Source organism: Protopterus annectens, chromosome 3.part1 (genome assembly GCF_019279795.1).
Source record: "Protopterus annectens isolate FY-2018-M chromosome 3.part1, PAN1.0, whole genome shotgun sequence".
Classification (NCBI taxonomy): Eukaryota; Metazoa; Chordata; order Ceratodontiformes; family Protopteridae; genus Protopterus; species Protopterus annectens.
Genome location: NC_056732.1, coordinates 638,691,042 through 638,763,130, shown reverse-complemented (window position 1 = coordinate 638,763,130; position 72,089 = coordinate 638,691,042).

Below are 72,089 nucleotides of genomic sequence, written 5' to 3'. Positions count from 1 at the left end.
ATATTACTTAATATTTGTTAAAATGTTTGTAATATGTTGAAGCTTTGCTCCCTGGCATCTGCTGAAAAGAGGTTTCTGAACAAACCTAGTTAGACAAACCCAATAAACAAAAGCAAAATAAAAATAAATAAAAGAAAATGTGGTGCCTACATCTGAACATCTTACTTGACTGCAAAGAACAGCAACGTTAAGTCTCATACTGACAACAAGGAGCATGCAATGGTGCAGGCAACAATTTACAAATATTATATACAGGAATATGGTACTGCCACAAGAAAAAAGATATAGGTCATGCCATGACATCAAATGACATCACAGTACATGGTGCTGCCTTTCTGCTCTACCACCAAAAGACAATGATCATGCAAAAGAGCTATAGAACAGGCCATACACCCTACAAATCAGCAATGTCTTTTTGATTGCAGTAAAGTAATTTCATGGTAACATCATATAGACTGGCGAGCTTTTGGTTTATAGGTGTCTACCCAAATATGTTATCACTCTGTAGCCCATTTTAAAACTAGCCAATAACCCATGCCCAAAAGCACCATCTACCTTCCAGGAGGGCAAGACAAAATAAATGGGAACAATTTGAAGTTGCGCCTCTGTTTAAAGGAAAACTCTACCTTAGCACTCAAAAAACATATTTTTTCATTGTATCTTTGTTTTCAAGGTATTGTAATGCCTCATAAATCACTCCAAGTGCTTCTTTTACAATTTTAATGTGTTTCTCTGAAAATGATGGATGATGGGAGCTGCCTTGGTAATGTGATCTTGTTTTCTTGCTTTCATTCCTTCTTCCCAGAATGTATTTGAAGTCCTCTTTATATGAATCATGCCATAAGGAAGTGGTGCTGTTTTCTCATGCCATTAAGATTGAATGGCAGGACTGTGAAGCACTGTCATCTAAACACACCTTCTGTAACACAGATGCTTGTGTGTTTACCTGACTGAGCCTCATTTATGTGTCTGTCAGAGCTTATTCTATGCTATAAATAGCTGTTAGCTACTTGCAGCAAAAGAAAGTAGATAAATAACTGATTTTTTGTAAGAGGAGTCTTTTGTAGTCCTAAAAGATTTGACAAACCCTACAAACACTTTAATGCTGAGGTGTGAAAACTCTCACTGCAGTAAATGATCTTTGCTGTACATTTATAATGACAAGTAGTAGAACTCTAAACTTAGTCTGTCTGCTACTTCCCAATGCCTTTAGTGAGAGGATTTTTCTCTTTCATGAATAATGCAGATTTAAAATGTGCTTTAGTAGTTCCTCAATTATTTCTGTCATGTTCACCCTCCTTCTTTTCTATTTCATATTTATTTATACTTTAGTAACCAGGAAAGTGAACTGGTCCCAGGACCCTTTTCAGCCACAACTTCAGCTACATTTGCAAAGATAATAACAGTTATTAAATGTACTTAGCAATACAAAGAAAAAAAAATTGACATAAAGGCATTGACTAAGATTGCATGAGCAACACATAGCCAATGTGTGACAGTGACCAAGTAAATCCTTGAGCAACATTTACTAGAATGTATACATTAATAATGCTTAGCTAAACTACATTGTTTATTATAAATAATTAATTGTATACGCACATATTGCGCGCACACACACACACACACACACACACACACACACACACACACATACACACACACACACAGACACACACACACACAGATAGATAGATAGATAGATAGATAGATAGATAGATAGATAGATAGATAGATAGATAGCATGTCTGTGTATATGTGTATAAAGTACATGTACAAAAGCATATGGGTGTGTGTGTGTGTGTGTGTGTGTGTGTGTGTGTGTGTGTGTGTGTGTGTGTGTGTGTGTGTGCATTTAAACACAGTTAATTACTTCTAATTTTCTTTTCTTAGTGTTTTAATGCAAGGGCACATAGTAAATGCATGTTAAAGTAACTTTTACTGCATATTATGGTTGCACTCTAACAATGTAAGGACTGACTCAAAGTCAGTGGGAATCTCTTACAATGGATCTGCATGTACCAGATATGCATCCCCCTCTGGAAGGATGTCACAAAAATCATAAAAGACCTTTTTATGAACAGTATCAGTGCACCTAGATGATAGGGTTGCCACCTGACTCTCTTTCTGCAGTTCTGGCCTGTGTGTATGGGGGGGGGGGCTTGAAAATGGTAAATGCATTGATACTTGACAAGAAAAAATATTTTCTGACTTTTCTCTAAATGTCACAGAAATCTTTGATACTACATTTCAGTTATCTTAACATATAAACTATTATCAATAACATTTAAAGCTTAGCATTTCATTATTGTACTGATTATGTAAAATTGTCAGAAGAGTTGACAATTGCCTTTAACCCCCTGACTGATCTAATTGCTTTGTTTTGCTATGAAAGGGAAGTGTTAAGTTCTTCTCTCCTCTACAATAAAAAACAGAGGAAAACAGTTCCACAGCTTTCTGTCTTGTTTTATATCAGCTGTTGTATTCCTGACATTAGCAGGATTAATTGCTCATCTAAGACTGACAGCAGTAGCTGACAGGGTAAACTACAGATTTAACTGTGTCTATGATATGTCATGCAGGTGAAGACAAATTTATCTGCAAAGTATGTGAAAAGTTGATATTTAAAAAAAAGTAAGTGGGCTTTCCCTTCCTTTGAGTCCAAAGCAAGGAAATAAAAGTTTTAAAAAGTGCAAGCAGGTTTCTGGTACATAAACAATGCTGGAACCATATTGTAGGAAGAAAAGAAACCTAACAACTCTATCAGGGGGTAGAGTTTTCCTTTAACTAGGTTTACCTTGAAGGTAGCATGGGTGGTTGTTAGAAAAATATGTATTAATGTGTGCATTAGCAATATGCTTAGTGCATTTAGAAGTCTGAAAAGAGTTAGGGCAGGATTCATGAAGCCTCCATGTAAGAGTTACAAGTCTTACACGGAGGCTGCAGTTAAACGGTGTGACGTCAGCATGCCATGCATATTCATGAGGGCATGCTGACTCACACCCAAGGCTAACACCGTCCGTGTAAGAAAGTAGGGGGCGTGTCCGCAGGGCGAGTCCTGCAAATGGACACGCCCCCAGAAGAGGAACAGTCCTGAAAGTAAACCCCCACGAGAGAGTCCGCGTAAATGTCAACAAACACAACACATGCCCCCACAGACTATAAACATAAAATGTAAAAATGAACGTTATATATTTTTTTATAAGTTTTAAAGATGTTTGCCCGTAATTGCGCTCGTTTGCACGGGCGTGCCCGTTGCTTAGCCACAGTTAGCAGTCAGTGGAAAAGCATATAAGATCTAAATATGCAAAGTAAAGCAAGAAACAATAGCGTAGCGGTAGAAACGTTGGCTGAAGAGGAGGCAGTCACGGTTCGAGCCCCCACAACATCAATTTTTATTTCTAGTGAAATAAGCACGAAACAATTCCCTGACATATATGTACATACATAAAATTATATTTTATGTAAAATGTAATGAAATGGGCCATGTATTTTGAAGAAATGTGAGATAATAAAAAAAAAAAAAAAAATGTCAGAAGTGCCTATAGCTGAGCTACGCTCTAACAAGCTGAGTATATCTGCCCGTAGGTGAGCAGTGGTTTAACAGGTGTAAAATGAGTGCCTGGGGTTGAGCAGTGTTATAACATGCTGAAACTGTGTGCCCATAGCTGAGCTGAGCGTAATATGCGTGCTGACAGCCAAATGACTCGTAAACCAGCGTAACCCGTTTGCGCGGAGCTGCGCACCGCACCAACAAGATAACCGGCGGGCAACGTTGATCAAGCTGTATCAAAACTGCCTTTACACAGACACACCTCCTAGCTTGTGTAGACAGTCATAAAAAAAAAAAAAAAAGCAATGGCCAGGCTCGAACTCAGGATACCATGCACCATAGTCAAAGTACTGAACCACTAAGCCATGACAGTTGCTCTTAGAAATGCAGTATTAGCATATATATAGGAATGAATGGAAAGAGAAGCATGACAAAGCAGGTTTTGTGAAGCTGATACATTTCCAAAATGGCCAATCACAGATACGTGTGGGAAAAACGGCATATATAAGCCCCATAGGCAGGAATACACAGCATAACTGATTGTGGAATCGATTTGCAGTCAGGATGGCAGGTGTAGGAGAGGGTAGTTGCTTCCGAGCACAGAGGTGGGGCATTGAGGAGTCCAAATATATGGTTTGGCTCCTCGTCCATGATCATGAGGCCCAACTCATGTAGGGCCAGGTCCTGTGGGGAGCATACAAGGCTGCGGCATGGGAGGGGTTGGCACATGATCTCACCAGTGCCACAGGAATACCAAGGACTGGTGAACAGGTCTGTCACCACCAGGTGGACCTGAAGAGATGGAAGCAGGACCAACTGAACTGTTGGAAACAGGAGGCCTGGCAAATGCCCAACGCCCCACTACTGAGTAAGTTACATGTAATTATTTATGTAAGAAATTAACCTAGCTGATATTATGGAGATGTGTATTCCAATATTACTTCATTTATATTACAGCTGCAGGTGTCCGTTCAATGAATCGTCGAGCCTATGCCGATAGGCTTGTGCGGTTGCGCCACCAGGCAGGTTAGTAATTCTCTCCCTGTAACTGTTAAAAAATATAAGTATGACAGCTTGCAAAAGAATGCAGTGTAGCCACTTATTAATAAAAAGTTCAAGTAACAGTGTAAGAGAGATTCTGCTAGTACTGTGTGATTACATAACTGTGATGCAGCCTGTAATCCAAAAATAAAAATGAAACAAGTCTGAAATAAAGATGTTCCACCTGTAATGTAATAGTACATAACCTGCAGCAGGCTGTAAATTACAGCTACACAAGCTGAGTACAACACATGTGTGAAATATATCCCCATTTAAAATCTGAAACATGACACAAGTGAGACTGTTGGAAAGGATTGTTGTAACCAAGTAAAACATGTCAATAAAGCCTACAATTAAGCACCATCCTGAATTGTAAAAAACCAACAAGTGAGAGTGTGAGAAAGAGGTATGAATCCACCAATAAAGTTGTAATAACTCCTGAATAAAGTATACTGCAGTCAGTACAGAATGAAATGAATGTGACAGGCACAACCAAAGAGTGAAATGTGTGCAATAAAGTACTGAAGCTGGAATGTCCGTCCCACAATTTGGATATGTTGCTGTACCTTTGCAATATGCAGATAGTATGGTTGTATGAAATACCAAACATCCACAGTTGTCTAGAGCCATATAAAGCAAATGTAGCAGGATGCTGTAGCTGAACAGAGCCAGATATGAATGTGTATGAATAAAAATGCAATGTATATTAATGTAGCAGTAACATTCCCATCATCAACATGCCTAAGTTTACACATAGGAAACTGTAGTCAGACCTGTAGGTTGTATATATCTGCAGCTAGTAGAAATGTACAGCATATGTATAGGTATTTGAAGTTGTTAATGAAATATTTCTTCACCCTACCCTATAACCACAAATAATCCATTTCACATGAAATGGGTAGGTGTATTCACAATTAATTCCCCTGGACATTTGTCCTGTTGGTTCATACATATTTGCATGTACGTTGATGCATGTGCCCTGTTCATACATCCAAACCTGATGGCCTGTTGCCATCTATCAACCCTGCATGCTGTTGGATTGTGTACTGTTGTTCAAATTGTGCATGTGCTATGCTTGCTGTTCAATGTCTTGAATTTATGGGTGTTTGGTTAATGGGAATACTAATGCATGCTGTTACAACTAATTGTAAATGGTATTGTTTGTTACTAACCCAAGCTGTCATAAAATAATGCAAAACATAGGACGACAGGGAAGGCGGGTTCCAGCGGACCCACCTCTCCTACCTCAGCTGGTGAGTGCACCTGGCAATAGTGCCCAGGCCGGACCCTCCTTCGGTAGCCCTGTGCCACCTTCAGGTGGAAGCGCTGCAGGGGATGGGGCTCGTCCCCCCTCTGCAAGCGTGGCTGGAGGAGACCATCCACTCACCCTCCGTAGTGTCCGGACTGTGGTGCATAGGGTGATCAGGCATTCTGTGCTTGAGCCCCTATGCCAGCTTGAGGCACGGGTGGCACAAATCATGGGCGTGCCTGCTTCCCATCCTACACAGCCCCCAGCACAGACCCGAACTGGGCAGTGAAGGCACAGTGGCAACTGCCCATGGGTGGAGATCTCAGTTCCACTGTTGCCATCTGTGGGCTCATGGGCTCGAGATATCCAAACATCCGTCCCCGTCAATTGTGTTTCCCCCCCACATGTGTCATACACCACCCCTGTGTGTGTCTTGTTTGTCTTGTCTGTTAACCTCCCCTACCTACCTCCCCAACTATACCTACTTCCTGTACCTGACATTCCACTCTCACCTGAAAAAAAAAGGGCACTCTGTTCCCACAAAAAAATTACGCCCCATACATAGCTGCCCATTTCGCAGACATGTCTGCTGGACATGTAAACTGGCAATTACAATTGGCTGTACAACAAATATTGTTGTCCTCACCCCTCTCTCAGGGGTGGAAGGTTTTAAATTTCACACCAAATTACACACATATGCACAGCTTTTGCTGATAAAGAAATGGGCAGCTATGGGCCTATCCTACATCCTTCCTGCAAATCCCGGGCTTGTTTTCCTACTGTCCTACCCTCTTTGTGCCCCCTTTTACACCACTTTCCTATCTCCCCATTTTATTTTCATCCAAAGAAATTAGCATAGGTGTGCGCGAGAGTAAGCACTTTTAAGCAGTTGTAAGCGGGTGTGCGCTTGTTTGCACTTAGCTAAACGTGTGTGCGCGAAGCTAAGCGACAGTGCACATGCGTGAGCTCCGCGCAAACCAGCGCTAACCTGCTTACAACTGCTTTAAAGTGCCTTAGTCACTCTGAATGACAAGGCCTGTAGTCTGCTCAGAAGCAAAATAAAATCCCACTATCAGTCCCGAACCCAGGACCTTGGAAACAGTAGTCTGCATGACTTACCACTAAGCCATGACTGCTATACACGAACATTGTGCTGAAAGAAATATATCATGAAATAGTAGGAATGAATGTAAAGGGAATATAGGAAGTCTAGTACACAAAGCATGTCATGTATATTTACTGTCAAATCTAGTGGATTTGTAAAATATTAGTGTGTGAAGAGAAACAGCCATGCTAGTTGGTAGCTAGTAGGTAATAATGTCACAGTAGCACCTTGCAAGCCACACACATACTCAGAGCAGGATAAACACTGCCATAGTTTAATAGTTAAGAGCCCAGACATAGCAACTGTGACTGAGTTACAGGGATGTCCCTGATATGAAAACAAATGTTAACTGTGCCCCACTGACTCCCTGTGAAATGTACTAACAGTAGGAAGAAAGGTGTTACAACACATGCTATGGTAACTATGAATTACTGAAAGTATGCACCACTTGCACGTCACAAATGGTGTAGTAATACATATGCTTAAAATAACCCACAGTCACAACTGCAGAATATCGGAAAATTTCATGGGTGTATCCCCCTGATATGTACCATTCCATGAGGCTGATAAAAGATGCACCTGAGAGTATCTGAGGCCTGCTCAGCAGCATAATCAAATACCGTTCTAAGTGTCAAGGCCCACACCATGGCCAGACCACACTGCATGCAGTACCACCCTACCACAACAAACACATAGGGAATTCCTGCTCAAACAGATATAGCAAGCATTACAAGCTGTGAATGTAAATGGAAAATAGGAAAGCCATAGCAACACATTACAGTAAAGGCACCTAGCAGGCATACAAGGAGTGAATGTAAAGGGCAAATATTGAAGCCATAGCAACAAATTGCAAGAGCCACTGCTATATACCAGTTACACCACAAGTCCCACAGGAAAGCACACACACCCATATACACAGTATTACTAGTCTTAGGTGTCAGTTTACATAGACACTGAGAAGGAAACTGGAGGAAGGAATACTCAGGTTACAGTACAACATGCATTGCAGTGTCTACAACACAGCCTGAAATATGAGAGACATACCAACCATTACACTCACAGAACAGTGTCCACAGCATACCAGCATGGTCCCCACCCTGATAATCTGAAAGGGCTACGCCTACCTAACAAACATTTTTATAGCACTGTCCTGAAATCACAGTGAGAACTGCAATCACTACACAACAGGCTGCATGCAATTAGTAAATGCTTGCTAACAATTGGTGCAGAGGCCATCACATGGACATGTGCAGATACCTACAAAAGCATCCTGTACTCCCAGTCCACACATGCAATACTTTCATTGCACCCTCTGGATGTAGAGACAGAGAGAGAGAGAGAGAGAGAGAGAGAGAGAGAGAGAGAGAGAAAAGAACAGAAAAGAAAGAAAATATATAACAACAAAACAAACAAGTTGTCATCACAACCTGACACTGCCAAGGCAAACTGAAGCTGGCAAGAGAAGCAGCAGCAGGCCAACTATCAGAAAGCCAAAGCAAACAGCTGTAACAAACACAGGTAATGTAAAGTAATATTATAATAGTCTACATACTGTGAACCCTACGATATGTGTTATTGGTCTGTATCTATGTATATGAAGATGTGCATAGGGCAGGGGACATACTGCAACTGTCACTGAAGGCTGTACATACATATGTATGTGAAGGTAACTATGTGCACATATCAATGTAGGTTGTAGTGCAATGTACAATGTAGGTTGTACAGTAATGGATGTTCATCAGTACGTTAGTGTGTGTATACATATGTGTAGATAAAAAGGTTTATATATATATATATATATATATATATATATATATATATATATCATATGTATACGTATGTATATCGAGATATGTATGTATATATATATATATATATATATATATATATATATATATATAATATGCATATATGTATACATAGATAGAGAGGGATGTAGAAATACATAGACATATATAGATAGATAGAATATGTACATACATATATATGTAATACACACATACATATATAGATATATGTAGATACATATACATATACAGACAGATCTGACTGTCTACAGATATGTCTGTATATGACTATCTCTCTCTCTCTCTGTCCCACCCTCTCTCTCTCTCTCTCTCCCCCTCTCTCTCCATATCTATATCTATATAGCTATATATATAATATATTGTATATATATATATATATATATATATATATATATATATATATATATATATATATATATATATATATATATATATATATATATATAAATATATATATATATATATATATATATATATATATATAAATATATATATATATATATATAAATATACACATACATATATGTATATATATATATATATATATATATATATATATATATATATATATATATATATATATACTGAGTGAGGAACATGTGCGCAGATGTATTGCAACAGGTGCCTGGTGACAAAGGCATGGAGTGAACACCAGTGTGGATACTGGAGTACCATACCCCATTCCAAAACACTTACATCAGTAACCACCACATATGTGCTTACCTGGCCACCACTGCATGTGTCAGCGGGGAACAGGGGCAACAAGTGTACAATAGGCTTCCCATTGATATTCACAGTGGCACACTAGTCCTGTAATACCTGTACATGGTATGTGTCAGCAGACATGGTGTGTCAGCTATGGACATGTAGGTCACTGTACCCCTCTACACCCCACAATGTCCTACATGGTATGTACCTCCCATGACAGCTACAGATATGGAGAAGGACACAGTCATACTTAAGAAACTGTGACAATGCACTCAAACACATTACCTATGCAGAGTGACTGACAAGACCACAGAGCGCACCCATGCTACCTACATAGAGGTTACCACTGCTGGATATACATAGTTAAGTCACACCCATGACAGTTGTCCAACAACCATGGTAACACCTCACAACATCCACAACCCAAGTGACCTATGTCTGTCGTCCTTGTCTCCGCAGTAAAGAGCACATGGTGGAGGTACAGGTTCCTACCCACAGATAAGACATACCCTGGAGTAAACCACACAGCATTAAGAAGCAAGATGAGTAGATGTCAGACATTCCCCTGCTGAATGTTATGCAGATAGGTAATATGCCATATGAGTCACCCTGTGTAACTTTTTGACAGGAGTAGGTACAATCACATTACATGTGTCACAAGGGGCAGGGTAGCATAACAGTATGCTGCTGTAGGCCCAGGGGCAATATCATATTACCTACCTAAGACACAATGCACACCCACGAACCCATTGCAAACCAACTATGTGAGGTGGAATGAGTGTGCCAGTGACTGCGTGCATGTTATGTAATGGTGTGATTGCTCACCATGACTGTCTGTCTGTCATGGTAGTGTGTGTCCTTGGTGTGAGGCCAGAGACAGATGTGTGAGGTATTGCGATCCAAACATACTACATTGCCATATGTTGTGCTGTGTTACCCTGTATGTGACTGCGGTGTAGGTAGGGTTATGGCAAGTAAGAGTAGTGTACATTACCAGTGAAATATGTAACGTGCATTGCATGCAGTGCATGGGTTGATAATGTTCCCCATACAGTACCTTGATACAACCCCCCAGTGTGAGGTTGTGCATTGGACCTGAACCAGTGTGCTGACTGCTGGAGTATACTGATCTGTCGTATGGAGTGTGCCAGGTACTGTTGCACAGTTGTTGGCTGAGCACTGATATCTGGTCATTTACATGTGTATCCCCCAATAGACAGACAGATGCTATATATGGGAGTTAAGTTATATCACTACAGTCGAGTATTATGTGTATTATGTGTGCCATATTTTGCTTACATATATTGTTGACATATTTTTCTTTTCCTTTTCAGGGCTATGGTTCACCAGCGAAATCCTACCTACTCCGCTGCGGAGGATGAGGAGATACACCAGAGCCTGATGCGGGAGTTCGCAATACTCTTTTCCCGCACCAGCCAGAACCAGCAGGAGAGGGCTGCACTGTGGCAAGACCTGGTACGTCAGGTAAATGACATAGGCATGCATAACCGGACATATGAGCAGGTACGCCATCACTGCAGTGATTTAATTAGAAATGTCCATCAGCGTGTGTCGGATATCCACAGGCAACAGCTTGCCACAGGGGGTGGGGCAGTTATACATCCCCCCTCACCAGACTGGAGGGACTACTCCTAAGTGTTGTGGCTCCAGCCCAACAGCAACAACAGCAGCAGCATACATGCATAATGATGAAGGCTGGAGCCACCCAGCAGCAGGACTCAGAGCGTGCAGGTAACATGCCATATGTATAGTTGACTGTTCTGTACACTGGTAGTTTATGCATGTGTGAGGTGTGTCCTCATTTTGTAGCTATTATCTTGGTAATTATTTGCAAGAGTGATATTCTCAATATCAGCAGTAGACCTGTGGAAGCCAACTGTTGTACTACTGAACTGTATCATACTCGCAGTATCAATGGCACAGTTGTGCCCACTGACAATAAATGTCTCATTTCTGCAGGTCCCTCTGGTGTAACAGCAAGGCAGCCTATCCATGCTGGTGGGTGTTTAATAACAATACCTTCAATACTCTTGATACTAATAGTAATATTAGGCTGAAGCAGTAGTGCTATGTGTTTGATTGCAGGTGTGTTTGTGTCTGTGTGTTGATATCTCATATACTGAGGAGTGTGCATGTGTGCATGTGTGCATGTGTGCAAGTGCACCTGTGTGCATGTGTGCATGTGTGCATGTGTGCACCTGTGTGAATGTGTGCATGTGTGCACCTGTGTGCATGGGTGCACCTGCGTGCATGTGTGCACCTGTGTGCATGTGTGCACCTGTGTGCATGTGTGCATGTTTGCACCTGTGTGCATGTGTGCATGTGTGCATGTGTGCACCTGTGTGCATGTGTGCATGTGTGCCTTTGTGTATCAGTGATGACATTGTGTACACATTGTAACCTGTGTTTCCTGTCTTACTCCCACAGGTTCTGGTGCTGTTCTGGTGTTGTGCAGCAGGGAACCTGAATCAGCTGCCATGGATAGTAATAATGATGATACCTGTGTAATGGCACAGGGAGGTGTGCCAGGGTCTGTCGTTGGTCAGCCAATTGACAGTACACAGCTGTCGACCCCATCAATGCGCACAGTCATCCTGCCAATACATCCTTTGTCACCATTGTCCCTAGGTGATGGACAGGATACAGTGGGCATTGACCAGGGTAATGTGGTATCGGTGGCACATGCATCCCCACACAGCAGCCATGGCTAGGGTCCTGACATGGTACCACACAGGCAGATGTCCAGGGGTTCTCGTGGGAGCATCCGTGGGCGTACTGCCCCTGTCAGACATGCCCACAGAGGTCTTTCAACCTCAGCTATGTTTCAGGCTGTAATGCAGGCACAGTCACGTATGGAACGGTACACCAGACAGGGTCTGAGGGAGCTGAGAGCATGTCGCACAGCTATGAATGACAGTATGCATGATGTTGCGGCTGCCATCTGTAATTTCACCAAGGTCATTGACAGACGTTGGGGGGACACATTAGATCTGTTCCACAACTACATGTCCATGAGCCAGGGCAATGGTGGACGGTTGAGGCATCGACGTGGGCGTATGCCAGCAACAGCAGCAGCTGGCAGTCATCGCAGACGACAACAGGCCTGTGGCCACTCCCATAGTGCCAGCAGCAGCCCCAGCAATGCTGGGTCTGTGCTGTCATCAGACCGCCCCAGGAGACCACGTGCATGTGGCTCTGGACAGTCCCAACAGGGACCTGTCTCCAGTCACCAACCACCTGCTTCTGATGACAGTACCCAGTCTGGCTTAGTACCTGATACGGTCCATAGCACCCCTGCCAGGCACAGGTACCGTGTCCGTGGCCAGAGACAGTGATCTGTATGACCTGGCAGGTACAGTCTGTGGCTGTCCACAAGCACCTGTATATGGCAGCCATGAGGTGGAACTGTGTGCATGCATACACACATGCGAATTGATAATGCCTAGGGCTACCACATACACGCACATACTGCATCAACGTTACCCCATCTTGTACTGCTGTCCCTCACCAACACACACACACATACATGTCAATTGGTTGTATCAGTGGTAGACTCAGGCATACCAAGTACACACCCTGTGCATATGATGAAACTGTGCCACCTCCTGCAATCTGTAACATCGGTGCAGGAACAGGTTAACATGGTGCTGATGCACAGGGTGACTACATAGAAGTGTAGTAATACTATCATGTTGTCAACAGTACAGTGTAATGATATCATTGTGGGTATATCCCAGCATGCCTGATGCAGTAACAGTATGATTGTCATTGTATTGTTTTGTACACCCATAGTGTAATGTCTGCACATCTTTGCATACTGGTGGTGAGGCTGTCAACAGAAGGCCATCTACATAGGTAGCACAGGGGATAAGAAAATGTAAGTATTGATACTCAATGATGGACATGTAAACTGCAAGCTGCATGCTGTCCACACTCGACTCTGCAATGAGGATGTTTGAGGATGTTGATATCTGTGCAGTAATACACAACAGGTTCAAGACTCACAAGAGCACCCTAGCACTACAAGGTCACACCTCATACCATGCTTGACAGCCCCAAAACACAGAACTAACTATAACAGGAGGGAGAGTTTCCATACATGTCAAGGATATTGTGGTGCCAAGACAGGTAGCATACATCCTACTAAGTTTGGAACTGCTGAGTGAGGGCTCAGTGTCTGTTATTCGAAATGTGTATTATTTCAGGTATGAGCACTTGGGTTTCAGGCCAGTTATTCTACATTATGAAGGTACATGGTCTGTACACTTGTGGGAGGTGAGGCTGGACCCTGCCCGTCTGACCTGTGAATTTCTGGGTACAGGCTTATAGTGCCTGCATATTTGCACTGTTACTACTGGAAGTCGTACACCTTATTTGTTGTAGCATAGACTAGATCCAGGCCTGCTGACTGTAGCTTTGTCTGTATGCATGTTTGCTTGTTATTTCCCTGAAACACTGATTCCACCTGCAATGCAGATTTACAGCACCTCTGTGGATCCCTAGTGACATCTGTATTGCTTACTGTACTGATGTCCATGTCTCACTTGACAGAACGTCACTGTTTGTCCTGTTTGCATGTAAGTTGCCTGTAAAACATTGCATATGACTTACCTGGCATTTGCTCACGAAAGCAGTTATATATGCCAGCACTAACAAATCAGAAGCACTACACCCTCACATACTCACCTTGAGTACCTTGTTCCCCATTGGCCCTATGTGTTGTTAATTATTATGGAATTCACAATACTATGGTAGCATGTGCAAAGGTCATTTGTCTATCTCCTCTCTGGTCCAGTTGGTGAATCTGTGAGTCATGCGGCAATGTTACAGCTGCCTCATGTACACAGACAACCCACTCCCCTACCCATAAACTTACAACACATGTGAGAGATGCAACCACATAGCCAAACTGGGGGCTAAGCTCTCTTAACTCAGTACTGGCATAACCTGTCAGGTGGAGTGGGATACTACAGTGAATACAATACCAGTCTCACATAGACCTACCACGACAGCAATCCAAACACATAAACACACAGGAACATTCTTGGAGTCTCAGAATAGCATCCTGCCTGAGCAGCAGACACCTGCGAAGCAGACACACAAGCAAACATTATGCCAGAACAGAGCACGTGCAACACATAGCTCACAAAGCCTGTGTGCCGAACAGTCACAGCCCGTATGGCTAAACAACACACCTGCTACAGTTGTAATAGGTACCTCTATCGTCAGGTACACTGAGGTCCCGCTCACCAGGCTGAACAAGGAGAAGGTCATGGTGAGATGCCCATCTGGCACTAGGATCCACCACATAACACAAGCATACAGGTCACTCCAAGGCATGTACAAATATGACTCAGTCATTGTCCATGCCAGTGTGAATGACCTGTGACGTACCTCCCTGGACTACATGATAGGGGACATAGAGGGGGTCTCTGAGCATGTGGCACAGGCTGGTATGACGCTGACCTTGAGTAGCATCTTACCCTCACCAAGAATGCTGCCACAATATGTAGACAGGATGATCAATTTCTACAATTGGCTTATGTTTTTGTGACATTCAAAGGGGATCCAATGCCTGTCAGCGTGGGATTACATGCTAGACAAGCCACGATGCTTTGCTAGGGACAGCTTGCACCTGTCACCCATGGGCCATTGTATATTGGCAAAGGCTCTTGCTACACACATAGTGCCTTTTTATGCAAGGCTCAAATCACATAGCCACCTACACAGGTATCACACGGGATAGGACACTAATAGTAATGCTACTCAATGCCAGCAGTGTAAACCTCAAGATGCATGCACTGGAAACTGTCCTTAGCATGGAGAACAGCAATATCTGTGCAGTAACAGAATCCTGGTACAAGGCTCCCAGGTGCACCCCATCACTGCCAGGTCATACCTCATACCATGCTTGTCGTTCCCTAAACATGCACCAAACCAGAACAGGGGGGAAGTATCCAAAGGCACCACAGATACACACACCTCCAGGTTGGTGGCACAGCACAAAGCATCAGAGCCTATCCATGTGCAACTAACAGTGGGTTAGACTGCCTTCAGGTTCATAGCCTGGCACACACCACCCTCCCATACCCAGGAAACCAACTTGACGGTCTCTACAAACACCATTATATGAGTGGACTGCAACTACCCAAACATAGAGTGTGAGCATTACTCTAGCTCCAAGACCCTAGCTGAAATGTTCCTAGCATTTATTCACTGAATTGCTATGGAACAACTTGTTACCACTCCCACAAGAGGTGACAACATGCTGCACTTGTCCATCAACAACATGTGGACTATATGCTCCAGACCAGACGTGTATCCCTCGCTGGTAGGATGACACCATATACAACTCACACTGTATATTCACATACCACATGCAGCCCCTGCACAGAACACCACAGTCATAAAGTTGTCTAATGCAAATTCCATGTATTCACATGAGGCAGGCTTCAGACATGGGAACTATTGAAGGTCACAGGTACATATGTGTATGTGGCACACATATACATCATGTGTGCATTGACATTACTGATATAATCTATGTCGTGCAATATTGGGAACAACAACCCACATACATGGACAAACTGTGTGACAAAAACACACATGGCGTTTGTAGGATACCAACCCCTACCTAACTGTGTTATGACACTTGTGAGAGACGCAGTAGCAGAGCATGCTATTTGCATTACTGGGAGGCTTGCTTTCTCCTGCTGTACTCATAGGGTGCTGACATCATCAGCGTTTAGACAGTGGAATATGCAGCATGTGGTGTGTTGTACTAGTTGCCAAAAGGGACATATTTCTTACGCATAGAATTGCACACACCCTACCCCCCCCCACATTCACACGCACACTTACACTGAGTACTTGCAGGATTCAAACCCCTAACTAACTATGTTATGCGCTATTCACATTACTGGGAGGTTTGCTTTCTCCTGCTGTACTTATAGAGTGCTGACATCATCAGTGTTTAGACAGTGGAATATGCAGCATGTGGTGTGTTGTACTAGTTGCCAAAAGGGACATTTCTCTTACACACCCTACTCCCCCCCACATTCACACACTGAGCACTTGCAGGATTCAAACCCCTACCTAACTACGTTATGACACTTGTGGGAGACGCAGTAGCTGAGTGCGCTATACAAATTACTGGGTACCATTTGTGCTCTTGACATATGTATAGTGTGCTGACATCATTATTTATGAAGAGGTATGTACATCTGTTACTATCCATCAGTAAGGGGGAGAGCATATATATGCATTAACTTTGCAGAGGCACAGTGGCCTACTGTACTGCAGAGGCAAACGCCAAATACACTGTGGATAGCCTTCTGTATTCCCTAGGGACAACAGCCTAGTATTGAACTCTACGGCCATATGTTTACTGCCAGATGCAAGTATCTGTTGCTCATAAACTGTTTGTGGGTCTTTATTGCCATAGCTTTCCCTATCTCTATGAACAACTTGTGTACTGTGACAGATGTTTGCATATGAGTGGGATCGACTACTTTACTTATGTCTCTGTTGTAATTTCACTGTGTGCACTGGGCAGATTTCTGTATTGTGGGAGGTTCCTGTATTAACACATACAAATGCCAGATATGTGTGTGCAACTGCTGAACTGTGACATGGCCCAAGTGTGTGAGCATGCCCAGTTCACAGTTTATATGGCTTCTTGACTGACACGTCTCATTTATCTAAGTGTGCAAGCATGCCCAATGTGAACTTTCCATATGTTGAGATCTGTGGTCCACCACATTTGTGTTTGTGTGTGGACTTCATCTATATTTCACATGTACAGTTGAGTGTTGGACATCAGGTTGTGTTCCTACTGCCCAACTGCTTTTTGTCTGAACCTCACAGGCATTATGCTGTGCCTGCAGGGTTGCCATGGGATAGTTTGCATACAGTTGTCAACATCCTTTCATACTGACCAAACAGTGTATTGTCGTATAGTGTACTAGTTCAGTACTTTCAGTGTGGTGGACAGTATCATCGGTTTCAGTCCTATCACTGCTTGTAATATTTATAGTGAGCACACCAGACTGGTTGAGGGCCAGTTATGCAGATATGACCTTGTTGCTTTTTGTTCAGATATGGACAACATAGAACAAGATTGTCCGACATTGTTAATGTATTCCACAACTTGTGTGGACAGTGACAAACAATGGCCATGTGCCCTAGGCCATTTGTAATGCTAGTCAGAGAGTGTTTGTCCTTCAACACACATATTTACTGGTGTTTGCCATGACATATTTCAAGGTTAGTGTGCTGTGCCTCTGTCTACCCGTGACATACAGGTAATATCCAGGGTACACCTACCATCTCCCATCCAGTCATCATGATTCCTCTAGATGACAGTCAATGAGGGACTCCCTGGATAACCTGTACTGGGAGTTTAGTCATGCATGGAGTGAGCTTCTGGGTTATGGACCAATCGGTACAGCATGTCCTGTTTATGTCTGTGCTGGGGTTCAGGCCTGTCATGTGCATAGGTTACCAGCATTCAGATTTTACATGGTGCCAAATGTCCATTGATTCCAGCTTGGTCATGGCTTTATACATCAGGCACAGATCACCTCTAGCCAGGTGGTATGGCACTGTGTGGAGCTGCAGTTTGTTTAATCAGACAACACATGGCATCTGTTACAGCTTTGAGATCCTCCTGGTGGGGTATTTGTGGGGTCTTTCCAGTTGATGCAGGTGTCTGCTAAGGTACATCCCACAAGGGCCATTGTATGCAATTGTGAGGCTGCTGATGGATAACTGGAGAGGCACAATGACCTACCCTGACCTAGCTGTGCTTACCTTCATGATTAGGTGGGTATATGGTATGTTTCTGTAACCACTACAGACACATGGTTGTCACATGCAGGATATCTATCACCTTGTGTCCCCAGGTCTCTTATTGCTCCTGATGTACTTAATGGGCTAACACCTATGTGGTAATTTGTGGCCACGTACTGTGTTTCCACAGGGGATGACTATACACTATTCTGCATTTTGTTTGTTGACATGGCTGTGGCACAACTTGTCTGTATCTATGTGTGCCTTTTGTAGGATGCTTGTGTCAGCTGGAGGGTCCGATATGGTGGGCAGTTTGTAGTCATCTGTGAACCTGTTCAGACACAGTCCTTCCATGTTGGCCTGTACCTATGTGACATATATACCATACAAGAGAGGTCCCAGGACCGTGCCTTGTGGGATGCCAGTTGTACCTGGTTTGTAGTCTGACATGGCTGCAGCATTTCTGACCAGGTCAGTTCTGTCCTTGAGCTGGTTTGCAACCCATCTACTTGGATAGGGGTTTATAGTTAGGCTGGTGAGCTTATCTGTACTGAACAACTGGGGTATTGTATGGAAGGGTTTAGCAAGGTCCAGATAGGCTGTGTGAACCACATTCCCCTCATCAATGGCCTCGGTGCATGTTTCACATGAGTCAGACATGTTTAAGGGGCAGGATCTGCCCTATGAAAGCCACACTGGGTAGGGTACCCAATCTCGTTATTCCTGGCGTCCATGATCATCCTCTCCATTACTTTGCCGACCAAGATAGTCAGGGTTGAGGGGTGATAGTTTGCAGTATCCATTCAGGCACCACCTTTGTGGTGAGGGACCACTGTTGCTGTACACTTCTCTTTGGGTACATATCCGGTGGTAAGACTGAGAGTGAGCAGTAGTGCTATTTGGTGTTCCATTCTTCTTACAGTTCTTGTTGGACACAACCCAGGACACCATCTGGTACCATTGATGCTGTGTGGTTTGCTTTGTAGATGCTGGCTGCTACCTCAGCATCTGCAATGTCAGAGGGCCAGCACTCTGCTGGGATAGATATTTGGCAGTTTGGTGCTGGTGGGGAGTTTGCAAAGAATCTGTTAGGTTGGATGTTGGCAATGTGTGTGGGTTTGGTGTATTGTTTGTGATATTTGAGTAACGCAGAGCATATCTGTGGATTATCACCATGGTTCAAACCATCAGTTAGGACAGCTGTGTGATTATCCTTTGTGTCCTGCACAATTTGTATCGTCATAGGTTCATAGGTTCATACTAGGCTATCTGCCCTGGCCATGTTTGAGCCTAGACAGACTGTGTGTGGCTTTCGACACCCCTTGCAATGTGCATATTATGCCCATTTAGGGTTTACTTTACTAGATGTGACACAGAGATGGCCCCCAGTGTACACCTACTATCTCCCATACACTTGACCAGATTTCTCTTGTTGAGTATGAGTGTGTAGCTCAGCCTATCATGGACTGGGATTCTGTTCCAGAGTGTAAGGAGCCTTTGGGTTATAAATCTGTCCCTCCAGCACATCCTATTTATTTATGTGTGGAGGTTCAGATATCTCACTGTGGTGTCTCTGATGGATTTGGAGTTTCTGCAGTGGGGCATGTCCATTCATTCTGGATTGGACTTGGCCTTGTACATCTGGCATACATCGCCTCTGACTGGGCAATATGCATGTGAATTGGGCTGTGGTTTCTTCAGCCAGGCAGCAGATGACAAATGTTTGGACCCTTTATCCTCTTGGTGAGGTACGTTTGGGGTCTTTCTAACTGCTGCAGGTGTCAGGTAAGGTACATCCAAAATGGGGCATTGTTCTCAAGTATGGGCCTGATAAGAGAAGAGTATGGTGGCACAGTGACCTCTCTTGATCTACATGTGCATCCTTTCATGTTAAGGTGGGCGATATAGCAGGTCTTCCTGGCCACCTTGGCAATGTGAGTGTCACATGACGGGTTACTGTCCACTTGTGTCCCTAGGTCCCTGATTACTTCTTCCGTACATAATGGATTACCACCTATGTCATACTTTGTGTGTGCCTTGTTTGGTATTTGGTGAGACATTCATACTCTGCAGTGTCTTCAGGAAGGCTGACTGGGGTTCCTGGGTTTGGGAGAGTGGTCTGTAGCAAGCTGCAAACTGGGACGCAGTTTGAGCCAATGTTACTTGCCCGTGGATAGTCCATGCTGCTTCTTGCTGTGGTAAAAACCTGGGGGTGTGGTTATCCTTGACAATTATTGATAGCCACACTCCTATTGAAGGTTTGTTCCATATTTTGCGGCTGTAAAGCATGGTGTAAGGCATAACCTGGTAGTATTAGGGTGCTCTTCTGAGCCTTGACCCAGGTTTCTGTTACAGAACAGATATTACCATTCTCCATGCTGAGGTGGGTTTGGTCTGCATGCATCTTGCAGTTTAGACTTCTGGCATTGGGTAGCATTATGTCCAGGTTGTTATCCCTTGTGCTACCTATGGTGGTGGGTTTGTGTTTCCAGCCTTACCTATTCAAGGCACAGTGGGGGTGACAACAGCCTTTGCCAGTATCCACACAGCCAGGTGTGCTGGGTGTGTGCCATCCCTAGCAGGTGGAGCATCATGTATTGCTCGGCATGTCATCCCAGGCTGTCAGCTATTTGTTCCCCTTTGACTAGCAGCAATACTTCAGCCAATTATTGTACTTGATCTTGTTGTCTTCATAGTGTGGCATCATGCTTGGTGAGGGTGAGATGTTAGGCAGGGTCATCATGTTTGCAAATACTAGATGGTGTTACATTGCTTAACACATGGCAATCATGCCTCAGGTGGTGCTGCAGGGCTGCCTATGTCGGATGCACATACTACACTCCCTGTACATGTTTGAAAGCAGGTTGTGTCATGTTAGGCGTCCCTTTTACTATATGAATGAGTCAGAGAGGGTTATCATTCCCAGGGTTCCTATTGAGCCAGTGCATGTGCTATGTGTTGCCTCTTTGCCAAGGCCAGGGCATACTGGGCACGCCTCCTTCTGCCTACTGGGGCAGGCTCAGGTTGTTCCTCCTCCGAGTCATGCTCTGCCTGTGATGGCCTTGGCAATGGTGGGGGGCTGTTTGGCCCAGCCCTATGCTGGTCCTGCTACAGCTGTTTTCGCAGTATCATATTATGTAGCATAGCACATACCATGACAATTTGGGTACTTGTAGTTGGTGAGTACTGCAAGGCTCCACCAGATATGTCCAGGCACCGGAAACGTGACTTGAGCAGCCCAAACACGCGCTCTATTACATTTCGTGTTTGTGCATGTGCCTCATTATGGCATTCTTGTTCAGGTGTGTGTGCGTTTCTGATGGGTGTCATCAGCCACGGCTCCAGTGCATATCCAGCATCCACCACTAAGTGTCCATGTGGGATGTCCCCATTGGAAAATGTCTGGTACAGCTGCGTCAGATGCCAGATATGGGAATCATGGTAGCTTCCAGGGCAGCCAGCACACACATTCGTTATTATGCCCTGGGCATCACACATGACCTGGCAGTTGATGGAGGGGAAGCCCTTGTGGTTAATGTAGGCCCTACCCCGCTCACCAGCTGGTGCCTTGATGCATATATGCGTGCAGTCTATTGCACCCACTACCTCAGGGTATTCCGCTATTTGCTGGAAGAGTCGCATATTGCTGGCCAATGCCTCATGGGAATTGGGGAAATATACATGATCTCAGACATGTGCCGACATGGCATCCAGGAACTGGTGCAGTACCCTGGATGCTGATGCCTGTGAGATCCCCATCATATCACCAGTTGGTCTCTGGAAGGTACCTGTTGCTAGTATTCTTAGGCCAACACATACCTTGGTTTCCACTGGGATGGGTTCCCCTCTGTTGGTTCTATGTGTGAGGCGTGGCCTGCACAGCTCAACAATTTGCTGTAGGAGGTCTCTGTCCACTCTATAGCGCTCCACTATCTCCAGCTCATGTAACCCCTGGTAGGTGACCCTGGGCCTGTACACTCTTCTCTGTCTCCTCACTGTGGGTTGTCTGGCAGCATTTGCATTGTCACCACCCTCAGCAAGTCTCATATGTCTCCTTATAACAGCTATGGCAGCCCCTAGCATGTTTGGTCTGAGTGCAGCTTTTTCAGTTTTCACTTCTAATATCTTACTCCTGTCTTGCAGTGTCTCTTGAGAGAAACATACTGCAGTGCTGTTTGCAGTGTTTTAAGTGCTGGGCTGGGCTAGTATTCTGCCTGTGTAATTGCCTGCTTCTAATTGTTTTCACCTGCTAGCTCTACCAGTATTCCCTGCTAGCTTCCTACTATTTCTTCTGCTTCCTTTTTCTTCTCTGCTTCCTCAGGGGGGAGCAGCGCGCATACCAGTGAAAACACGCTCACAGTGGCTACCACGCATGCACACATGCTTACACGGACTAGAATCTGCTTATTCAGGTTACAGCACGCGCACACCAGTGCAAACAGGTTTACAGATCTTTAAACAGGCTCCTACATGCTTACTCTGCCTTACATGCGTGCACTCTGTCTTACTCGCGCCTCCCAGCATGCACAAGTGCGTATGCATGCACAGCAAGAAACTTTGGTATTAGCCACAGTGTACACCTTCCATTTCTTGACTTTCCCATGCTTATCTGTTGACATTCCTCTTTCTATGCTGTGTGACTGACATCTTTCACATACCACTTTGCTCCAATGAGCTTGATTTCTTTCTAACATTCCCCCCTGTGATGTCACCTATCTCCTACTCTGTTGCTCCCCCTTATCTAACTCTTACACTACATGGAATGTGCTCATTTGCTATGTGACAGTGAGATTCACTATCCTACCACTCATTTACATAGGATTGCCTACTAATGCTTAGTTACGTGTCTTACACTCAGCTTCCCCCCTTAGCAACCACTAAACGATGGCCATGTTGTTTTCGGTCTGCTAGTCCCCGCATTGTAAATCCATGCATTGCATAAAACCCACATTTGTGGGTTTAAAACCTTTATTTTAATATTTTATATAGTGCAGCCCATTTGCGCGGGGCTGCGCTGCGTTTAAATCTTGCCGATCGCCAAAAAAAAAATATATATTTTTTCATGTTTGCATCGGGTTACCGTGCCAATGGCCACATATTTGGCCATTGGCATGCTGCCTGACACATATGCACACTTTATTTGGAGCTGACATGGCTCCATTGTGTTATTTGCAGAAACGTACTCAGTTGTCAACTGAGTACATTTCTGCACCTAACAGGACTCTTACACGGGCTGGTTTCAGCTTTGTGGATCGCTAATCTACCTCATTTGCATGCCTTTCAGCTGCAAGTGAGGTCATTAGCATATCCACGCCCTGCCCGTGTAAGAGACGTTTTAGCTGGTCTCTTACACGGTATTTCGGGCTGTTCCTGGATCGCTATGTCTGCATGGAGACTTACACGACTCTTAGACTCCGTGCAAGCCATCGTGAATCCTGCCCTTAACACATTTATTTTATTTCATACTGCATAAATCTGTACAAACTGCAGTTGCTTTCTGACCTTGTACTGTTAGCTAAAATCTTGCTTGCGCCTTGGAAATTTACTGAGAAGCAGGTGATTTCTGCTTGCATTAGGAAAATAATGAATAGAACAATACTACTTGTATGAAACTTAGACAAGAAGTTCCGCTGTTCCATGAGAAAATACACAGCTGTAGAAGTTACAGATAATTAGTACAAAGCCTGCTTGAAAATATGAACTGCAATCAGCATTTGCTTGTATCTGTATTAGAAAAGTACCTTGAAAAGTAACACTACACAATAGACGCTTGTAAATGGATTAATGGTCACCAAGGCCAGGTTGTTTTTCTGAAATGTTTCTCACAAATCTAGTCATGTCAGCAGAAAATCTGAAGTAACATCTGCTGTAGAACAATGCTAAAAGTTGTGTTTGATTATATCAGCTTAGAAGGCCATGTCTTGTAAAATAGTATAAGAATGAACATACTTCCTGTTAGTAGTTAGACAAATCCTTGTATTTGCATGTTTTTGTCACCTTGCTGCAAGTAAATTAAAGTGCCTAACTGAACCTTACGTGTATTGGTCTTTGAAGTTTTTCCTTTGACAGTGGTACTCTGCCTGAGATGTAGTGGAAGTCTTTTTCAGAAGTGGGGGATATATTGGAGCATGCGACTATTAGCAAACTTCTTTTTATTTCTTGATAAAGTTTCATTTCCTTTAATCAGGTATTTGATGAGCCAATTGTCTTACACAGGAATCGGATATAAAAGAGGGTCAGACACATGGGTGCTCTGCCTAGACAAATGATATGGGCAGAGTCACACCACAGACAAATGGAGGTGGAAGGATTCAAACCCTGTACACCTGACTACAAGAATTATCATCATCCACCTCCCTTTCCCCACTTTCTGCATGGGGTTGAGGTGTAATGTCAGCTGTCACAATTTCTCTATCTGTTCAATTCCACTGCCCTGCCTTCTTCAACACTCATGCCTAACTGTCTCTGGTCCTCTCTCACACAATCTATATACATCTTTGCTGGATGCCCTCATTTCATCCTGCCTTCGTCCTGTCTGCTCCAAATCTTCATCAGATTGTCTTCTGTTTTTCTGCCCAAACCCCCGTAATTTATTCTCTTTGACCTTTACTGCAGTTGGAGCCTCTTTAGCTTCTACACTTTTGTCCTCATTTCTTAGTCTGTTCAATTGTGTGCATCTTGCCACCCATCTCAGGCACTCCAACTCCATCACCTCTAGCTTCCTCAACTGCTCTGCCTTTACGACCCAGGTTTCTATACCATGCAGTAGTACTGGCTGTGTTCGTACACCTAACTTTTCAGTTTCTTTGACATTCTTCTGTGATATACTACACCTGACACTGTGCCATTTGGTTGAAGCTCCCTGATTCTGGCTTTGTCATCCTCATTCAGAATTCCCTTCTCCTCAACCACCCCTCCTAGATACTTGCAGCTGTTAACCTGTTCCACTATTTCCCTTCTACCTCAGTTTTCATCTTCTTCTGACTTTCCCCATTTGTTGCCATTACCAGTCTCTTTTCTGTACTCAGTTTCATCCCATGTGTCTTCAGTTTTGCATTCCATTCTCCTGTCCTTTGTTAAAGTTCTTGCTCAGAGGCTGCCTGTAGTGCCAAATTTTTGCATGCAGTAGCTTTGTTGATCTGTTCCTGTCGGACCTTTTTCCTAATGTTGCTGAACCCTGATGCACACCCACTCCCACAGTGAACCCCTCTGTGAGACCAAACATTTATTTATTTATTTATTTGACATTTGTTTACTGGGGTGGTCTGACTGGGTCTACGGAACCCGTTCTCAGCAGAGGCCCGGGTAGAAAAGCTCCACATACAGTACAATAAAAATAAAGTAAAATCCAATACAGTACAAATCACATTAGAAATACTATACAAAATAAGTTGAAAGAACAAACTATGTTACAAAACTTTACAATATCTACAACACATCTAGACGATTCTATAGAGTTAAAAGCATTATAGACAATAATAGTTACTCACTATATATGATGTAGTGTCCAAAAATAGTACGTAGGTAGAGCAATGTGTGACATTGGCTACTATTGTACATGAAAAAAAATAAATAAATAAATAAATATAATTTTAGTTTCAGTTAGGAAAATAGTATCCAGAAAGTTAGTGATGCAGATAGATAGTGAGAGAGTTACGAAGAATAGAAGCAATACAGCCTGAGCAGTAGCTTAAGGATATGGTATAGGAACAGAGAGGGAGTTAGAAGAGCCTTAGGATCTTGCAGTCTGTGAGTGATTGAAATGTGACAGAAGAGGAGGATGAGGCTAGTGTGGAAGAAGGGGAAGAGCTGAGCATTAGGCAGACTTTATGCAGGAGCAGAGCCATGTGTTTTTGAGATGATTTTTTAAAGAGGCTTTGAAATGGTTTAGGCCAGGCATGGACCTGGTAGGTAGAGGTAGTGAATTCCATAGTATAGAGACAGAGTATGAATACAGAGAGTGACCTGGTTTTCTTGTTGGTTTTGAGATAGCTAAGAGATGTTTATCTTCTGATTGTAAGGATCAATTTGGTGTGTAAGGTGTGGCTAGACTGGCAAGTGCAGGGCAGGCAGTAGGCTTAAAAATAAGGTTGTGTAAGGTAGATAGCTGAATAAGGGCAAGTTGGTTGGGGAGTTCAAGCCAGTTTAATTATAGGAGTGGTTTACAGTGGTGTGTGTGTGATATTTAGAGTTTGTAGTAAACTTTGCAACTTTGTTGTAGCACTGTTAGATCTTGCTTAGGGTAGAAGTTTGTAAGTTAGTTAGGACAGGGCAATCATAAAGAAGGGAGGGAAGTAAATATATTTTTGCTAGGGTAGTTTTGGTTGCTGCAGTAAAGAAATGCTTTATTTTCTATATAAGAGTCCCAGTTTTCGATGAGTTTTTTTAATATTTTGCTGTATATGGGGGGTCAAATGAAAGTTTATTGTCAATGATAATGCCTAGAAATTTGGCTTCCTGCACTATTTTTATGACAGTGTTGTCAGATGCAAGGATGTTGAAATGATCAGTGACAAGAAGGTGTTTTTGGGATGAAAGGGTACTAGTTTTGTCTTGTTTGGATTAAGAAAGAGTTGGGCATTTCTTAGCCAAGATTCGACAGCAGTAAAGGACTGTTGAGTTTTTGAAAGTAGTTCTGGTAGTGATTGAGCAGCACAGATTATGGTGGAATCATCAGAATATTGAATGAGGGTCCCAGGGTGAGAGGCAGTGTGAAGGTTTTTTGTGAAAATGTTGAAGAGTAGGGGTCCTAGGATGGAACCTTGAGGGACTCCAGTAGAGTTGTGGAGAAAGGATGCAAGTTCATTTTCATGTTCATTCATGCTTATGATCCTTGAGGTAACTCTGAAATAATTTTACTGTGTTATGTGAGAAGTTAAGTTAGACAGTGTGTTCAAAAGTAAGGGGTGAGACACTGTGTCAAAGGCCTTGGAGAGATCAAAGAATACTGGGGCTGTATAGCATCCTGCATCTCTGGCCTTGTTCATTCACCGTGTCTGTAAAAGATAATAGGGCTGTAGCTGTGCTGTGGTTAGGTCAGAAGCCATGTTGGGTTTGGGTTAAAAGATTGTTTTGCAATAGATATTGCATTACCTGCTGATGGATACCTCTCTTGAGAATTTTGGATATGGGTGACAAAATGGATATAGGATGGAAATTGGATGGATCAAAAGAGTTGCCTCCTTTGTGGATGGGCGTGATGTGAGATTGTTTTCATATGGTAGATACTTCTGATTCAGATAAAGACCTATTTATAAGGATACTGATTGGGTAGGTAACTGAGTTTGCAGCCAGTTTGAGGTAGTATGGTGGAAGATTGTCAGCTGAGGTAGAGCAGGGTTTTAGTTTTTGTTGCAGTTTCTTAATGGTGCCAGTAGGTATGGGCTGAAGTGAGAATGGGGTTTGTATGGCATTTTGTCGAGTAGAGGGATTGATAATATCAGGGTTAGAAGTAGTTGATAGTCTGGGGTTGGTGTCTGAATAGGTTGAAGGGTGGGGGAGGGGTCCAGCATTAGGGGTGTTAGCAGACCCAAAATTGATTTTATGAAGTGCTTGTTAAAGTTTTGAGCCATTTGTGATGGAGGTGTATCAGGTGACAAGGTGTACTCACCATTTCTTCAAGGGCTAAGTAAAGAAGGTATGGAGTGCACAAATTTACTGGGGTTGATTTTATGCTGGAGTTGAAGCTGGGAATAATATGACTTCTTATCTCTGTTGATTATTTTTGTGACTTTGTTACATAGTGTTTTGAAATTAATATGATTTTGTTCATTTTTGTTTTGTTTCCAGGTTGACCAGGCTACATCCCTTTGTTTCATCAGGTGTTTACATTCCTTAGAGAGTCATGGTGCCGAGTTCTGTTTGATTCTTTTCATACGAATGGGAGCTGGTGTGTCAAGTATGTGAAGGAAGGTGTTATTAAAGTATAGTACAGCATCATTAAGGGGTAGTTGTTTAAGGGCTGTCCAGTCTATTTCATGTGAATGGGAGCTCATGTATTAAGTATGTGAAGGAAGGTGTTATTAAAGTATAGTACAGCATCATTAAGGGGTAGTTGTTTAAGGGCTGTCCAGTCTATTTCATACGAATGGGAGCTAGTGTATTAAGTATGTGAAGGAAGGTGTTATTAAAGTATAGTACAGCATAATTAGGGGGTAGTTGTTTAAGGACTGTCCAGTCTATTTCATACAAATGGGAGCTAGTGTATTAAGTATGTGAAGGAAGGTGTTATTAAAGTATAGTACAGCATAATTAGGGGGTAGTAGTTTAAGGGGTGTCCAGTCTATTTCATACGAATGGGAGCTAGTGTATTAAGTATGTGAAGGAAGGTGTTATTAAAGTATAGTACAGCATCATTAAGGGGTAGTTGTTTAAGGGTCATATAGTCTATTTCATGTAAGAAATTGTTGAATTTAAGCTGACAAAATTAGTTGAGTTCCTAACTGATTGTACAGTGTGTGTACTCTTAGTTGTTGGGAGTTTGTTCTAATGGCATAAGCTGACATATGACTGCTCAGGGAAATAGACAGTGTACTGGAAAAGGGGTAATTGGCAGGATGGGATACTAGGATCTGGTCTAGGGTGGAATGGCAGGGGAGATGTTTGCTGTATCTTGTTGGAGTATTGATAAGCTGAGAAAAAACATATAGATTTATACTATTTGTGGGGGAGTGGGAAGCTATGGTTTGCCAATCTATATTTACATCTCGTAAGATTATTGTTTCAAGGTTTATTGTTTGGGATGTCCAGGCTAAAATATTTTCCAACACTGGTATATTGTTACCTGGTGGGATATATATTACTATTATGCAAATTCTTTTTGATATGTTGAGTTTTAAAAAAAGAGATTAGTATCACAGCATTGGAAAAGGTGGGTATATTACTGGTGTAGGTTGTGATGTTGAGCGTAGAGGGATTTAGAAGTGCTATCCCTCTCCCCTTTTTTTAGATCTATCTCTTCTGGATATTGCAAAGTTTGGATGTAGTATTTCTGAGTCTTTTACACTGGGTTGTAGCCATGTTCGGTAAGGGCTAGCATGTCAGGTTTATTTTGATCAATCCAGGCATGCAGTGGGGCTACTTTATTACATTACCTTCTAATGTTCAATGTAGGTATGTTTAAATTTTTGGGGTTACTCTTTTGGTTAGGATTAGAAGGTGGGCCAGGGTTAGGATGTATGTCTCCACATTTAAGTAGGTAGGTAATGAGGAAGGAGTACCATGGGAAGTGTTTTTCATCACTAGTTGATGATACTGGTGTCAAGTGTTGTTTCAAAGGAGGTGAGGAGGCCAGTTTGTGGCTTGGATAATATGGCAGGGTATAGGGGCAAAGCTGAAAGGAGATATGTGAGAAGCTGTGTTTATTGGGGTGATGGTTGGAGGAGGTTGTTGATGTGTATTGATGTGTGGGGGTAAGCAAGGATATAGCTGTAGCGAGGTTGAGAATTAAGAGTAAAGAGGATAGGCAGGTAAGGAGGAGCATGTCAACTGTGATAGTGGGTTTAACAACAGTAAAAGTGGTATTTATGTGTTAGAATGTAATATCAGCTATAAACAGAGATTTTGTTATCTAGTGATATGTGTGCCGCTAAAGGTAAGGTTGGAAATATTTTGACTTCAGGGTGAGCTTTGACAATGTGGTTAGGTGTTTTGCCTTGCAGTTTGTGATAATGACTGGTGGGGGAGATGTGATTGGTCACTAGTAAAATTATGGTGCAATGTTAGTTTGTGTGTATAGTAGAAGTGAAGGTGGTAAGCCTGGAGTAAATGTAAGATAGTATGAGGTGGCGATTATATTTTAATGGTGAAATAGAGTATGATGCAAAGTATTACAGTAGAGGGCATGAGAAAGGTGTGATGGATGTAAGGGAGAGCAGATAAGTTTGGCTAAATAAAAGAAAGTAAGGTGTGCATGTAATGTGGATATGGACGAGGTAGAGTTGTATTTAATTGGATCATAGGAATGAGGGGGAGTGGTTTGCTTAGGATAAGAGTAGAGGTGCTGGGGGGTGGGTTGGATATGGGGGAAGGGCAGGGTTGTGGAGTGAGCAATGGGAATGGAGCAGGAAGCACCGCCCAATGGTTTACCACCATAAACAATCAGTGGACACAAAGAAAAGGTGTCTGAACTCTAAATACTTGACTCGAGTCACAGCATCTAATTTTATAGTTATGAGCTTTTCAATGTTTTTCCAGGGATGTATTACACTGATAAGAGTGAAATATGCTGAAGTGTTAATGTAGCTTCACCCTCAGCAATAAAAGACCTGTGAGTGAAGCTGAGTAGGTGGGGGTGGGGATATCCTTCCAGCAGATTCAATACTACAAAACAATACACACTAATGCATGACTTAACAGATTATGTTATTAGTCTGAGTCTTGGAAATTGCCTGACATAGATTTAACTTGGTTATTCATTCCTTGTGAACTTTTGCCAACTGCAGGTGAAATTCAGCTGTGCAAGTTCTTTAGGTAGTGCACTATGATAACTTTTGCAGCAGCAGTAGTAGTCAGACTTACATGTGCTTGTTTCACTGGAGGAGAGAGAGAGAGAGAGAGAGAAAGTTAAGTATTTCTTGATAGTTGAACTTGTTAGGTACAGTACTGTTTGTTTATACTCGTCCACATTAAAGTAATGTTGGCAAACAAGAGTAGTGCACTATATACCACAGTTGTGCATTTCAGCTTCCTAGCCCTGAAACAGGACAATAAGTTTGCAGGAGATATTTGTAATGTGTTTTTTATGCTTAGTCAAACACTCTGCTTGTGTTGTGCTGATGAGGTCATAACAAGGCCAAAATATGCAAATCCACAGCTAGTGGGGTTTGGCATTCTTGGCCTGAAATTGTCCATTAACATGACAAAACAAGTAACGGGCATTCAGAATCGCCAATTAGCTGAAACACCTGGTGTTCATAAGGGTCATTTGTATATATCCCATGTGCCTCTGTTTCAAGAGATTGGAGAGGTCACTCACTGGAAGTTCCAGCTTGGCTGGAGTTTTCATTTAGTTTTTACTGATTGTTTTTTCTGTGTGACCTTCTCACTCATTGTTTTAGTAAGTATGCAAGTTTGGGATTACTAAAAACAAAAATGGTGGCTTCCACAGTATAGAAGGACAGAAAAAAAATAAACTAAACTAACAAGAGATGTGTGTTTGCATGCAAGTGTGGAGTTACTGAGATGTAGGTTTACAGATATTAGAGGGACAGGTAGTAAGCCTATCTGTTAGTTCCCACTTTTTGTTACACAACATACAGTCTGTAAATCTCATATAGAAGCACTTAGAAAAGGCAGCCAGGTAGAGTGTGTAATATATATGAAAAAGAAAGCAACACTAGTCCATGACAAAACTCTTCACAAACAGAAACTCTTGTATATTAACAATCGCCTACATTATCCAGTAACTGTGCTGTTCATACAAACATAAAATCATAAAACATAAAACATAAAAAACATTATTCGTACTTGAGTTATTTGGTCTTTGTTCATAATTTGCTCTAATTCTGCCAATGTTTCTGTGACTTTGAACCACCAAAGGACTGCCCAAATCAGTTTGTCATATGCTTTCTCCAAGTCTAGGAATGCCCAGTTGGACTCTTTCCTCATCTCTAACTTCTTCTCAATTATCTGTTACACTGCAAACAGCTGTGCTACATCTTAATCTGAATCCAAACAGTTTATATCACATCTTACTTTCTGCTTCTCTGTGTATTTGTTTATTAATCACCTTCTCCAAAACATTCATACAATTTGACAGGAGTTTGACACCTCTGTACTGCTCAAAGTTGTAAATATCCCCTTTGTTCTTTAACACTGGCACTAGTATGCTTATTCTCCAGTCATCTGGGATATGCCTTGCTCTTTGTATTGCTATGAGTACCCTCAGGAGCCATTTTTCTTCTATCTCACCCAGCATCTTTATCATATCTGCTGTGACATCATCTGAGCCTGCTGCTTCCTCTGACTTCATTTTCCTTAATGCTATTCTTACTTCTTTTATGGTAGGTTCCTCTTCTATTCTTCTCTCATCGTAGGATGTGTCTGTGGCAGTACAACTTTTGTGGGGTTTGCCTCATTCAGAAGATTCTGGAAGTACATCTTCCATCCATCATTGATGTCCTATGGACTTATGAGCAGGTTATCACTGGCATCCCTTATGAAGGGTGTCTGAGTATTTACTTTATCTTTCTGTCTTTGCCTTCTGACCTGATATAGTTTCTTTGTGTCATCTACTGAGTCATTTTTGAGAATTTGGTAGAGTGCCCCTGATGCCTTGTTTCTTGCTATTGCAACTCCTTTCTTAGCCTCTTTGTTAGCCAACCAATATTCCTTCCTAGCCTGGTCTGTCTTTTCTATGTCCCGCTTTTTCCTGCACTCCTTTCTTTTGGTAACATCCTGGACTTCTGCATTCCCCACCACCATATTTCCTTATGTACCTTATTTCCATACCTTGCTTGGCACATATCTATTATGTACTCCTCACACATGCTGTTTTGAGGTGCTGCCATTCTTCTTCAACTCTACCTATTTCCTCTTCTTCTTCAGGTGCTAGAGCCCTAGGTAATTCCTTAAACATCTGTACTTTCTCTTCAATCAACTTCCAGGTATTCAGCTTGGTCTCTGCTGACCTTAGAGCCTTCCCTGACCACTGCATACAGCTGATTGTGGCCCCCAGTGGTTTATGCTGTGGGCCAACTATTTCACTGTTTCAATCACCGATTTTATCCCACTGCCCTTGCCTGAGTAGAAGGAAGTCTGTCAGAGTTGCATGTGAATATCTTTCTTTCTGAACCATGTGTTGGTTACCATCAAGCCATTTGCAAAATAGAAGTCTAGAATGGCCTCTCCTTCTTTATTCCTGTTGCCTTACCCATGTGGCACTAGGCAGTCAGTCCTCAGATCCTGTTTTGTCTGTTCTGATATGTGCAGTCAGGTTACCCATTATCAACACCAATTTCTGCTGTGCTTTATCTAGTGCTCAACTGCTGCCTGAATGTACTTTTTCCCTGACTATCACACCCTGCTGTGCGGAATAGTCTAAGATTATATGAATACTGGCCTATCATTAGGCTGGAGTCTGCCATTAGCCTACCACTAATTCTGAGAACATCCCTCACAGCTTTCTGAATCCTCTCCCTCACCACAATTCCTACAACATCTTTAGCTTGTCCTCCTTCTGGTTAGTAGATGCTGGGTACCAAGAAAATTGGCTTTGTTGCACTGCCCTTCCATCTTGTTTCCAGGATATATAGGCTGTCCAGCCTTCTCTTTTCCATCATGTCATCTACCTCCAAGCTCTGTCCTGTCAGTGAACCTACATTGTGTAACAATTTTTATTTCATGTTTGGCAGATTAATTGGTTTCATGTTCAGCTTTCGCTCAACTGCGTTATCCCAGGTAACCCAAACTGGGCAACTGGACACTGGCCAACCATTAGCTTACTGACCTGAGGTTGCTGGGCTTTATGGTAGGCACAAAATGGCCAATATGAGCACATACTCCACTCCCACCATTAGCATGTATTCCTGGAGTAGGTCAGAGCAGTCCTTAACCCCCTTATCATGGGAAAATACCCATGACCCTTTGGTGACATTAGTCAACATGACTGAGTCACCTAGAGCCATATTTTACACCATTGAGAGGCTAATCCTGCCATGGCATACAGTCGATGATACATAATGCAATATATATTGTCGGGGCTGCTGCTACAGCTTCTTTCTTGGGTTTGAGTCAGTTTGAGAAGGAACACTAAGCATAATTTTCAGAGGTGGGAGGAGTCCCAGAAAGACACAGGGAGAACATGAAAACTCCAAATAGGGACTAGAGAGGAGGATTGAACCTTGTGCGTGGGAAGGAAACATGTTATCCATTATGGCAGCTGGCCTTTACAAAGCTTATACTGACAAGGAACAAACCAACCATAGTCAAGGCAAACAAGAAATATCTTGTTAACAACTTAGGCATGTAATCTGTTGCTCTAATTGCTGGACTTGTTCTGGTGCTTCTTTGCAACAAGGGTCTGCTCAACAGTTTGCAGATTTTGCTTACACTGTAGTACAGTGATGATCCTTTGTACCACACCATGGTAGTCAGTCACTCAAATGTGCACTCACATGTCTGCACACAGTCATTATAAAATCTCTGATCCACATCTTGGTAACTAATTCTAGAGGTCACTTCACATAAGTACCAATATGCATCACCTCATCACCATTACTGTCACATGTGGGAGCTGATCAGATGCCAGTATGCAGGACCAGTAAACACTAATGCCACACCTTTACTACCTGTACACAGTAGTTCATTCATTGCAGTAGCATCCGTTTTCTACTCTCAGGGGCAAGTCTTCCACCCCCCCAAAAAAAATCTATACCTTATAGAAAAGGGAAAATTCTGTGTAATGACATTCTTGGACTTAGCATATGTACAGTGGATATAAAAAGTTTACACACCCCTGTTAAAATGCCAGGTTTTTGTGATATAAAAAAATTAGACCACAATAAATCATTTCAAAACTTTTCCCACCTTTAATGTGACATATAACCTGTACAGTTCAATTGAAAAACAAATCTGTTAGGGGAAATAATATAAAAAATAAAAAACGTACAATACGCTGGTTGCATAAGTGTGCATACCCTTAAACTAATACTTTGTTGTGTGTGCATACCCTTAAACTAATACTTTGTTGAAGTACATTTTGATTTAATTACAGCATTCAGTCTTCTTGGGTAGGAGTCTATCAGCATGGCACATCTTGACTTGGCAATATTTGCCAACTCTTCCTTGCAAAAGTGCACCAAATCTGTCAGATTGCAAGGGCATCTCTTGTGCACAGCCCTCTTCAGGTCATCCCACAAATTTTCTATTGGATTTAGGTCTGAGCTCTGGCTGAGCCATTCCAAAACTTTAATTTTCTTCTGGTGAAGCCATTCTTTTGTTGACTTGGATATATGCTTGGGGTCATTGTCATGTTGAAAGATGAAATTCCTCTTCATCTTCAGCTTTCTAGCAGACGCCTGAAGGTTTTGGGCTAAAAGTAACTGGTATTTTCAACTGGTCATAATTCCCGCTACCTTGACGAAACCCCCAGTTCCAGCTGAAGAAACGCAAAGCCAAAGCATGATACTGACACCACCATGCTACACCATGGGGATGGTGTTCTTTTGGTGATGTGAAGTGTTGTTTTTTCACCAAAAGTACCTTTTGGAATTGTGTCCAAAAAGTTCAACCTTAGTATCATCAGACCATAACACATTTTCCCACATGCTTTAGGGAGACGTGATGTACTGTTTTGCAATTTTTTGCAGGGCCTGGATGTTTTTCTGTGTAAGAAAAGGCTTCTGTCTTGCAACCCTACCCCATAATCCAGACATATGCAGAATACGGGAGATTGTTGTCACATGTAGTACACAACCAGTACCTGCCAGAAATTCCTGCAGCTCCTTCAGTGTTGCTGTAGGTCTCTTGGCAGCTTCCCTGACCAGTTTTCATCTTGTCTTTTCATTAATTTTGGAGGGACATCCAGTTCTTTGAAACGTCACAGTTTGTTGTCTCATATTTTCTCCACTTTTTGATGACTGTCTTCACTGTGTTCTATAGTATATCCAATGTTGTGGAAAATTTTTGTACCCTTCTCTTGACTGATACCTTTCAACAATGAGATCCCTTTGATGATTTGTAAGCTCTCTGTGAACCATGGCTTTTGCTGTAGCAGGCAACTGAGTAAATGTCAGGAAATTTCTACTAGGACAGCTGAACTTTATTTGGGGTTAATCAGTCTCTTTAATTGATGGCAGGTGTGTACCCAAGAAGACTGAATGCTGTAACTAAATCAGAAGGTGCTTCAACAAAGTATTAGTTTAAGGGTGTGCACACTTATGCAACCAGCGTATTGCACGCTTTTTATTTTTTTATATTTTTTCCCCTAACAGATTTGTTTGTTTTTCAATTGAATTGTACAGATTATAGGTCACATTAAATGTGGGAAAAGTTTTGAAATGATTTATTGTTGTCTCATTTATTTATATCACAAAAAACTGTGATTTTAACAGGGGTGTGTAAACTTTTTATATCCACTGTAAGTCCATTCTTTCATTTATTTATTTTATTTATTTTATTTTACATTTGTTGACCGGGTTGGTCCAACTGGATACATGTCCATTTTCAGTGGAGACCCGGGGAGAAAAGCTCCAAAGAACAGAGGTACATAGACAAATATAGTGACATAAGTTAGGAAATTGAGACAGGTAACATTAAAATACAAAAATATAACAGTAGGTAATAGTATAAAAAAATTTTCAATTAGTGATATTAGTTAGTAAAGATGGATAATTAGGGCTTCATAGTGGACCCTTAAGTTAAGGGCTGGATGGAGGTCTAGGTAGGCCAGGTTGAGCTGGGAGCCTGAGCTATTAGTCTGGATTAGAGCATGGACATAGCCATTGAGATTTTAATAGAGTTCGAAGTTGAATTTTGAATTGGTGGAGAGTGGGTATAAGTCTAAGGTTGTTTGGGAGAGCATTCCAGGTTTTGCCAGGTTCATCCATTCAGTCTTTGTATTTCGGGACTTGCTCTAGTGCATCCAAACATTTCAAATGGTCACCGTTTTAACCATCTAAAGCCATTCAAATATAGTACCCTAGACTTTGATAATCTATAACACATTATGCCAGTATGTCCAGCAAAGTCACAAAAGCAGATGTCAGGATAAGCGCACATCTACCTAAGCTACAACCAAAAGTATACATGGTATTCAGTCACGAAATTACACAAGAAAAACATAAATCCAAGTGCAGTACAGCATTACAGATATTTGCTTTACCTACTGAGTAATCATTATAAATATCCTAAATTCAGAACAAAATTTCTGCTAGGAACAGTAAAGCAACATTCCAGTGTTCAACCCCACAGAGAGTGATTACGATATTGACATACTACTTTCCCTTCCATATTAACAGTCATGAAAAAAATGCAGTCCTTGATTCAACATGTAGTATGCAGATGTGATCTGCATTTTTAACCTGACAAAATTAACCCAATAACAAAATCAGCACATATGCGACTCACTCAAAGATAACTTTCTTCAAGAGCACACTCTTATCATTGTTATCACCGGGCAAATTAAATATTGCATATATCAGGGAAATAACATACTTCTGTATAAAAAGTTAAATTCAAGTGCCTGTTTCCGTGTGCCTTTTACTGTCACCCAATTCAAGGTCAAGTATCGACAAAAGAGCCATAGATGAACTCTCTCTATGGTCCTAAAGAATAATAAACACACACAACACCTGCACAAACACACTCTTACATATATGCAAAAGGATAATACTTCAGTTCACAGAAACCACGAATGAAAACATGACAAAGGCCCACTTATTACTAGCCAGCAGAAAGAGCTAAGATGATCATGCTAATGCCAGCGATATGAAAATGAAACAAGTATATACTAGAAGTCATAATTATCACTCTAATGCATTACTGTGTTTCACTGCTATAAACATAGAGACTACACGACTAGCCAAGAAAGCATACTGGCATTACAAAATGCAGTTCTCATTGATACTAGCATTCCAAACTTGTGATTGCTTTCTTAATAATCTTAATTCTGTCACCTGATTTAACCTGTTTTATCAATAACTCAGAACTCAAACACACTACAATTAATTTTGTAAAGATCAAAATACCAGCAACGTATCTAACATATATTCTGCCCTGGAAGGAAAATTAAGTAGGCTTCATCACAATAAATTTACCAGCTACACTAAGGCTCAACACCTTCCAACATAACACTGATCAATACTTCTGCTGAAGGTCACCTTTTAACAGGGCTTATCAAGGGAAACAAGGAGCTCAAAGGAAAAGGGAAAAGCAATCTGCATTGCTGTCCCTCCAACAACAGGTTAATGGATTTGTATGCACCTTTTCTACTCCAGTCAGTTGGGCGTCGGCAGTATGGCTGAAGATACTATCCCTCTGCTAAAACAAATTACAAAAATAGCCTCTTCTTTTAATTGTGCTATGATGTCAGTTTGTAGCTAGCAGACCTGCAGCTGGTTCAGAACAACAGTTATACTTCATGGACCAGGACCAAAGAGAGCTCTTCTGCAGATGATTATATCCAAAGAGAGCTCTCCTGCAGATGATTATATCCAAAGGGAGCTCTCCTGCAGATGATTATATCCAATGGGAGCTCTCCTGCAGATTATTATACCCAAAGAGAGCTCTCCTGCAGATGATTATATCCAAAGGGAGCTCTCCTGCAGATGATTATATCCAAAGAGAGCTCTCCTGCAGATGATTATATCCAATGGGAGCTCTCTTGCAGATGATTATATCCAAAGAGAGCTCTCCTGCAGATGATTATATCCAAAGAGAGCTCTCCTGCAGATGATTATATCCAACGGGAGCTCTCTTGCAGATGATTATTTCCAAAGAGAGCTCTCCTGCAGATGATAATATCCAAAGAGAGCTCTCCTGCAGATGATTATATCCAAGGGGAGCTCTCCTGCAGATGATTATATCCTAGGGGAGCTCTCCTGCAGATGATTATATCCAATGGGAGCTCTCCTGCAGATGATTATATCCAAAGAGAGCTCTCCTGCAGATGATTATATCCAAAGGGAGCTCTCCTGCAGATGATTATATCCAAAAGGAGCTCTCCTGCAGATGATTATATCCAAAGAGAGCTCTCCTGCAGATGATTATATCCAACGGGAGCTCTCCTGCAGATGATTATATCCAACGGGAGCTCTCCTGCAGATGATTATATCCAAAGAGAGCTCTCCTGCAGATGTTTATATCCAAGGGGAGCTCTCCTGCAGATGATTATATCCAAAGGGAGCTCTCCTGCAGATGATTATATCCAAAGAGTGCTCTCCTGCAAATGATTATATCCAAAGAGAGTTCTCCTGCAGATGATTATATCCAAAGAGAGCTCTCCTGCAGATGATTATATCCAAAGGGAGCTCTCCTGCAGATGATTATATTCAAAGAGAGCTCTCCTGCAGATGATTATATCATGCTACCTAAGCCTTTTGGCAGGAAAAGATGTGGCAGTAAAGCAGCAGACAGTCTTCAAAAAATGCAAAGCAATGAATGCAGTGAATGATAAAAACAGGAAACAGGATAAGTACTCTAACTGTACTTTAGTTAAGTAATGCAGTTGCGCAATTAATATGAAGTAAGATTCCCATAAATGAAGTCTGATGTGAAATGAAATATATTTTTTCTGCAAGTCTCTTAAACTATAAAGCAGCAAAATAAAATTATATCAGAATTAAAGGACTAAAGACTTTTGTGATTTTCTAACGGAAGGATAGTTTCTTGAGCAACTCCTCTGAAACAAACAAAATGGAGTAGAAAAATTGCACACAAATTCATTAACTCATTCAAAAAATGCAACCTAGTATCACCAGAAAAGACAGAATATGAACTATTGCCCTAGGTATGGGCTTCTAGTATCCCTACCTAAGCCAAGCGTACACACTGATCATTTACAGAACTGAGACATCATGCTCCTTTCCTATTGTATTCCCACCCCTTAGCCCCAGAAACTGTCTTTCAAACAAATTTGTTGCTTGCATGCATGTGCTCTCAACACACACACACACACACACACACACACACACACACACACACACACACACACACACACACACACACACACACACACACACACACACATGCACACACACACACGCACACACACACACACACACACACACACACACACACACACACACACACAAAATTAAAGACTCAAAATTCCCAGGGCTGGTTGCCAGAATCATGCAAATTCCCTCAAATTTTACAGCAAGGTAGCTCTTTCAGGAAAAATAAACCATATGAAGTGCTATTCAGCCATTCTTAGCAAATACAAATGAAAAAAAATATCCCCAGTGGTAACATCTGTGCAAAGTAGAGTATCTTGTAAATAAGTGCCAGAACTTGGGAATCTTCAGTGCTAAATAACTCATATAATAAAACATGCATAGATAAATACAAGCCACAAGAAGATTTTGAACTTGAATAAACTAAACTTTTATTAGAACATGAAGAAGTTTGGCAATACTGACATAAAATGAAGTGTCACTGATAAAGAGTTGTGCAATTAAGGCAAATATAATTGTAAACATCTCTCTGCGTGAGACACTAACCAAACCACATAGCCAGTGTGACCATTTATTGACAATTAATGACATTTGAACATATAAATATTTTTATTGTTACATGAATTAACAACATTTAAGACATTTGCTATCATGGCAGTATACAACTGCTCACTATTAAACCTTGCAGAACCAGCAGTGTAAATTTAATTTGATCACTGAAACAAGCATGTCAACCAGAGTAAAGTGCTACTGCTCACTTGTATTTCAAACAACCATAAAGAAAGGGAGAATAGAGGGGTCCTACCTAAGACAACCAGAACCCTCTGACAGTACCCACTAGCCCAGCCACAAGCTGGTTCCCCTTTCTCCTTCTCCCCCAGACTTACTCATTAAAACTATAGCACCTACTGGAGTGCCAACAAAATATTTAAATTAATCAAGTCCAACACTGGTCAAATGTGCCCCATTTTCACTATATCATAATGGATCCATATCCAATTATTCCTTATGGGATAACACCTTGACATTCAAAGAATTAACAGCTCTCATTTCTCTTAGATTACAGAAATGCTGAGCAATTTCCAAAGCCTTAAAAGATTTAACTTGCCTCCACGTTAGCTTGGGTACAATTTCTGTCCAAACAAACACTACCTTCAGAAACCTTTACATCAAAACCACAAACACATGCACCATCTACCCTAATAACCTTTTCTGGCAACAATCCCAAATCATTTCTCCCTAAATGAGACAACCTAACCAATGATGCAAATTTGCAAAAAATCGGTTAAATGTCCTGCCTGCTCCCACTGTCCTACACACAAAATTAAGCAACAACTTCATAACCTCCTTAACCCTCACCTTATCTTTTCTCTCAAAAGCCACCAGCTTTTCCCTTAATTTGGAAATCTTGTCATTCACCAAACAAAACAAACTTTACTCTACATATTTTACTAGGCTGTTCAACTCTGCTAGCCATCAACAGCACACCTAACTCCTTACACCACATGACAAAAGTTTACATCACTAAGGCTGCATTTAACTCCCTGTTCCCTACCAATAAAAAAAATCTAAATAATGTGTGGCTTACTGCCCAGGATACATGTGTTGCCAGATCCAGTGCAATAGAGAGCTAAACTTCTCAAATCGTGTTTACCAACCCCGGGATTCATGAAGTTTGCGCCAGGCGCAGGCATAGCGCCAGTGATCTAATGCCAAATATGGCCGCCGAGTGATTCAGGTAAGAGCTGTTTCCACGTGCACTACCAGCATACGCCACAGCTGCACAGCTCCTGGCGCATGCATGCTAATTACCCTATGCACAGCATTCTAGCATGCAAATGAAGGTATATAGTGATTTGTGAAGTAGTGCAGGCATAGCGTAAGCATGCAGAAATGTAAACCAAAAAAAGGTTTACATTTTTTCAAACAAAATCAGAGCCATGACAGCGGACCAAACTCACGTATTATAGTGTTAATATATGCCAATGGCTAAATACATAGCCATTGGCATAACATAAAAAAACATGCACAACACATAAAAAAAGAACATTTAATATCATGGCCACACTAACGCAAAGTAAAATCGCAGTGCATCGGTGTGCAAATGGGATCACAATGAAAATATATTTATATGTAATAAAACTGCAATGTAACACATTTCATGAATTCCCCATAATAGTCAATGGCACGCATGCTACACCACAACCATGGCGCAAGGGTTGCTAAGGGTCTGTGACAGTGTTCTGCGTGGTAACTAGGAATTAGTAGTCAATGCCATGCAAATGAGACAAGTAATACTGAATCGCAAAATCACTGCCGGCGTAAGGATGTACCTCACAGTGTAGCAGTACAACACCGAGGTGTGGCCTGGAGATAAAGATGACATCAAGAGAGGGGTGTGCCACCTTAGCTGTAAGCACATTGGAGCATTGTTAATCCAGGTTTCCTGGTGCTAAGCAAAGCTGCAGGATGGGGGTGTGGAAGTAGCCATAGCTTTGCTTAGCTGAGAGTACACAAAGTAACTGAAAGTGCATGTGAACATGGATGAAAACGCACTCGAAACCCGATAAATGGCTGTGCATGGCACGCACCACAGCTGAAACAGGAAGGATATGGGAAGACAATAAGAAAATGCTGCAGCATGGTAATTGGAGTACAAATGAGTAATTAACACCTAGGAACTTACAGTGGGCCATTGACAACAGCTAACAAGGCTGCTAGCAGCTACCTGCAGAACAGGAAAGGGGAGGTGCTGTACTGCAAAGAAAAGGGAACTGTCACAACAGAACAAAGCAAACTTGCAGTAGATCAGCTACATAACACATTTTGCTGCACAATCCTGGGTTGGGAAAGTACAAAACAAGAAAGCCGGCAGCTGGATGCATGCCTGACAATGGGAGGGGAAATGGATTGAAAACTGAAGTAAAGGGCAATAGATGAATCACGGCAGCCAAGTGTAATTCAACACCAAAGGCCTCACAATAGCGGTACCTGCTGTAAAACCCATAATTAAGATACCCTGCAGCTGGAATTGCACATACACACCCAATTACACCAGCAGCATCCATTGCACAATAGTATAAAGTGTGAAAGCACCTCACACACACTTGTGTATTCCCAGACACTCTGCACCATTGATGTATACAGATGGGGAACTTTTAATATGTACATGTTAGGGGCTGCCATAGCTTTGATTCACCAGCATGTGTTGGAGACTGACGGTGGTGTGGAGGATGATGTTGACAACCATCTCAGGCACCTTTGGAGGAGAAGAGTGTTCAGACCCAGGGTAACCTGCCAGGGGCTACATCATCTGGAGATACTACAGCATTACAGGGTGGACAGGGACACCATACAGCAACTTGTTGAGCTGTGCCAGCCATGCCTCAGAGCCAGAAATAACAGAGGGAAACCCATCCCAGTGGACACGAAGGTATGTGTAAGCTTGAGAATACTAGCCACAGGTATCTTTCAAAGGCCAACTGGGGATATCATGGGGATCTCACAGACATCAGCATCCAGGGTACTCCACCAGTTCCTGGATGCCATGTTACCACTTGCCAATGAGCACATATACTTCCCCCAAACACAGGAGGAGTTGGCCAGCAATATGCGTCTCTTCCACCATGTGGCAGACTACCCGGAGGTACAGGGTGTAATAGACTGCATGCATATACACATCAAGACACCACACGGTGAGCAGGGTAGGTGCTACATAAACCGCATTGGATACCCCTCCATCAACTGCCAGGTCATGTGCAATGCCCAGGGCATTATCATGAATGTGTGTGCTGGCAGCCCTGGAAGCTATCACGACTCTACATCTGGCAGGCCTCACAGCTGTATCAGGTATTTGCCAGGGGGCCATCCCATATGGCCACCTGGTGGGCGATGCTGGCTATTCACTGGAACCGTGGATGATGACTCCCATCAGAAATGCACACACACCCATGCAAGAACATCATAATGAGGCACACGCAGAAACCAGAATCATCATTGAGCATGTGTTTGGGATGCTGAAATCATGGTTCCGTTGCTTGGACATATCTGGTGGACCCTTGCAGTACACTCCAGGCATGTGTGCCCATGTCTTCATAGTATGTGCCATGCTACACAATATGATCCTGCAGAAACAGCTGCAGCAGGGACAGAATGGTGAAGGCCCTCACAGCCCACCACTATTGCCAAGGGTCCCTCAGGCACAGAGGGACTCAGACCATGAACTCCCTGTGCCAGCTCCAGTAGGCAGACAGAGGCGTGCCCAGTATGTCCATGCCTTGGCAAAGAGGGAATGTATAGCACACACACTGACAGTGTAGGGACCTACAGACTGACACCCTTCTCCACCTGCATACACAGCAAACATGGATGGCACACACACACACGACCACCTGTAAATTGTCATGCATAGGTGGTCTACTGTGCGCATCCTACATAGGCAGCCCTCAACTATTGTACACACAACTGCCATTGGCACAATGTAAGTCAATACCTGAACAGTAAATTAAGCTATCAGCATTGTCGATACTGTATATATAGGTTCATAGGTACGTAGGTAGGTAGATGCCTAACTTCCCAAGGCCATTCATAAGCATAGCCAAAATGTGCCTGCTGTCACCACCCCATTGATTAGCTAACTGTCCATCTGTGGAGAAGAGCCAATTGTGGGATCCCTGGGGTGTATCCACTGTTCCCCATCCACTCTGCAAGGATCCCCTTGAGTGTTAGTGAGGGGATCCGTATAATGTAATCAGCATCTTCCAATTATGGTTGTGGCAAAGTGTAGCTCATTACAGTGTGTGGCTCACTGTGACATGGATTCCCATAGGTGGAGCATATCCATTAAGCCTGACTTGGCCACAGCTTTGTTGGCCAGTAAATATCATCTCTGAGTAAATGAGATGCCACTGAGTAATGCAAGAGTTTATGCAGTCTGGCAGCATAGGGACACATGTCTGTGGGTGTTATCCCTCTTTGCGAGGTACATTCTTGGCCCTTCCAGCTGTCGGATGTGTCTTCTGAGGTACATCCAAAATGGGTTATCATACTCGATGATGGGATTGATGAGTGATGAGTAAAGGGGCACAGTAACCTAAGTCTGTTTAGATGCAAACCCTTAAGTAATCAGATGGGGTACATAGACAGATGTCCTAACTACTTTGCAGATATGACTGTCAAAGGAGAGATCACTATGTAATGTAGTCCCCACATACCCATTACGTCATCTGAATTATAGTGTCTGCCATTCATGTGTTAATATGTCTGTGTGTGTAGTTTCCCAAAATGGAATGAACATGCAGTATGTGGCCTTTAGCTGTAGGTCATCACTCTGACACCCTATGTTGGTCTATGTGAGGCCCAGTCTGCAGTAATCACCAAACATGGCCTGCTGTAGTCCACCTGTGTTAGCCTAAACCTCTGAGAAGTATATGGCAAACAGTAGGGGTCCCAGGACTGAGTCCTGTGGGACACCAGTTGTGACTGGTCAAGAGTTGGACCTGGAGGCTGCTAGGCTTACCATGTGGGTTCTGTGTGTAAGCCTGTTGGCAAACCAACCTGTGATGTATGGGTGTATGTACTGTCTGGTGAGTGTAGAAATAATACCTGAGTGGGGAATGGTGTCAAAACCCTTGGCGAGGTCCAGGTAGTATGTGTGAACTACCACACCCCACACCTAAAGTCTAGGTGACTGTAAGATGTCAAACAGGTTCAGTAGGCATGATCTGCACTCAATCAAGCTGACCTGGGTTGAGTCAAGTATCTGGGGGTTACCATTGTCTATGTTAATGAGTGCCATGAGGATGCACTCCATAGCCGTGCAGATCAGGCTACTCAGGCTTATGGGTTGGTAGTTACCATGGTCAGTTGTGTCACCACCTTGGTGGAGTGGAATAGCTGTTGCCAAATGCCAGTGAATGGCCATGTATCCTGTGTAGAGGCTGATGTTGAATTGCTATATTAGGCGAGGGGGTCACTTTGTCTTGTAGTGTCTGCAGGATGCATTCTGGGACACCACCTGCCTCCATTGACACTCTGTCATGCTGTTTGAAAGGGCCATTACCACCTGTATGTCTCAGATGTCTGGGATACTGTACATTTTGGGTATTGTTGTGGGCCCAGTAGGGGGTGAAGCTTGCCCCGAATGTATCATCAAGTGTGTTGGTAATATCAAAGGGTCAGTATATTCAGTGCAATATTGCACCAGCACAGTGCAAATCTGTGTGTTACTGCTTACATCCCTGACATAGCCAAAGAAGCCTTTGTGGTCATATTCTGAATCCATGCCTATTTACCTGTGGATGTCAGCCTTGGATGATTACATGAGTAACGTAAGTATCTTGCTAATACTGGTCACGGACGTCTGCATGTCTTGGGATTTGCTGTTGTTTTGGACTACTGTCCTACTTCTGTTGTATAGCCTGTATAATGCAGGGGTTCAGCAGACTGGTGTCCTTGTGTAGGAGTAGCGAGTCCTGGTTTACCATTGATAGCACGACCCATACATCTTTGTAGGTGCTTATAGAGTGCATTTGTAATTCTGTCTGTATCTTGAGCAGTGTCATCCCTGAGCGTGGGGGCTGTGAACCCTCCCACTTCTGTCATTAGTACTGTAAATTTAGCTGTAGGAAAGGTATTCACTGTGTGTTCCTTGGGTGGGGGAGATGGTTGGGAGTGGAAATCATCAGTGAATAGTTCATGGTCAGATCTAAACAGTGACTGGTTTACCTCTGCTGTAGTACACCTGTTGCACATGTCAGTGATTACCACTTCTAGTATGTTTTCAGCTCTTGTTAGTCCATCTACCAACTGATACAGGCCATATGAGGTGATAAATCCCAGGAAGTGCTGGGCCTGGAAGTGAATACTCGAGTAGGTTATCCAGTTAAGTGTAGGGTAGCTGACATTGACCAATAACAGGGTGTCTGGTAGGACTGTCATGTTTACTACTGTCTCCAGATAGTTGTAGTGGTGCTCCTGGGTCATGGAGGGTTATCTGTAGCAGCTCACAGTTTGCATTGCAGTTGAGGCTGATGTTAGCTGCACATGGATGATCACAGAGGTATTATGCTTCCCCACTAACCTGGAGGTGTAGATATCCCAGATGAATATGGATATACCCCCTCCATGTCTGTGCCAGTCCATGTTCAGTGGCTGAAATGTGTATTATGGGTTGTAGTCTGGTAGTGCCGGTGTGCTCACAGGAGTCTTATACAGGTCCCAGTCACAGAACAGATGTAGATGTTGTCCATACTGAGGGGTGCTATGAGTGCGTGCATGTTGTGAGTACTACCCCTGGTGTTGAGTAGCCTAACCCTCATTGGTTCCTCTATTGTGCAGTTCATGGAGGTGAGATTCACCTCTGAGACCTGCCTAAAAACGGCACCATGGGGGCGCCAATAGCCTTGCCCAGAATTCCAATGCCTTAGGCTGACACATGCAAGTTGGTATGGCATTATTGCAGGCATGTATCCCATCTGTACTTGTGTCCCATCTTTCCTGTAGGTAACCTACTGGTAAGCAATACAAAGCCTGAAACCTATACATGTCCACTAGCTTCCAAGGTAGGGTTTTGGAGTGGTTATGTATCAGTAGTCTGTATGCTATTGCTGTACTTAACTGTTGTCTGACTACATGGGGATTTTACACTGTATGTTGTGATCATAAAACTCTGTATAATCACATATGATGATGGAGATGGCCTGCACTGTAGAGGTTCATAGATAGGTAGTAGGCTATCTGCCAAAGGGCATTTAGAAGCATAGCTACAGTGTGGTAGCTTTACCTGCACCATTGATGAAGTAACTGAGCCTCTGTCAAGCATAGCCAATGAAGTGATTCCAGGCAGAGTTGCTGGAAGCTGTTGAAGACTGGGGTGCTGTAGGGTGATAGAGGCACACAGTGATCTCAAAAGGGCATGTTAACATGACAACCCAACAACATTCAATTTCCCCAACAGGTCTTGCAGCTATAAAACTGGAGTGGCTCCCCCACACCCTGGCTGTATGTGTCTGGGACACATGATCCCAGGGGTGTATATACTGTTGGCCAGTCACACATCAAGGTTTCCCCAGAAGTGTGTCAGTGAGGGGCTATGCCAAATGTAGTTAGGATGTTAATGTATAGTCTCCCAATTCATGTGTTATGTTGGTATTTTGAGAAGCTCACTGGGTCTGGGTGGCTCCGCCTGTTGTGTAGCCAAGCTTACACATAGAATTCATGGACATGGGAAATAGGCAGAAGGAACGTTAATGTCAATAGTGTAATGGCTACAACATTTGCATAATATCTGTGCAGCCCTGGTTCAAATCCCAATAAATTCAGAGATGATTTACATGTTAAATAGTATACCTTAACCACAGCTTGCATATATAGGTAGTATTCCATTGAATAATAAACATTTTGAGCACACAACTGCTGAAATGTGCGTTAATCACCCTTTCACTACCAGTGCCTGCTCTGAGAGGTAAAATCATCACTGCCAGGATTAGAACATGCAACCATGCACTCATTCTTCACAATAACCTACCACTAAGCTACCTGAGATGTACCACTGGCAGTTGTGTATTCTGACAGGTTAAAACACAAAAGGGAGGAATGTGTAGATATATGTTGATTTATATATGTCGATATATGGGGTTATACATATATATGTAGATATATAGATAGGTTAACAAATCTATACAACCATGGAGGTACATATAAATGGGATATCTACCAAATACTGAATGCTTGACATACCGACGCGTGTAATCACGAGGCTTAAAGACCAAAAGACCACAGCACCGAAACACCAGAAGCGCGAGGTTTAAAATCCCGATGTTAAGGGACATTTAGTTAGTGCTTCTGGTGTTGCGGTTCAGGTAGGTTACTGTGTGTAAGTGTGTTTCTGAGGGCTGTAGTGTGTGTAAGTGAGTGTTCTGAGTGTGGTGTGTGTTCCTGGGGGACTGTAATGTGTGGATGTGGGTTTATTTTGTGCGCCTGTTTGTGCGATCTCGGAGGTAGAATATTAAAGTAGGGGGGTGTGAGGGGGTGCAGTCATCCACATGGGGGGTGTAGGGGGGCTTGCCCACCTGCTCATACGTAGTGTAGGATGGTTTGTTTGGATGTGGTGGGTAGCAGTGTGTCTGTGTGTGCATGCGTGTGTTCCGTGTTTGTGTTACTTTCACGAATTTGACTGTCTCGAGTTTGAGTGTTCAGTAATGTGGGGTATGGGAGTCTGGGCCCGGTACTGTGGGCTTCGGAATTGTGTGCATTTGGAATTCCATAGGTATCCCATATACAGCAGTTGAAGTGTTCATATATGAGTATAACATGGACCATAGTAATCACACATTCTGCCACAACCAAACTTTATGAACAAAGGATATGGAGAGTATATGCCTATAGACTATTACAAATATGTGCTATGGACTTGAGCCAAAGATAGAGTTACCACCTGCCCCACTTTGTGAGGGACAGTGCCTCTTTGGGCAGTTGTATCCTGACCAAAAATATTAAAAATGGCAAATGTCCTGAGATTGTAGGACATAATTATGTCCCATATGTAATGTAATAGTTGCATAAAATAGTTATTTCTGTATCTAAAATACCTACATGTTACAAGAAACAGGATAAGCAACTAAACTGCTACAAGAATAAGCTTATATTTAGGCAAAAAAGGAAAGTTCTATCCTTTGTACTGTCCGTGGATTTGTGTCGGCGTGTAAAATATGATGTGTGTCCCGAAAATGTCCCACTATGACCATTTGAAAAGGTGGCAACCCTAGCCAAAGAGGGTCAGTCACCAACACAACTCCAATGACTGCAAATACCTATGACAGAAATACACAGACAGCTTTCATGTAGCAACACTTTATTACATTCCGATGTATTGCCGAAAGGATTCAACGACTAACATCACCTGCATGCTGTACAGGAACCAATTAACAGTACCTTAATGAATCAGCCTGCAATTACCATAGTATTAGTCCACTAAAGGATAGGTGTTCAAATAGGGAAGGAACCCTCAAACACATATTGATTATGTATAAAAGCAGTTCCTACACACCTGCATCTACTATGTACACCTACCAACATCTCCCCCACACCCAAACCAATTACAATACAAACTGTAATAACATCACAAATCATTCACTCACTGCACGACATCTGCAGAAGCCTTAACATACCATGTCAGAGACACACTAACATGGCCCTATGTGAAATAGTTGCTGTTATACAATGGAACAGCTGCTGATGTTACAAGGTTTGTTTGCACTAATCCCGTTTCAGAGGGTTGTGTGTACACCAGGAAGTGTTACCAATTACTGATTAACAGCACAGTATGATGCACATGTACACCTAACCAAAGATGTCTGGTAAGCTCACTGTAAACCACCTAACATTTAATGCATAGCCATACAGCCTTGAGCTGCCCAAACATCCTTGCCAGACTGAAACATCTGCAGAAGTATCAGGTACAAACAAACCCTGCGTAAGTAGCAATGTTCTGAAATATAACAGCTGTACTCACATGTAGAACAACATCTTCTAGCCATTACACACAATCTGCAGGAATCATGAAGCTAATATATCTCTGCCTGTCTCCATATAGCAGTTGCAATACATCACAAACAACACATCCAAGCTGTCTTCCTGGAAAGTAAGGCAAAGGGACAACGCCCAAGTGGAGTATTCAATTATACACCACTTTTGCCATGGTATTGGCTAATGGAGTAGCTGCACAGCTGATGTACATGTAATTAACTACTTTGGAACACCAATTGGTGGTCAGGATAGCATATGTTACTGATATATAACTATAAAAGGATGGCTTGTCACACATTCAAACCATCTGTATATACCAGCAGAACATTACAAAGAAGATTAAAACACAAACTGAAAAGGACTGAAATAACAGTCAACAACACTTTGGGTTACTAATAAGGTATATAGAACACTCAATATGTCTGTGTATGTAGTACATGTTCTGTAATAATTAAAGTGTACACAATGCATATAGTGGAAACAGTTATCTTGTAGTGATGTATTGTTGAGCATAGTAACAGTTGTAGTATTTATGTGTGTACTGCTGCAGGTCACAAGGCAAACACCGCATACACCACAAGGGATGCTATATAAGGGCTTTGAACCCAACAATTCCTCTCCAGCTGATGTCAGTGGCAGGGTTGGTCCAGCAAGTATGTGCTATAACAGAGGATAGTATATGTTGATATATTGTAACATATATATATATATATATATATATATATATATATATATATATATATATAAAAATACATATATACATATATAAATCGACATATGTATATGTTGATATATTGAAACATATATATATATATATATATACATATATATATATATATATATATATATATATATATATATATATATATATATATACATATATAAATCAATATATATATATATAGAGAGAGAGGGAGAGAGAGAGATATATGTCGATATATGGGGATATACATATATATGTAGATATATAGATAGGTTAACAACATCTACACAACCATGGAGGTACATATAAATGGGATACCTACCAAATACCGAATGCTTGACATACCGACGCATGTAATCACGAGGCTTAAAGACCAAAAGACCACAGCACCGAAACACCAGATGCGTGAGGTTTAAAATCCCGATGTTAAGGGACATTTAGTTAGTGCTTCTGGTGTTGCGGTTCAGGTAGGTTGCTGTCTGTAAGTGTGTTTCTGAGGGCTGTAGTGTGTGTAAGTGAGTGTTCTGAGTGTGGTGTGTGTTCCTGGGGGACTGTAATGTGTGGGTGTGGGTTTGCTTTGTGCGCCTGTTTGTGCGATCTCGAAGGTAGAATATTAAAGTAGGGGGGTGTGGGGGGGGGTGCAGCCACCCACATGGGGGGTGTAGGGGGGCTTGCCCACCTGCTCTTACGTAGTATAGGATGGTTTGTTTGGATGTGGTGGGTAGCAATGTGTCTGTGTGTGCGTGCGTGTGTCCTGTGTTTGTGTTACTTTCATGAATTTGACTGTCGCGAGTTTGTGTGTTCAGTAATGTGGGGTATGGGAGTCTGGGCGCGGTACTGTGGGCGTCGGAATTGTGTGCTTTTAGAATTCCATAGGTATCCCATATACAGCGGTTGAAGTGTTTATATATGAGTATAACATGGACCATAGCAATCACACATTCTGCCACGACCAAACTTTCTGAACAAAGGATATGTAGAGTATATGCCTATACGCTATTACAAATATGTGCTATGGACATGAGCCAAAGCTAGAGTTACCACTTGCCCCACTTTGCGAGGGACAGTCCCTCTTTGGGCAGTTGTATCCTGACCAAAAATATTAAAAATGGCAAATGTCCTGAGATTGTAGGACATAATTATGTCCCATATGTAATGTAATAGTTGCATAAAATAGTTATTTCTGTATCTAAAATACCTACATGTTACAAGAAACAGGATAAGCATCTAAACTGCTACAAGAATAAGGTTATATTTAGGCAAAAAAGGAAAGTTCTATCCTTTGTACTGTCCATGGATTTGTGTCGGCGTGTAAAATATGATGTGTGCCCCGAAAATGTCCCACTATGACCATTTGAAAAAGTGGCAACCCTAGCCAAAGAGGGTCAGTCACCAACACAACTCCAATGACTGCAAATACCTATAACAGAAATACACAGACAGCTTTCATGTAGCAACACTGTATTACATTCCGATGTATTGCTGAAAGGATTCAAGGACTAACATCACCTGCATGCTGTACAGGAACCAATTAACAGTACCTTAATGAATCAGCCTGCAATTACCATAGTATTAGTCCACTAAAGGATAGGTGTTCAAATAGGGAAGGAACCCTCACACACATATTGATTATGTATAAAAGCAGTTCCTACACACCTGCATCTACTATGTACACCCACCAACATCTCCCCCACACCCAAACCAATTACAATACAAACTGTAATAACATCACAAATCATTCACTCACTGTACGACATCTGCAGAAGCCTTAACATACCATGTCAGAGATACACTAACATGGCCCTATGTGAAACAGTTGTGCTTATACAATGGAACAGCTGCTGATGTTACAAGGTTTGTTTGCACTAATCCCGTTTCAGAGGGTTGTGTGTACACCAGGAAGTGTTACCAATTACTGATGATCAGCACAGTATGATGCACATGTACACCTAACCAAAGATGTCTGGTAAGCTCACTGTAAACCACCTAACATTTCATGCATAGCCATACAGCCTTGAGCTGCCCAAACATCCTTGCCAGACTGAAACATCTGCAGAAGTATCAGGTACAAACAAACCCTGCGTGAGTAGCAATGTTCTGAAATATAACAGCTGTACTCACATGTAGAACAACATCTTCTAGCCATTACACACAATCCACAGGAATCATGAAGCTAATATATCTCTGTCTGTCTCCATATAGCAGTTGCAATACATCACAAACAACACATCCAAGCTGTCTTCCTGGAAAGTAAGGCAAAGGGACAATGCCCAAGTGGAGTACTCAGTTATACACCACTTTTGCCATGGTATTGGCTAATGGAGTAGCTGCACAGCTGATGTGCATGTAATTAACTACTTTGGAACACCAATTGGTGGTCAGGATAGCACGTTACCGATATTTAACTATAAAAGGATGGCTTGTCACACATTCAAATAATCTGTATATACCAGCAGAACATTACAAAGAAGATTGAAATACAAACTGAAAAAGACTGAAATAACAGTCAACGACACTTTGCATTACTAATAAGGTATGTAGAACACTCAATATGTCTGTGTATGTAGTACATGTTCTGTAATAATTAAAGTGTACACAATGCATATAGTGGAAACAGTTATCTTGTAGTGATGTATTGTTGAGCATAGTAACAGTTGTAGTATTTATGTGTGTACTGCTGTAGGTCACAAGGCAAACACCGCATACACCACAAGGGATGCTATATAAGGGCTTTGAACCCAGCAATTCCTCTCCAGCTGCTGTCAGTGGCAGGGTTGGTCCAGCAAGTACGTGCTATATCAGGGGATAGTATATGTTGATATATTGTAACAGTAGGTATATGTATGCGTGTATTACTGAGAATAACATGTCGAAGCTGGGTCTGCTGTGCAATTATGATTTGCATTGTGGGATATTGTGCCAATAACTGTGTAATGTACAGTATTGTAGGCAGATATGTATTACATTTTACATAGCATTATTGTTATGTAAGGCAAACATTAGTTATGTCTTTTGGCATTTACAATACACAATAACAGGATACATATGACTTGTAGTCACCCGTCAGTTTATCAGCATGATAGCAAAGTAAAATGGAAGAGCTAGTTAACTATCCATGCACATACGACATGTAATAAGTTCAAAGGTAGGTACTAGGCTGTCTGCCCAAGGGTATTTATAAGCCTAGCTAGAGTGTGTTGGCTTTTGCCACCCCCTTAGGTTAGTTCCCTGTGCCTCTGAACAGCAGAGCCATTAGTTCCCTATGCCTCGGTCCAGCAGAGCCACTGCAGTGATCCCTGGGGTACATGTCTGCCTCCCTTCCACCTGTCAAGGTTTCTCTTGAAGAGTGCTAGTGAGGGGCCCTGCCTGATGTACATTGGAATCATGTTCCAAAGCATGGGGCGTCTCCGGGTCAGGAATCTATCCCTCCAGCATGTCCTAGTTATCGTTGTGGTTAGGTGTATATCCCTACAGCATGTGGCTCTCAGGGGCTTTTGTTTAGTTGGAGCATATCCAGAAATAATGGGTTGAACATGGGCCTTGTATGTCAAGCAGAGATCACCTCTGAGTATGCAGTATTCAACCGAGTACAGCTGGAGTTTCTTTAGTTGGGCTGCATAGGTCATCTGTTTGAGGTCAGTAATCTTCTTTGTGTGGAACTGTTGTGATCTTTCAAGCTGTTGCAGTTGTGTTGTAAGGTACATCCCCGAATGGGGTGTTGTATCCTTTTATGGGTCTAATAAGTCATGAGTAGAGAGGCACAATGACCTCCTTTGTTCTGGATGTGAACCCATTTGAGATTAGGGGGCCATGTAGAAGGATATTCTAACCACCTTGGCATTATGGTTATCCAAGGAGAGATTGCTATCTACTTTGGTTCCCAGATCCCTTATTACCTTTTCTGAATGTAGGGGACTATCACCTATGTGGTAGTCCGTGGGTAATTAGTTTTATCCAAAAGGGATGACTATGCACTTTTTGGCATTCAGATTGAGGCCATGATATTGACACCAGGTATCCATCTCAGTGCGACTCTGTCTGTATCAGCTGGGGAACCAATTATGGCCCCTAGTTTGCAGTTGTCTGCAAACCTTTTCAGCCAAAGTCCTCCTCTGCTTGCCTGTACCTCAAAGAAGTATATACCAAACATGAGGGGTCCTAGGACTGAGCCCTGGGGGATGCCACTTGTAACTGGTTTACAGTTGGACCTAGGGTATGAAACTCTCACTGTGTGGGTTTTGTCCGTGAGCCACTTTGCAAACCATCTCATGATGTAGGGGTTAATGTTCAGGTGGATGGGTATGTCGATAGTACCAGAATGGGGAATGGAGATGAAAGCCTTTGAGAGATCAAGGTAGGCTGTGTGGACCTCCTTACCCTCATCTAATGCCTTGGTAACTGTCTCAAAGAAGTCCACCAGGTTTAGGAGGCACGGTCTGCCCTTAACAAAGCCAAACTAGGTGGGGTCAAAGGACTGGATGTACCCAGTGTCTCTGTGAATGAGATCCATGATGATGTGCTCCATAGCCTTGAAGACCAGGCTAGTCAGGCTTATAGGGCAATAGGTCCCATGCTCCATTGTGGCATCACCTTTGTGGAGTGGGATAACTGTTGCTGTGTGCCATTCAGGGGGCACAAAGCCTGATGCAAGGCTATTATTGAACATGGTGCGTAAGTGGGGAGCCAGTTCATTTTGAAGTTTGTGTAAAATGCAGCCTGGAATGTTGTCCGGTCCCACGGATGCTGTGATATTGGCTTTAGAGTGCACAGCTTTTACCTGCATAGTTATGATTACAGGGACTCTGCATTCTTCCTGTATAGATATGGGCTATTTAGGGGGTGAGAGGGGGGAAAGGTAGCACTGAACCTATCTGCCAGGATGGTGGCGATACAAGTTGGTTCTGTAATGTTCACGCCTTTGTGCTGTAACAGAGCAGATCTGGGTGTTGCCATTGAGATATTTGACATAGCTATAGAATGCTTTGTGGTAGTCCTTGGAATTAGTGGTGGTTTTGTTTCTGTAGCTAGCTTTGGAGGATCTTATAAAGGATCTCAGCTTCTTAATGAGGCTGACCAGGGAGCTCCACCACTCATGGGATTGTACTCTCTTTTGCAACAGTTTCTTCCTTCTGTTGTACAGTTTGTTTATGGCAGGGGACCACCAGATTGGCTTCCTTATTTTGGAGGATAGCATCTTGGTTCTGTTTGGGATAGCACGATCCATGCACTCGTGTAAGTGCTTATAGAATGTATTTGTGTAGGATTCAGCAGTTGTAACTGTATTGTCCATCTGCATGAGTGTCATGAAGTTCACCACTTCTGTCTTAAAAAGCATGAAGTTGGCTTTGTAGAAATATTATACTGTGGTTTCCTTAATGGGGGGTGGGGGCGGGATGTGGATATCAAGGGTGTTTAGCTTATGGTTGGATCGGACCAACGAGGAGTTGACTTCAGATGTGGAACACCAGTCACTCATGTTGATAATGCCTAGGTCTAGGATATTGTTGTCCCTGGTGGGGGTGTGGATAACTTGATCCTGGGCATTGGAGTTTATGAATTCCAGAAAGCATTGAGCTAATGAGTTGGTACACGAGTAGTTTTCCCAGTTAATGGTGGGGTAGTTGAAGTCACCTATTAGTAGGGTGTTTGGCTGAACCCTAATAATTTCCAGTACATCAAGAAAAGAGGAGTGGGAATCTTGGGGCATGATGGGGGATCTGTAGCAAGCTACAGTTTGGATTGCAGTTTAACCCAGAGGTAGTTGCACTTGGATAACCTCAGATGCATTGTGATAAGCAACTAGCCTGGAGGGGTGGATATCCTTAATGAATATGGACACACCTCCGCCTTGGGTGTTTCGGTCCAGGTTACATGGCCGAAAAGTGTGGTACGAGTTATAGTCTGGTACTGTAGGGGTGCTCTCTGGAGCCTTGAACCAGGTCTCAGTCACTGCACAGATATCGATGTTCTCCATTACAAGGAGTGCCTCGAGTGAGTGCATTTTGAGATTTAGACTTCCAGCTTTCAGTAGCATTACCCTCAGTTTGTGCTTGCCTGTTCCTGTTATGGTGGTGAATATGTTATTTGAACCTTGCCTAAAGAAGGCACTATAGGGGCAGCAAGAGCCTTAGCCAGTATCCGGAATCCCAGGTGTAACAGGTGCAGGTCATCTGTGGCAAAGCATCGTGGTCTGCCACCCATGTCATCGCAAGCAGACAGATACTGGATCCCCTTAGAATGACACCAGAAGCTTAGCCAATTGTTGAAGTCAATCATTTTATCCTCGTACTGCAGTATCATTCTGGGCAATGGCAGAATGCTACTCAGGCCTAGGGTCATACCTGCCTTGGTTACAAGATCGGATTGCTCTTCCATGACTCCTTTCATGTAGTCCAGGGAACTAGGTCTCAGGTCATTCACACCAACATGGACAATGACAGAGTCATATTTGTACTTGTTGTGGAGTGACCTGAGTGCGTGGGTTATGTGGCGAATCCTGGTACCTGACAGGCAGCTGATAGTAACATTCTCCTTGTTTAGCCTGGTGAGTGGGACATCAGTGTGCCTGACTATAGAGTCCCCTATGACTAGTGTGTTGGGTACGTTGTTTTGCCTTGTTGGCTGTGGTTGAGTGGCACACTGAGTCTGTGGGCTATGTGCCATTGGGGTTGTGTTGGGGGATGGAGGCTGCTTGCGTTTCCACTTTGGAGGTCTCTGTTGCTTAGACAGATTATTATTGAGAGCCTCTGCTAATGTTTTTGTGTTACTATGTGTGGATTATGGTGGTGTAGATTTAGTGAGACTATATGATGAGTGTGGTGTGGTGCAAATGCTTACCTTCTCCACATGACTGTCAAGTTCAGTCTTGGTTGGAGAGAGCTTTACCTCCAGTTTGGCTAGATAAGTGCATCTCTCACAGATTGTAGTGTTGGGTGGTAGGCGGAGAGGGTTGTCTGTGTACGAGGCAATTTCTACATTACCTCAAGATGTCCAGATTCATCAGATAGATAGGAGAGAACACTGGGAGCTGACCCTTGGATATGCCTGAATATGAAACTATTTTCCCCTAGATAAGTGAGGAAAGAGAGTACAAAAGCTGCTTTACTCTAAGCAAGTGAGAAAAGTACATACAAAAACTGTTTACCTCTAGGTAATGAGGAAGAGTGAGTACTATAGTAATTAGTAGCTTACGTAGTGCTTACAAGTTCTGAACAAGTGTTGAGCATGAATAAGCAATCCAGAAAGGGTCTTGGATAACATAAGCACACTGACCCCCCCCAACAGGTACACAATCATATATCCATGTACACTACAGAGCCCCTGTAACCACAACTATGCAGGCACAAGCTCCAGACAGGCTGCATGGGACCTGTCCACATCCCAGGTTCTATCATACACATATCGCAAAACAAGTTGCTCTCCACATACACATCATGTAAAACATAGCTTCATGTCAGGCTGTGTACACACTGAATGGTACACACCGACAGTTATCACAACCCACAAAGGGGGAGACACCACTGATAATGTGAGGTACTGCACTCCTACCCTGCTGAGTCTAGTCTGAAAGGCCATGAACCTTGATCAACTTATTTGATGTAAGCAGTACAGATGTAGATGACAGTAAGATTGACTTCACACTGCATATCATAACCTTGCCAGGTCATAGGACATCATCACTCATGCTGTGTTCCACCTACACTCAGTATACTAGATGTACATTCCTATATCACAGGAGTGTTTTGCAATGGGACTGCCGGCAGAACCAACACTACAGAAGGTGTCTGAATAATACATGCACATCACACCAGTGCCAGCTACAGTAAGACAGGGTTAATTCATTGTACTCCCCCTCATTGTAGTCAATACCACACAGACTAACAGAAGGCATCTGCCTATTGAAGTTTGCGAATGACTATGACCTAGGAGCAATAGCTGACTCAGAGTGTTGTGGACAACATACAGAAGGGGCTTTGTGGGTGAGGTGTGTGACATAAGGCCGCAATCTGAGAGCTACATATTGCATTGTCACCCCTAGATTAATAACCCTGTACCTATGAACTACCCCCTAGGCAGCAGTCAACATAATGGACACTGTGTGTAAGGGATGTAGCTGGGCAGTTTTTTTTCCTGTGATAGTTACGTCACCACACCTGTCAGGTAGTCGTATGTGGCAACCCTAATCATGACAGGGTGCCATCCATGAGTATAGAGATCATTGTCCAGCCATACTCAACACTCAAGTGACCCATATCAGATCACATATTTCCTTTAAGGGGTACTGACCATGTTCAGATGGCCTACATGAGCCTTCCCAATCCCCATCTCCACTATGTAGCATGATGCCTACCCTGAATAAAGCCATGTCCAACCCAGTGATGTTGGACATGCTACACATATGCATCCTGATCTCAAACACATACTTCATGGACATCCACCTTCCTAGTACATGGATCACCACATGCTGGACAGATCCTTGTCTTATACACTTTACATACTCCTGCCATACTATGCATTCCTGTCTAGCAAAGCTGCACATTGTCCCCCTTTCAGACATGGTGCGATGACTGCATGGTAAATGTATCATTAACCCTGTGGATCAGTTATGTGGCACTGCTTCACCTGGCCCCAGAAACCTGCCTGTAGGCTACAGCTAAGTAACCTTTCATCCTAGTTTCATACATGGCCCAGGGCATATAGCCTACTAGTTGACTTTGACCATACATGCTATAGTTGATATACATCCCTGCAAATACCATCTGTCTAGCCAGTATCCCATGTGTATCAAATGTGCAACACAGGTGATACATGGCAGGATGTTAAACTGCTGTACAGTGCCATGTAGATATATATGTCAAAACACATACATGTAAAACCTTCCATTAGCAAGTCTGCAGGGTCACAGGTCATGTCCATTAAGGCAGTGTATGTCTTTATATGTGACATATACACAGCATCAAGGTCGACTGCATTAATGTGGGCACATCCAGCCATGTGCTGATAGGTAAGAACACCAGTACAGGCAAACAGACATGTCCACATCAATACAGCATCCACATGGAGTATGAGCAATGTAATCAGGTGACACACACACACACACACACACACACACACAAATATATGGTGATAATATCCAATCACCATTGAGTGTCAAATGTGTTTGACACAAACATGTCAGTGTCATGTAGATTTGCAAAGACAACTATTTAATCATAATAAATGTGATACACATGTATGTTCAGCTGTAGCTCTCTACGTCTCTGTGAGTTACTGTGACCTGTCTCCATCATTATGTCTTCCAGGTATGCTGCGTGCAAGGCTACCACCTTATACCTGCTTGGAGGATGAGGCCCTCATCCCATACCTACATGACAATCATGATGTCCTGTTCAGCCATGTGCCACAGGATGCACAGCAGCGGGATACCCTGTGGCCGGAACTTCGCAGGAGGGTTAATGATGTGGGTGGCCACAACTGCACATACCAGCAGGTGCGCAGACACTGTACAGACCTTATTAGACAGGCAAAACAGCATGCAAATGCAATCACCAGCGAACAAGGTGCAACAGCTGGTAGGCCACCAACCCAGCCCCCACTCACACGTACCAAGGAGCTACTGCCAACCTGGGGATACCTGAGAACAACATCCACAAGCCTTAGCCGATATCATGGAAGTGGGTGTCTCTCAACCACTGAGCCTGGAGTTGCCTGGTAAGTCACTACTGCACCTATAACAACTATATTCCATATAGTTACATGTGTCACTGTACAATATGTAATGTAACATCATATGCAAGGCATGTATACACACATGCTGCATACTATAGTATGCTACTCTGTGTATACACACATGTGCATACTCCATAGTATAGTCTATTGTACTGGCGTATGTGCTAACATGCACATTGCACCCTGTAGCTATCATACAGGCGTGGATAATGATCATACTGCTCTGTTACTCCTATATATGTACCCCTGGTGTTCTGCTGTGACAGCAGCCCATTGCAGGTGAGACTGTTATTATTTATCAGGCATGTTAATGCACAGATCTATCTGCCATGTGGCCATTTACCACATGTACACATAATGTATGGTCCTGTCACAATATACAGGTCAGACCTGCAATGCATCACAATGGCTACCCATGTGCAACACTTGCAAGCTATGTGAAACACCGACATGAAACCTCACAGTCATTGCCAGATGTGTGGACAACTGTGCATACAATGGGGGAGGTGCTGTTTACTGTAGGGACATGTACTACAGATAAGAACTATACATGTGGAGAATACAAACAGTACTACACAGTGAGCTGGAGTATGGCCAGCCCACAGGATTCACCGGTGTGGATCATACCCCTGCTATGAATGTCACACAATGTGATGTGCTATCTGACATGTCCATGACATCTAGTGGGCTGGCTGCAACACTGCCTAACTATCCTGAAAAACATATCCCACATACCAAACACACCACCCTTTGTCTGCATAATCCTGTTGTCAGTGGAGCATATGACATCTATGGGTGTATGTCATATGGGACAACACAGACATGTGAAATAGATGCCCGTCACAACCATTTGGCCAATGCATGTACACACATGGCCATGGAGTATGGCCATAAACATGAAGCAACACAAACAGTAGATGTGATGTGCTTGTGTGTACACCCTGTCATACATTGGCTCCACATGGTCCAACTATGGCCTTTGTGTAATGGTTATATTGCAGATGTGGAACACTAGACATCCTACAGGCCTGTGCACACCTTGTGTAGGAGTGACATCAATCCACCACATAAGATGTGTTGAACATCTTCAGTATGTCACGACATGACAGCAGTCACCTATACAGTATCCACATACATACACAGACAACCACATCAGCCCACAGATACAGTACATTCCCCTTGCTGGTGTCGGACATCAATGTCATCCTTGCTCCTCGTGTGTGTGTGTGTGTGTGTGTGTGTGTGTGTGTGTGTGTGTGTGTGTGTGTGTGTGTGTGTGTGTGTGTGTGTGTGTGTGTGTGTGTGTGTATGTGTGTGGTACACAGATGTCATGTGGGACATGGTGTATGGACGAGTTTGCCATGTCTGGCCATAGTTGCCAGGCAGCAGCAATATGGTTGCAGATGTGCAGGGGTGTCATCCGTATACCCTTCAGTGACCTGTGTCACACATTCCACATCATGGTTTAGTGTGTATATACCTCAGTGACGTGGGTCACATTCCACAGTATTGTATCTGAACACAGGCTATGAACTGTGTCTGTAACTCACACTGTATAGCAATATAGACGCCTCAGGATTCCCTGCAATGGCCATGCACATCATGTAAATGTGCAGTATATCTGTAGGGTGGACAGACAACACTGCATTGGGACACCATTACCCCACTGTATATTTGACAGGACACCATTGTTTTAAACATGTATGCATGTCATTACACACATCAGCAGATCACATGTCATACCAATGTGATTGTCAAGGTCATATGCCACACATCAGGTAGGTGTATTATTAACCTGTGCTGGTCTACATGGTGTAACACAGGGATGTACGCTAACTACTACTACTATGATTGTGTAATTCTGCTATGACACATGCATGCTGTTGTGTGCAACCCAGGGATGTATGATAACTACCACTATTATTGTCTGAGCTGCATGCCGTCTGCCGTATCACATGCTTGTTGCATGCCTTCTGTCATATCATATGCATGTTGGGTGCCATAACGTGTGTCTGTGTGTGTCTATGTGTGTGTGCCTGTTGTATAGATTGTAATGTACAGTTCTTGTCTGCCCCTCACAAGTGATGTAGGTGCATTCCCCTCCTGCGGTCCATCTGATGTTAGTGTCCCCACAGACTCTAGCAGTGATGATGAACGTATGATTGAGGAACAGGCAGGGTTGTCAGGGGCTGAATCTGTGCCATTGGTTGCCATTCCACCTATACCCCCCTCATCCCCGCACACAGTTCTCATGCCTACACATACTCCATCACCAGTGGCCATAGAAGAAGAACAGTTGGCATGTGGTAGCTTGGAAAAGGAAAGTGTGGGGGCTATGGAAGGTGTGCCTGCACACCATGGTGTCAGCCAACTGACTGGTGATGCCCCACAAAGGCATGTGGCCAGTGCTGCTCGTAGGAGGACGTTTGGCCAACATGCCCCTGCAAGACAGAGCACAGCAGCTGGTGTCACCAGATGCATTTTTCAGACTGTAATGGAGGCACAAGCACGTGCTGAATGGCACAACAGAGAACATCCAGGCAATGGTAAATGCTCAACAGCAGATTGCTGAAGCTTTGGATAGACGATTAGGTGACATGGTTGGAGTCCTTGACCATGGCATGACAATCTGCGAGCGTGAGCTGTCTGTGTTGGAACATCTGATAGGAGTGAGGCATCGGGCACATGGACGTAGGCCTGCTATATCACCTGTTTCAAGTTTACGTGAATGAGCTACCTCACATGCCAGCTCCCATAATGGCAGTAGCAGCAGCATTGCAGCTGGTGCTGTGCTGTCCACACCATGACAAAGCAGGTCAAGTGCACGTGGCCCTGGACAGTCCCAACAGGGACACGGTTCCAGTGGACATGTGTCATCAGACAGTACTCAATCTGCACCTCTGCCTGGTAGTGCCCGTGCAACTCCTGACAGGCACAGGTCATGTGGCCATGGCCAGACACCGTGAACTGTAAAACCTGGCCCGTACAGTCTGCAGCTGTCAATAATACCCCTGTATACACCAGACACATGCCAGAACTGTGTGCATACATACCACGCACACACCGGAAACATATGTAGGGCACCGCAACACACACATGCATAACATCCACACATGCCCAATTAGATCAAAGGCCCTAACCCAAACACATGATGTCATCCAATGGTGCAGCCTAGTCCTCTGGCAAACATTATCACCCTGTGCATATGCACAGGGTAAACAGACTAGAAAGATAAGCATAGATTACAATTGTTGTGTACTGTTGACAGGCAGCAGACATACCATCTAGTACAGGTTTACAATGCATTTCATACTGATAACAGTATGTGTCTTGTATAACAACAGTAGTTGCATGTTGGTCATGATGTTCTGCTTTCCTCCTTCAGGTCTAATTGCATGTGCCTGTGGATGTCAGTGTTTGCAGTTAGTGTCCCATATGTAAATGTGGACTACTCACAGGTATGTATGGAAATACCAGCATGCATCTTGTAGCTTCCACATCACAGTTAGAATGTCCCATGTTCCAAACACTTCTACTGATCCAAGAGCATGATAGCTGTGTATTAAGCTACAGATGTGACATCCATACTGGGCAACATCACAGGTAAAGTTACATGGAGTGGTGAGATAAGAGAAGGGTTTAGCTGATGACACAGGTAGAGGCCAGTGGAAAGTGTGATGCCTCATTGGGAAGCAGTAATACACGCTCTCATGACAAGATGCAAACACACAACTGCACCCACCACACAGGTATTCAAACACATGTATTCAGAGACACAGTAACACACCCACACACTCATGGATTTACCGACACAGTAACACACACTCACACACACAGTTGCTAGTGTTGAGTTGAGGACCCCTGCCTATGTGCAAATCATCATTACAGTACTGTGCACCTACATGACGCGCCACAGAGATTACACGTACAGGTAGTCAGTATGGCCTAAGATCGGGGGCATCAGCATGGATAGTAGATTGCATTGCCTGGATGGGGTGAGGGGTCTTATCAGTTCACTAACATACATCCTCACTCCAGGGACCAGACAGCCACACACACACACACACACACACACACACACACACACACACACACACACACACACACACACACACACACACACACACACACACACACAAACACACACACACACACTGTGGCATTCACTATTGAATACAGCTATGTCACACACATACAGATACCTCACATGTGTGAGATACACATCCCTGCCTCTGTCCTGCTTTCTACATTGCAGTCTGTACAGATGTCTATAACAGTGTACAGGAGAGTGAGTAACAACTGAGATGTATTCCCCACCATACGTGACATATATGGAGAGATATGCAACCACGCATGCCAGTACTGTAAATCAAACACCTGCCTATCTCATGATATGTATGACAGACTTACAGCAGTAGTGCACGTGTTACAAAGTGTACTGACACTTCCTTTGGCAACTGTGCTGATATATGCACACAGGAGGTCTTAACTGTTACAGGTTTCAAGTGATTTACCTTCAGTATCACCCTGACCGCTGTCTATGTTGTATGTGTTCCCCTTCAATTAACAAAACCATAGCTCAGCGGTTGCACAGGTTATTGTAGGACCGCTTGTGACACACCTGTGAGCTGTCCTCAGCAAACATCCATCTGCAAAGATGCCCCACCACTTAGTTATGTCCACACATCTGTCCATACCTGAGGTAGATCTTTCCGCAATTTCAGCATATCTCCATATACAGTTGGCAATGTTGAGGCTGCATTGCAACTGCGTGATGTACTAAGACACACGTCACCTGCATACATCAGCAACTGCACACACATGGTATCTGAACGCACACCACTACATGTACATGTGTGTAGGTCCTACAGTCCTGTCATTTGGACATGTTTGTAGGCATTGCAATTGGTGGACATGTGTAATGACATACATGACACATGGACTGTTGTATGATATGATAGGTGTAATGGGTGACCAGTACAGAGGGAATGTTACCTCTGTCAACATTGATATCACACCTTATGTATTGTTAGCATTCAGCAGCCATGGACCTACATTCCATGTGCATGTGTGTAATGGCTGTAGCCACCTGTCTGCACAAAGGACAACAACAGCTATGCTATTTACATATATGTTGTATGTGTGTGGCATGTACATATCCAGGGCAGGTACAAGTATGTCATATCCAAACATGAGAGTGTTTACTGGTGTACAGCAACAGTCATCTGTAAATGCTGTAAATAACCGAAGGCCCCTGGTATGTGTACAGCTGACCTGGTTACAGATGGTGGTATCATTGCATTGCATGGGTACTCTGCACAGTTGATGTAGAATTTGGTACAGTCCACTGGTCAAGGGTCACATGGTGGTGTACTATTATATGTCCTACCACATGTATGGATGTGTGTTGGTAGTGTGAGGGCATAGTGGTGTCTGAGGGTTACATCCTAGAATGCAGCTTTTGACACTGTGTCCTGCACCTGACTCACCTGTGATGCCTTTTGTGGGAGTACTGGTCAGTACATGTGAGTGGCCTTTATGTATGTGGGGACACCACCACCTGGAATGGTCCGTACATGTGTTATGACCCACATGTCTGGTTCTGAGGTATATGGTGGTAGTGCTGTTGAGCACTACAGAGCCTTCAGCCAGGTGTTCCTCACTGCACATATGTCAGTATTCCTCATTGTTGGATCTACAGTGAGCAGCTGTGATTACGGACGTTGCACATCTAGCACTGGTTAGCATAAGCATACGATGCAGTTGTCCTCTAGGTGTCAAGGTGATATCCTGTGTTTAGGACATTTGCCTTGGAATGGCACTATATGGGCGAATGCAACCTAGGTATTATCCCCACTCCCTTGAATCATGGACGCATGTGATATGTGACAAAGGCTTGTCTACTTTCAGTCATGTCATCCCAGAATGACAAACACTGGACAACCTCATAATTACAGCAGGACATTGGCTCATTGTGTTGGTCGAGAAGTTGCCACTCCTAGCAAGACATCACTGCGAGTGGTAGTATTGTGCTTAGTTTAGAATGGTACATCTAAGGTGATGGACAGCAGCAGACATTGTGTATAACACCAGTGTCAGATATATGTAATGCAGCGTTCCTGCAAACAATTACACTGGAGTCCATTACAATGTGTTCTTTACATCTAACTGTAATAGCATGGCCACTGTGGCCTTCCATGTTTAGAATCAGAGTGCATCCCAGACAGCCCTGTGCTACTAAGTGTATGAGCATGCCCAGTATAACCTTGTGTAGATGGACACATAGTGCATTCCAAACAGCCCTGTGCTACTAAGTGTGTGAGCATGCCCAGTGACACCTTGTGTCAGTTATGTGCCTCTATGTGTATGGGCATGGCCATTGAAACCCTCTATAGTGATAGTAGTCATCCATTCCACAGATGTGCATACTCCAGGTCAGGATGAATTACTACTTCAAATGCACAGGTTCACACGTATGTACATCTTAACTGCCAACATCTCTGTTGATGTCCACATTCCTAGAAGGTCATAATGACAGCCTTGAAATGTGCAGTCTGTGTGGCGCGACTCGTAACTATGTAGTATTGTAATAGTGATCTGTAGATAGGCAGGTGTTCTGTTCCCACCACTGGTGTGTATATGTGTGTGTGTGTGTGGGTGTGTGTGTGTGTGTGTGTGTGTGTGTGTGTGTGTGTGTGTGTGTGTGTCTCCATCTGCCTGAGGATAGAGTAATGCTTTTAGACTGCTCACACTCCATACAATTCCTATACCCACCTTTGGCAAGGCTGATGATGTCACCCACCTAGAAATACACCTCTGGGAGTGCTGTGACCCAGTAATCTCGGTAGCGCGTCCTGTAACTGAGTAATGCTGTAGTGTGATAAAGTAGTTAGGTCAGTGTTCTAATCCCAGACTTGCCAAATGAGTGTGTGTATGTGTGTTTGTGTGTGTTTGTCTCTTTCTGCCTGAGGACTGTATAATGCTTTTAGACTGCTCACACTCCATACAATTCCTATAACCACCTTTGGCAAGGCTGATGATGTCACCCACCTAGAAATACACCTCTGGGAATGCTGTGACCCAGTAATCTTGGTAGTGTGTTCTGTAACTGCGTAATGCTGTAGGGTGATAAAGTAGTTAGGTTGGTGTTCTAATCCCAGACTTGCCAATTGTGTGTGTGTGTGTGTGTGTGTGTGTGTGTGTGTGTGTGTGTGTGTGTGTGTGTGTGTGTGTGTGTCTACCTGCATGAGACAAGTACAGTGCTTTGTAGAGTATGCACTCTCTGTACAAATCACATGACCACCTTTGTCAATCCTGCTTTAGTCACCCACCTAGGAATACACCTGTTGGTGTGCTGTAACCCAGTATTCGCCGTAGTGCGTGCCCTAAAAGCGTATTGCTGCAATGTGATACGGTAGGTAGGGGTTCGTATACAGGACATGGCAAGTGTGTGTCTTTGGCTATCAGAGCCTGTAGAGGTGGCTGTGAGCGTCTAACCAATGGACATGTTGGGGAGCGGATTTTGTAGTTTTCCCATATGGTGTCTGTCTTATGACACATTGGCCACCTCACGAGGAGTACAGCTGTAAGTCAGCCATGGGACTTTGTTGGCAAGCCATACCCCTACATCTGGCAAAAGGCCTGGTGAACAAAGTATGCAACCCTACTAGTACCCAGTATATATCTTGCACCCATGTGCCATACACAAACACACTTGCCTAGGATATCCCACTATGTTGCTAGTACCATACACATTGATGACAGATAGTAAGCATGGTGCGAATGCAGTGGGCTGCAGAGGACATGGCACCCTGAACAGCGGTACAATAGGCACATATTTGTGGACATACTGCCTTCACTATGTTCCCCACTGGATGCCTGCAACATATGTGGTGCCTTCAAATGTGATCTACAGAGGCCATACAATGCCGTACACTTGTGCCCTGTATGGACCAATGCCACTGACACCAGGGAATACCTGTACCATACTATCAATGCAGGTGCAGGGTCGACCTGCTCACTATAAGCAGGTTTCACCACACCAGGCCAGCATTGGCATATCGGGGGATAACAGTCTGTGTACACAACATGTGCCTGCCAAACCAGGTACACTATACATGTCACTGTACAGTATTGTGGGACATGCACATCCCAGGCAATGTCCATGTGAAGGACTATCAAACACAGACATGGCATACATTGCAAAGCTATGGCCATACATATTGGTAACCAGGATGTCAGGGCAGATCATGCAGTACCCATCTGTGTGAGACATTGCAGACACTACACCCCTGCAATGACCTGCACACCATTGTCAGGTGACATGATGCCAAGGATTACCCCATCACCTAGCCTTGTACAGCCATCTTGCACAGTCAACCACTACACACCCATGAAGCAATGCATACATACATACATGTCAGTACTGGCACCTTGTGTCTGCATGTGGGTTATGATGCTCCCAATCAGATGTCAAACACTTTCACATGCCCTAGCCCATAAAACCTCCAGATATCCCCTGTGGTGCATGTAGTCCTGTGCATTACTGCAGTGTGGCAAACTAAGTAGTTAGGTTGTGTATTTGTGGCCCTGGCAAAGAGTGTCAATGCAAGTCCATTAGAGACTGTGGTTGTGGAGACAATGGCATCCATTCACATGGACAGCCATGTGTGCCACACCTAATGTATGTCTACTATATCTCTGTTGCAGATGTCTCTCACCTACACACATATATGTTCTTACAGCACAGTAACATGTCAGCATTGTGGCACATGTAGTAACTTCATGCACATGTAATAGTAATGACTAGTCAGTCAGGGGTTTGACCCCTATACTGTTATGCGTGTGGCAGATGATGCTTAGGGTTAAGTCTCCAAGCCCTTCTCTGGTGTACTTTGCCTGTCCCACCCACACACTCTCTGGTGGATGTGGAGGTGTACACCTGCTCAGCAGCAGCATATGTATTGTAAGTGATGGACATGATCAGGTGATGGCCTCTGCACCTATTGCAGTCCTCCCCTAGCTGATTGCATGTGGAACAGCTGTGATGGTGTTCCCATAGCCATTTGCATGATAAACACAGTACACTATCTAGGAAAAACATGTTGGTATTTGGCTATGACAGTGGTGGTGAGTGGTACCTGGATGTGGTATTCTGAAATGGAATCACAGATGATATCTGGATGTACCTCAAACATCATACACAGTGTGGAATAGCCTAAAGACAGGAGGGTGATTTGCCACACATGACTACAGCATGTAAGTGTAGCTATGCTGCATTGAGACTACTGCCTGTTTAACATGTTGTGTGTGGCAATGGCTATTTTGTATGTTTTAATACAGACATGACAGTACTCTGTTCATGAGGGACCCCCATCTGTAGGGCCATCTGTAAACTGGTCAGTGTGTGGAAAAATTTTTTTCCTGTGTTACACACTGAGCACACATATGTGCAGAGCAGGAGCATAGTGTGAGGATTGCAGACAGTACATGATGATAGGGATGTGTTACTGCCATCGCATCCCTGACTGGACATATGTCACATAAAACAGTGGTATGACAGACACTGTCTGGGGTTCCCAGTGACAAGCCAATAATGGGCAACTGTTCATAGCTGCGGTCACACATCTACTACACATTGTACAGATGTCATGCAGTATATATGCATGTGTTGTGCTCCCTCTGCAAATGTATACCATTTGTTGTGTTGGGTTGATATCTATGCATACTGTTGTAAGTAATCCTGTATGCTGTTGTCCATCACTAAGAAATATGTGGGTTTAAACTGCAACACCATAGGCTGTATGGGTTGGGAGGTCCCGGCAGAATCTCCTGTCCCCCTTCAGCTGACCATGGCACCGGGCACCAGCATATCTGGGGCCCAGCCATGGACATCAACCTCTGTTGGCTCTGCACCACCTTCTGGTGGTACCACCACTGAGGATGAGGCATGTCCCTCCTGGGAGCAGGACCAGACAGGTACATGTCTGCTGTAGTGCGGTCCCGGTCCTGTTGGGTTGGGGGCTCACTAAGGGGTTCTGAAGCCAGATATGCAAGCTCAAGGGTGGAGTGTCACATTTACAGGGTGATGCTGCCCCTCCTGGACAGCCCCCAGCACTGCCTCCTTTGCAGCTGTTTAGGTGCAGTGGCGGCTCCTCATGGCTGGGGACCTCTGTCCCACTGTTCCCATAGACGTGTGACTGCTAAACACCCATCCCCATCCGAGGTGTATCCCCCCCATGTGTCATATACCAACCCTGTATGCTGTCATGTCTGTGATCCTACCCAACCTATCCTCCACGGCCATACCTACTCTCCTTACCCCACATCTGACCCTCACCCTACGGAAACTTAAGGCCAATTGGCTCCAAGGACAACATCTGCCCTATACATAGCTATCCATTTCACACACGTGCCCACTGGACACATGTAACCCATGTAATATGCATCACAACATACTCCTGTTATCCTCACCCCTGTCCCTCAGGCACACGATCCTGGTATGCACATCACTCCTAAATGGTCCAGGTACACGTGATGAGGATGACCCCATTGTACACACAACACTACCGGTCCCTCTATGGTTACCCCATTTACCTTTATCATGATAATGATGTTGCACACAGCACCTTGCAAGAGTACTGTTCACACATAATGATTGGACAGGTACTGTTGTGTTAATGTACATTACATGCACAGAGTGATGTATACGGCCAATGTACAACTGTTTGCGTGTATGAATGACACATGTCTGTCTGTGGGAGTCTTGAAATTACATAGAACAACACCACTATATAGTACAGGCATCGCTGGTGTTTCCCATTTCATTCATTTGTAATGTTTTGTTGCCACATGGTATGTTCCTGATCTCTCTCTCTTTATATATATATATATATATATATATATATATATATATATATATATGTACCTATATGCTGGACATAAACACTCACATATACATCTACATGATGGGGTACATTCCTATACAGTTGAATGACTGCGCTGTATGATATGTTTGTGGTACTGTCCGTTGTCTGTATATCTGCCATGGTGTATTGGTAAATCACATTAGCTGTGTGTGCAGGGTCTTGGTTCCGAGTCTTGCAGAGGCTGTTTATTTGACTGCAGGGCAGAACAAGGTCATTGGATATGGAGGGAGTAAGGCACATTAAAGCAGTTGTCAGAGGGTGTGCATGGGTTTGCACGGTGTTAAGCAATGCTAACCTCTGGTTACAGCTTCTTACA